This window comes from Triticum urartu, chromosome 4A, assembly GCF_056163025.1.
Source record: "Triticum urartu cultivar PI428250 chromosome 4A, HENAU_Tu73, whole genome shotgun sequence".
NCBI lineage: Eukaryota > Viridiplantae > Streptophyta > Magnoliopsida > Poales > Poaceae > Triticum > Triticum urartu.
This window is the reverse complement of record NC_141876.1, coordinates 605453011-605525099: the sequence shown is the minus strand read 5'-3', so window position 1 is coordinate 605525099 and position 72089 is coordinate 605453011. Positions and strand designations below refer to the sequence as shown.

Genomic DNA, 72089 nt, shown 5'->3' with positions numbered 1-72089 from the left:
AACGGTCAAGTGGAAAGGGCAAATGCTAAGGTGCTGCGCGGGCTCAAGACCAGAACTTTCGACAGGCTGCACAAGTGCGGAAGAAACTGGATCGAGGAGCTACCGGTGGTTCTTTGGTCGATCAGAACGACGCCAAATCGAGCCACTGGACAGACACCCTTTGCTCTAGTCTATGGAGCAGAGGCAGTTACCCCCACAGAACTCGTATACAAGTCACCTCGAGTGCTCGCTTACGATGAGCTTGAGCAAGAGCGGCTGCGGCAAGATGACGCGCTGCTCCTTGAGGAAGATCGTCTCCAGGCTGCTGTGCGAGCTGCTCGCTACCAGCAAGCTCTGCGCCGCTACCATAGCCGCAGAGTCAGTGCCAGGAGTCTCGAGGAAGGCGACCTTGTTCTTCGGCGCGTTCAGTCGGCCAAGAATTCAAACAAGTTGACGCCGAAGTGGGAAGGCCCTTACCGGGTGAAACGAGTCACAAGGCCTGGCGCTGTCCGCCTTGAGACCGAAGATGGCATCCCAGTGAGCAACTCCTGGAACATCGAGCATCTTCGTAAGTTTTACCCGTAAGGCGCGGTTGTCGGACCCCGTCCGGCAACCACCTTTCTGTACGAGTCTTGCCGCTGTTGCATGTAATCCTCTATACAGAGCCAGGCGCAGACCCTGAGCACCAGAAAATGAAGCGCTGCATACCCCGGGGGCTATAGCATGCATGCTAGGTTGAGTCTGAGTCTCGTCCTTGGTTAGGGTCGATAGTCCCTAACAGCGGCTAACCCCTAGCTTAGAGGTCGAGTGTCCGTCCCTTTGCTTTTCCTTCGTTCGCAGGGCTCGCGCGTCCTGGCCAGACCACTTGGAGACGAAAAGGAGAAGAAGGGCGCGCCGGCACCTGGGCCCCGGCAAGAGCGCCGGGGGCTGCGGATGCCAAAATGTCGCCCCCGGCAAGCTAGAGTTGCCGGGGGCTGCAATATCAGATAAGTCTTTCATCCCTCTTCATGCATCCTCCTATGGACTGGGGAGTGTGAAACCGCGTTTCTTCCCAAAAACTGCCATGCTCCCCCGACTCTAGGCCCTGGAGCGCGTTCCCGGGGCCAAGTTTGGTCGTAGCCGCAGCAGCGAAGGGATGAAACGAGGAGGCCGCGCCCACCTCGTTCCCGCCTCCGTCGAAGGCGTGAGAAAGGTCGAGCGACGTGGGAAGGCGGCAGGGCCTGTTGCCGGGAACGTCTGTCCGAGAGACACCAAGGATCTGTTCCTTGGCGTGGGTTCAATCCGCGAGGCAAATAACCCGGCAAACTCCCCTTTTTCATTAAAAAACATCCCATACAGGTACAGTCCATAGAGGATGAAAAACATGAAAGAGAGGATTACAAGTTCTAGATACAACTAAGGCCCGAGGGCTTACAATTAAAAAGATAAGGTGCCCGTAATCCCTTTCCTGTCCCTCCCTTCAGGAGGTAGATCAAGGAGGCGAAAAGGGGAAAGGGGCGCCAAGGCGAGCTACAGGTGCCAGAAGACACCAAGAGAACATCCCGGGGGCCGGACGGTGATGGCGACGCCAGGAGAAGGGTGCGAAGGAGGGGCGGCAGGACGTCAGCGCGCTGTCGAGGGCACCACGCCCTCGTACTCCGACCTGACGGCCTTGTCGCCAGCCCTCTTCCCCTTCCACGGCCTCCCTACGCCAGCCGCCCAAGGAGACGCCCCCGGGGAGTTCAAGAAGCCGGCGGCGCGGATGGTGGGGTCGTCGGTGCCGCACAAGACGGCGCCCGACACCTAGTCGGAGCCGCCATCCTGCCGCCCGCCACCCTCACCATCACTGCCGCTCTCCTCCTCGTCACTCTCGCTCGAGGAGGAGCCTTCGCTATCGGAGGAGCTGTCCACGCAGCACTTCGCCCGGGTGCCGAAGCACCCGAAGACCTTAACGGAGAGGAGATCGCCCTCCACCAGCTTAAAATGGAGGGTGAGTCCCCCCGTCAAGCTGTGGATGCGGGCGAACATCTTCCACCCCCGATCGAGATACATCACACTAGGGGCTGGGAACACCACGCGGACTCGCGTGCCGCTGATCCCACAGCCCCTCATGTGTAATCTCATAGTTTCGGGCGGGTCCGACTCCATCGCGCTCGCGAACGGAGCAGGAAGTCGGAGGCGACGACGAGGCGCCCGGTGCAGCTTGACGAAGAACTCGCAGGGGTCGTCCCCTATATGGACCGCCGCGGGGAGAGGAGCCGCCGGCGGGGGCGAAGCTGGCGCGTCGCCCCGTCCGCCTCTTCCCCGAGCGCCTCGACCTCGTCCTCGACCTCGTCCATGACCTCGCCCCCTCCCTCTTCCCCTTATGGCTGGCTCTGCCACCATGAGCGAGGAAGAGGGGAGGGTGCGCTGTTTGGCGGCGACCCTCGCCGCCACCGATGAAGGCCCGGGATTCCCTTTCTCCATGGCGAATGAGAGAAAGGGGAGCAGAAGCTGAAGAAAGGAGGAGACGAGAAGGTGCAGGCTTCGGTGCTCCCTTCCCGCTCCTTATAAAGGAGCGAAGTGGGAGCCCAGCCGCCCCGCTCGGCGAATCAAGGCACGAGAAGAGCAGGGAGGCGGGCCGACCCGCCCCCTCTGCTCGCAACGGCGAATCAAGGCACGAGAAGAGCAGGAAGTGCATGGGAGCCGCGTGGCGGGGATGCAGAACTGAGGCGACGGATGGGACGGCCTCACCCTACCCCGTAATCTCGGGGAGTGGGCGCTTCGAAAACCGCACGCCGGCCCCGTCCAGTAAATGCGCCACGCCCCCACGCCTATCTCCGCTTGGAGAAGAGGGCGTGGGCCGTTCCCCTTCATCATGGCTAGACGCAAGCCCGCGGGGCTCAGCCCCGCGCGCCCGCGCCGCCCACGTCACCCACGATGCCGTGTTTGTCGCGTGCAGTTCCGGGCGTGCACGATGGATGCGGAGGAAGATTCGGCGTGACCTAGGCCGCGCGTGCCCGTGCACTGTTTTGGGCCTGGCCCAACAGCGCTCGGCACCGTGTCTGGCCCAGGCCTGGGGGCTCCTGTCGGTGTACTAAAGTAGGGGTACCCTTAGTACCCCGAACTTGTGCACGGGCAGTCGCAGCGTCCCGCGGCAAGGCCTGCCAGGTCACCGCCAAGAACCTCCGTGGTCCCTTTGAAGACCATTCAAGAACAAAGTATTCAAGACAAGGCCCCGGCAAGAGGAGCTTGCCGGGAATAAGGCAAGACCCCGGCAAGAGGAACTTGCCGGGAAGGCCATCAGAAACGTTCCAAGACCCCGGCAAGAGGCGCTTGCCGGGAAGGCCGTCCGAGGCATTCCAAGGAACTTGCCGCGGCGCGCTACGTGCCCCGACAAGGCCCGGTGAGCGACAAGCTCCCGGAAGCGACAAGCCGACGGCCGCGGAAAGGCGCTTGCCGCGGCAAGCCCCCACTCCACGCCCGCGCTCCAGCACATCCACCCACGTGTCGCTCCGGGGCCCCTCCCGAGCGCACGTGGTAGGAGGCTGTGCAGCTAGGGGCGTGCGGTGGCACGCAGGCGCTGACAAGACAACCATCGTGGCAAGACGGTGGCGTCCCTAGCGGTCCCTTTCGGTGCTGTCTAGGCGACACAGACAGGCATTTAATGCCCTTGTCCCCTGCCGTCAGGGTTAGGTATGATAACACTGTAGCAGCTAGCTGTGCCTACTACAGCACCTAGCTATGCCTACCCACGGCACCCTTTCCATTTTTGCCCTTGGCCCCCGTTGCTCTATGTCGTTAACCCCTTGAGTATAAAAGGAGGCCCGTGTGCAACGTAGAGGGGGTAGGCCACCTCGAGAGCTCTCGCGAGGTTCAGCAATTCCACACACTCACGCTGGTTCCCGAGCTAGAAATCAATACCAATCCACAAAGCAGGAGTAGGGTTTTACGCATCCGTGCGGCCCGAACCTGGGTAAATCGCTCGCGTGCTTCGCCTCGATTTACTCCTCGTACGACCAACCGCCCGCTTGCTTCGCCTTGATCTGCTCTTTGCGCAACCTCCGGCCCCCGTCGAACCAAAAGGGACCCGGTCCGCCGGTCCCATAGGTGCCCGTGGATCAGGAACCCCGGCAGAAAGTGTTCCCCCTAACTGTGCACCGTTGTGACAGTTCGTTGTTTTCAAGCACCACGTGATGATTGGGTGTGATAGATTCTAACGTTCACATACAACGGGTGTAAGACAGATTTACACACGCGAAACACTTAGGTTGACTTGACGAGCCTAGCATGTACAGACATGGTCTCAGAACACAAGAGACCGAAAGGTCGAGCATGAGTCGTATAGAAGATACGATCAACATGAAGATGTTCACCGATGTTGACTAGTCCGTCTCACGTGATGATCGGACACAGCCTAGTTGACTCGTATCATGTAATCACTTAGATGACTAGAGGGATGTCTATCTGAGTGGGAGTTCATAAGATGAACTTAATTATCCTGAACATAGTCAAAAGATCTTCGCAAATTATGTCGTAGCTCGTGCTTCAGTTCTACTATTTAGATATGTTCCTAGAGAAAATTTAGTTGAAAGTTGATAGTAGCAATTATGCGGACTAGGTCCGTAAACTGAGAATTGTCCTCATTGCTTCATAGAAGGCTTATGTCCTTAATGCACCGCTCAGTGTGCTGAGCCTTGAATGTCGTCTGTGGATGTTGCGAACATCTGACATACACATTTTGATAACTACGTGATAGTTCAGTTAAACGGTTTAGAGTTGAGGCACCGAAGACGTTTTGAAACGTCGCGAAACATATGAGATGTTTCGAGGGCTGAAATTGGGATTTCAGGCTCGTGCCCACGTCAAGAGGTATAAGACCTCCGACGATTTTCTTAGCCTGCAAACTAAGGGAGAAAAGCTCAATTGTTGAGCTTGTGCTCAGATTTTCTGAGTACAACAATCATTTGAATCAAGTGGGAGTTGATCTTCCAGATGAGATAGTAATGTTTCTCCGAAGTCATTACCACCAAGCTGCTAGAGCTTCGTGATGAACTATAAATGTATCAGGAACATATATGATGATCCTTGAAATACTCGCGATGTTTGACACCGCGAAAGTAGAAATCAAGAAGGAGCATCAATTGTTGATGGTTAGTGAAACCACTAGTTTCAAGAAGGGCAAGGGCAAGAAGGGATACTTCATGAAACGGCAAATCAGCTGCTGCTCTAGTGAAGAAACCCAAGGTTGAACCCAAACCCGAGACTAAGTGCTTCTGTGATAAGGGGAACAGCCACTGGAGCACAATTACCCTAGATACTTGGTAGATTAGAAGGCTGGCAAGGTCGATAGAAGTATATTGGATATACATTGTGTTAATGTGTACTTTACTAAGTACTCCTAGTAGCACCATGGTATTAGATACCGGTTCGGTTGCTAAGTGTTAGTAACTCGAAATAAAAGCTACGGAATAAACGGAGACTAGCTAAAAGTGAGATGACGATATGTGTTGGAAGTATTTCCAAGGTTGATCAAATATCGTACGCTCCCTCTACCATCGAGATTGGTGTTTGCGTTGAGCATAGACATGATTGGATTATGTCTATCCCAATACGGTTGTTCATTTAAGGAGAATAATGGTTACTCTGTTTATTTGAATAATACCTTCAATGGTCTTACACCTAAAATGAATGGTTTATTGAATCTCGATCGTAGTGATACACATGTTCATGCCAAAAGATAGTAATGATAGTACCACCTACTTGTGGCACTGCCACGTAAGTCATATCGGTATAAAACGCATGAAGAAGCTCCATGTTGATGGATCTTTGGGCTCACTCGTTTTGAAGAGTTTGAGACATGTGAATCATGTTTATTGGTGTATATGCATGAAGAAACTCCATGCAAATGGACCGTTTGGACTCACTTGATTTTGAATCACTTGAGACATGCAAATCATACCACATGGGCAAGATGACTGAAAGCCTCATTTTCAGTAAAATGGAACTAGAAAGCAACTTGTTGGAAGTAATACATTTTGATGTGTGCAGTCCAATGAGTGCTGAGGCGTGTAGTGGATATCGATATGTTCTTACTTCACAGATGATTTGAGTAGATGTTGAGAATATTTACTTGATGAATCACGAGTCTGAATTATTGAAAGGTTCAAGTAATTTCAGGGTGAAGTTGAAAGATCGTCGTGACAAGAGGATAAAATATCTATGATATGATCATAGAGATGAATATCTGAATTACGAGTTTAGCACAGAATTAAGACATTGTGGAAATTGTTTCACAACCGATACAGCCTGGAACACCATAGGGTGATGGTGTGTCTGAACATCATAACTGCACCCTATTGGATATGATGCATACCATGATGTCTCTTATCGAATTACCACAAAACTTTATGGGTTAGGCATTAGAGACAACCACATTCACTTTAAATAGGGCACCACGTAATTCCGATGAGATGACACCGGTATGAACTATGGTTTAGAGAAACCTAAAGCTGTCATTTCTTAAAAGTTTGGGGCTGCGACGCTTATGTGAAAAAGTTTCAGTCTGATAAGCTCGAACCCAAAGCGGATAAATGCATCTTCATAGGACACCCAAAACAGTTGGGTATACCTCCTATCTCAGATTCGAAAGCAATAAGGGATTGTTTCTAGAATCGGGTCCTTTCTCGAGGAAAAGTTTCTCTCGAAAGAATTGAGTGGGAGGATGGTGGAGACTTGATGAGGTTATTGAACCGTCACTTCAACTAGTGTATAGAAGGGCACAAAGAGTTGTTCCTGTGGCACCTACACCAATTGAAGTGGAAGCTTATGATATTGATCATGAGACTTCGGATCAAGTCACTCCCAAACCTCGTAGGATGACAAGGATGCGTACTACTTCAGAGTGGTACATAATCCTGTCATGGAAGTCATGTTGCTAGACAACAATGAACCTACGAGCTATGGAGAAGCGATGGTGGGCCCGGATTCCGATAAATGGCTCGAGGCCATATAATCCGAGAGAGGATCCGTATATGAAAACAAAGTATAGACTTTGGAAGAACTACTTGATGGTCGTAAGGCTGTTAGGTACATATGGATTTTAAAAGGAAGACGGACAATGATGGTAAGTATCACCATTAAGAAAGCTCGACTTGTCGTTAAGATGTTTTCCGACAAGTTCAAGGAGTTGACTATGATGAGACTTTCTCACTCGTAGCGATGCTAAGAGTCTGTTGGAACTATATTAGCGATTATTGCATTATTTATGAAATCTTGCAGATAGGATGTCAAAACATTGTTTCCTCAACGATTTTCTTGAGGAAAGGTTGTATGTGATACAACCGGAAGGTTTTGTCAATCCTGAAAGATGCTAACAAGTATGCAAAGCTCCAGCACTCCTTCTAAGGACTGGAGTGAGCATCTCGGAGTTGGAATGTATGCTTTGATGAGATGATCAAAGATTTTGGGTGTATACAAAGTTTATGAGAAACTTGTATTTCCAAAGAAGTGAGTGGGAGCACTATAGAATTTTTGATAAATATATGTTGTTGACATATTGTTGATCGGAAATGATGTAGAATTTCTAGAAAGCATGCAGAGTTATTCAATGGAAAGCCTAGATTAAGCTACTTGAACATTGAGCATCAAGATCTATAAGGATAGATCAAAACGCTTAATGGTACTTTCAAATGAGCACATACCTTGACATGATCTTGAAGGTGTTCAAGATGGATCAGTCAAAGAAGGAGTTCTTGCCTGAGTTGTAAGGTATGAAGTTAAGACTTAAAGCTCGACCACGGCAGAAGAAAGAGGAAGGACGAAGGTCGTCCCCTATGCTTTTGTCATAGGCTCTCTACAGTATGCTATGCTGTGTGCCGCACCTGAAGTGTGCCTTGCCATGAGTCAGTCAAGGGGTACAAGAGTGATCCAAGAATGGATCACAGGACAGCGGTCAAAGTTATCCTTAGTAACTAGTGGACTAAGTAATTTTCTCAATTATGGAGGTGGTAAAAGAGTTCGTCGTAAAGGGTTATGCCGATGCAAACTTTGACACTAATCCAGATTATTCTGAGTAGTAGACTGGATTCGTATAGTAGAACAGTTATTTGGAATAGCTCCAAATAGAACGTGGTAGCTGCATCTAGGAGATGACATAGAGATTTGTAAAGCACACACGGATCTGAAAGATTCAGACCCGTTGACTATAACCTCTCTCACAAGCATAACATGATCAAACCCAGAACTCTTTGGGTGTTAGTCACATGGGGATGTGACCTTGAGTGTTAATCACATAGCGATGTGAACTGGATTATTGACTCTAGTGCAAGTGGGAGACTGTTGGAAATATGCCCTAGAGGCAATAATAAATTGATTATTATTATATTTCCTTGTTCATGATAATCGTTTATTATCCATGCTAGAATTGTATTGATAGGAAACTCAGATACATGTGTGGATACATAGACAACACCATGTCCCTAGTAAGCCTCTGTTGGGGAACGTTGCAGAAAACAAAAAAATTTCTACGGTTTCACCAAGATCCATCTAGGAGTTCATCTAGCAACGAGTGATTAGATGCATCTACGTACCTTGTAGATCGCGAGCGGAAGCGTTCAAAGAACGTGGATGAGGGAGTCGTACTCGACGTGATTCGAATCACCGAAGATCCTAGCACCGAACGGACGGCACCTCCGCGTTCAACACACGTACGGAACAGCCACGTCTCCTTCTTCTTGATCCAGCAAGGGGGAAGGAGAGGTTGAGGGAGATGGCACCAGCAGCAGCACGATGGCGTGGTGATGATGGAGCTGCAGTACTCCGTCAGGGCTTCGCCAAGCGCTATGGAGGAGGAGGAGGTGTTGGAGAGGGAGAAGGAGGCAACCAAAGGCGTGTCTGAAAAGCCCTCCTTCCCCCACTATATATAGGAGGGCCAAGGGGGGGGCGCCGGCCCTAGGAGATCCAATCTCCTAGGGGGTGCGGCCAAGGGGGAGGAATCCCTCCTCCCCAAGGCACCTAGGAGGTGCCTTCCCCTCCTAGGACTCTTCCTCCTTCAAACCCTAGGCGCATGGGCCTCTTGGGGCTGGTGCCCTTGGCCCATGTAGGCCAAGGCGCACCCCCTACAGCCCATGTGGCCCCCAGGAGAGGTGGCCCCACCCGGTGGGCCCCCGGGACCCTTCTGGTGGTCCCGGTACAATACCGATAACCCCGAAACTTGTCCCGATGGCCGAAATAGTACTTCCTATATATAATTATTTACCTCCGGACCATTCCGGAACTCCTCGTGACGTCCGGGATCTCATCCGGGACTCCGAACAACATTCGGGTTACTGCATATACATATCCCTACAACCCTAGCGTCACGGAACCTTAAGTGTGTAGACCCTACGGGTTCGGGAGACATGTAGACATGACCGAGATCACCTCCGGTCAATAACCAAAAGCGGGATCTGGATACCCATGTTGGCTCCCACATGCTCCTCGATGATCTCATCAGATGAACCACTATGTCGAGGATTCAAACAACCCGTATACAATTCCCTTTGTCAATCGGTATGTTACTTGCTCGAGATCCGATCGTCGGTATCCCAATACCTCGTTCAATCTCGTTACCAGCAAGTCACTTTACTCGTACCGTAATGCATGATCCCGTGACCAAACACTTGGTCACTTTGAGCTCATTATGATGATGCATTACTGAGTGGGCCCAGTGATACCTCTCCGTTATACGGAGTGACAAATCCCCGTCTTGATCCATGTCAACCCAACAGACACTTTCGAAGATACCCGTAGTATACATTTATAGTCACCCAGTTATGTTGTGACATTTGGCACACCCAAAGCACTCCTACGGTATCCGGGAGTTACACGATCTCGTGGTCTTAGGAAAAGATACTTGACATTGGAAAACTCTAGCAAACGAACTATACGATCTTGTGCTATGTTTAGGATTGGGTCTTGTCCATCTCATCATTCTCCTAATGATGTGATCTCGTTACCAATGACATCCAATGTCCATAGTCAGGAAACCATGACTATCTGTTGATCAACGAGCTAGTCAACTAGAGGCTTACTAGGGACATGTTGGTGTCTATTATTCACACATGTATTACGATTTCCGGATAATACAGTTATAGCATGAATAAAGACAATTATCATGAACAAAGAAATATAATAATAATACTTTTATTATTGCCTCTAGGGCATATTTCCAACAGTCTCCCACTTGCACTAGAGTCAATAATCTAGTTACATTGTGATGAATCGAACACCCATGGAATTCTGGTGTTGATCATGTTTTGCTCTAGGGAGAGGTTTAGTCAACGGATCTGCTACATTTAGGTCCGTATGTACTTTACAAATCTCTATGTCTCCATCTTGAGCATTTTCACGAATGGAGTTGAAGCGACGCTTGATGTGCCTTGTCTTCTTGTGAAACCTGGGCTCCTTTGCAAGAGCAATAGCTCCAGTGTTGTCACAGAAGAGCTTGATCGGCCCCGACGCATTGGGTATGACTACTAGGTCGGTGATGAACTCCTTCACCCATACTGCTTCATGTGCTGCCTCTGAGGCTGCCATGTACTCCGCTTCACATGTAGATCCTGCCACGACGCTCTGTTTGCAACTGCACCAGCTTACTGCCCCACCATTCAAAATATACACGTATCCGGTTTGTGACTTAGAGTCATCCAGATCTGTGTCGAAGCTAGCATCGACGTAACCCTTTACGACGAGCTCTTCGTCACCTCCATAAACGAGAAACATTTCCTTAATCCTTTTCAGGTACTTCAGGATATTCTTGACCGCTGTCTAGTGTTCCTTGCCGGGATTACTTTGGTACCTTCCTACCAAACTTACGGCAAGGTTTACATCAGGTCTGGTACACAGCATGGCATACATTATAGAACCTATGGCTGAGGCATAGGGGATGACACTCATCTCTTCTATATCTTCTGCCGTGGTCGGACATTGAGCTGAGCTCAATTTCACACCTTGTAACACAGGCAAGAACCCCTTCTTAGAATGATCCATATTGAATTTCTTCAATATCTTATCAAGGTATGTGCTTTGTGAAAGACCTATGAGGCGTCTTGATCTATCTCTATAGATCTTGATACCTAATATATAAGCAGCTTCACCAAGGTCCTTCATTGAAAAACTTTTATTCAAGTAGGCCTTAATGCTGTCCAAGAGTTCTATATCATTTCCCATCAAAAGTATGTCATCTACATATAATATGAGAAATGCTACAGAGCTCCCACTCACTTTCTTGTAAACGCAGGCTTCTCCATAAGTCTGCGTAAACCCAAACGCTTTGATCATCTCATCAAAGCGAATGTTCCAACTCCGAGATGCTTGCACCAGCCCATAAATTGAGCGTTGGAGCTTGCACACCTTGTCAGCATTCTTAGGATCGACAAAACCTTCCGGTTGCATCATATACAATTCTTCCTTAAGGAAACCATTAAGGAATGCCGTTTTGACGTCCATCTGCCATATCTCATAATCATAAAATGCGGCAATTGCTAACATGATTCGGACGGACTTCAGCTTTGCTACCAGTGAGAAAGTCTCATCGTAGTCAACCCCTTGAACTTGTCGATAACCCTTAGCGACAAGCCGAGCTTTATAGATGGTCACATTACCATCCGCGTCTGTCTTCTTCTTAAAGATCCATTTATTTTCTATGGCTCGCCGTTCAACGGGCAAGTCAGTCAAAGTCCATACTTCGTTTTCATACATGGATCCTATCTCGGATTTCATGGCTTCTAGCCATTTGTTGGAATCCGGGCCCGCCATCGCTTCTTCATAGTTCGAAGGTTCACCGTTGTATAACAACATGATTTCCAAGACAGGGTTGCCGTACCACTCTGGTGCGGAACGTGTCCTTGTGGACCTTCGAATTTCAGTAGGAGCTTGATCAGAAGTATCTTGATCATCATCAATAACTTCCTCTCTAGTCGGTGCAGGCGTCTCAGGAACATTTTCTTGAGTTGCGCCATTTTCCGGTTTAAGAGGTAATACTTCATCAAGTTCTACTTTCCTCCCACTTACTTCTTTCGAGAGAAACTCTTTCTCTAGAAAGGATCCATTCTTGGCAACAAAGATCTTGCCTTCGGATCTGAGGTAGAAGATATACCCAATAGTTTCTTTAGGGTATCCTATGAAGACGCATTTTTCCGATTTGGGTTCGAGCTTTTCAGGTTGAAGTTTCCTGACATAAGCATCGCATCCCCAAACTTTTAGAAACGACAGCTTAGGTTTCTTCCCAAACCATAATTCAACGATGTCGTCTCAACGGATTTCGACGGTGCCCTATTTAAAGTGAATGCGGCAGTCTCTAAAGCATAGCCCCAAAAGGATAACGATAAATCGGCAAGAGACATCATAGATCGCACCAAATCTAATAGAGTGCGATTACGACGTTCGGACACACCATTACGCTGAGGTGTTCCAGGCAGCGTGAGTTGTGAAACTATTCCACATTTTCTTAAGTGTGTACCAAACTCGTGACTCAAGTATTCTCCTCCACAATCTGATCGTAGAAACTTGATTTTCCTGTCACGTTGATTCTCAACTTCACTCTGAAATTCCTTGAACTTTTCAAAGGTCTCAGACTTGTGTTTCATTAAGTAGACATACCCATATCTACTCAAGTCATCAGTGAGGGTGAGAACATAACGATAGCCACCGCGAGCCTCAATACTCATTGGACCACACACATCAGTATGTATGATTTCCAATAAGTTGGTTGCTCGCTCCATTGTTCCTGAGAACGGAGTCTTGGTCATTTTACCCATGAGGCATGGTTCGCACGTGTCAAATGATTCATAATCAAGTGACTCTAAAAGTCCATCAGCATGGAGCTTCTTCATGCGTTTGACACCTATGTGACCAAGGCGGCAGTGCCACAAGTATGTGGGACTATCATTATCAATCTTACATCTTTTGGTACTTACATTATGAATATGTGTAACATTACGCTCGAGATTCATAAAGAATAAACCATTCACCATCGGAGCATGACCATAAAACATATCTCTCATATAAATAGAACAACCATTATTCTTGGATTTAAATGAGTAGCCATCTCGAATTAAACGAGATCCTGATACAATGTTCATGCTCAAACTTGGCACTAAATAACAATTATTGAGGTTCAAAACTAATCCCGTAGGTAAATGTAGAGGTAGCGTGCCGACGGCGATCACATCGACCTTGGAACCATTCCCGACGCGCATCGTCACCTCGTCCTTCGCCATTCTCCATTTATTCCGCAGCTCCTGCTGTGAGTTACAAATGTGAGCAACCGCACCGGTATGAAATACCCAGGAGCTACTACGAGTACTGGTAAGGTACACATCAATTACATGTATATCACATATACCTTTCGTTTTGCCGGCCTTCTTGTCCGCTAAGTATTTGGGGCAGTTCCGCTTCCAGTGACCACTTTCCTTGCAATAAAAGCACTCAGTCTCGGGCTTGGGTCCATTCTTTGGCTTCTTCCCGGCAGCTTGCTTGTCGGGCGCGGCAACTCCCTTGCCGTCCTTCTTGAAATTCTTTTTACCCTTGCCCTTCTTGAACTTAGTGGTTTTATTGACCATCAACACTTGATGTTCCTTCTTGACTTCTACCTCTGCTGATTTCAGCATAGCAAATACTTCAGGAATGGTCTTTTCCATCCCCTGCATATTGAAGTTCATCACAAAGCTCTTGTAGCTCGGTGGAAGCGACTGAAGGATCCTGTCAATGACCGCGTCATCTGGGAGATTAACTCCCAGCTGAGTCAAGCGGTCATGTAACCCAGACATAGTGAGTATGTGCTCACTGACAGAACTATTTTCCTCCATCTTACAGCTAAATAATTTGTCGGAGACTTCATATCTCTCGACCCGGGCATGAGCTTGAAAACCATTTTCAGCTCTTCGAACATCTCATATGCTCCATGTCTCCCAAAACGCTTTTGGAGCCCCGGCTCTAAGCTGTAAAGCATGCCGCACTGAACGAGGGAGTAGTCATCGGTACGTGCCTGCCAAGCATTCATAACGTCTTGTTCTGCAGGGAGAACAGGTGCATCACCTAGCGGTGCTTGTAGGACATAATCTTTCTTGGCAGCTATGAGGATGATCCTCAGGTTCCGGACCTAGTCCGTGTAGTTGCTGCCATCGTCTTTCAGCTTGGTTTTCTCTAGGAACGCGTTGAAGTTGAGGACTACGTTGGCCATTTGATCTACAAGACATTTTGTAAATATTTTAGACTAAGTTCATGATAATTAAGTTCATCTAATCAAATTATAATGAACTCCCACTTAGATAGACATCCCTCTTCTAGTCATCTAAGTATAACATGATCCGAGTTGGCTAGGCCGTGTCCGATCATCACGTGAGACGGACTAGTCAACGTCGGTGAACATCTTCATGTTGATCGTATCTTCTATACGACTCATGCTCGACCTTTCGGTCTTCTGTGTTCCGAGGCCATGTCTATGCACATGCTAGGCTCGTCAAGTCAACCTAAGTGTATTGCGTGTGTAAATCTGTCTTACACCCGTTGTATGTGAACATAAGGATCTATCACACCTGATCATCACGTGGTGCTTCGAAACGACGAACTTTAGCAACGGTGCACAGTTAGGGAGAACACTTTCTTGAAATTATTATGAGGGATCATCTTATTTACTACCGTCGTTCTAAGCAAAAAAGATGCAAAACATGATAAACATCACATGCAATCAAATAATAATAGTGACATGATATGGCCAATATCACATAGCTCCTTTGATCTCCATCTTGGGGCTCCATGATCATCTTGTCACCGTCATACTCATCGACATGTAAGTTGTGATTCCTATTACAATAGCATGAACATCTCATACATCACATATAGATCATTCATCATTCATCACAACTTTGGCCATATCATATCACAAAGCACTTGCTGCAAAAACAAGTTAGACGTCCTCTAATTTTTGTTGCAAGTTTTACGTGGCTGAAGTAGGGTTCTAGCAAGAACGTTTTCTTACCTACGTGAAAGCCACAACGTGATTTGTCAACTTCTATTTACCCTTCATAAGGACCCTTTTCATCGAATCCGCTCCAACTAAAGTAGGAGAGACAGACACCCGCCGGCCACCTTATGCAACTTGTGCATGTTAGTCGGTGGAACCGGTCTCACGTAAGCGTACGTGTAAGGTTGGTCCGAGCCGCTTCATCCCACAATACCGTTGAAGCAAGATAAGACTAGTAGCGGCAAGAAAGTTGACAACATCTACGCCCACAACAAATTGTGTTCTACTCGCGCAAGAAGAACTACGCATAGACCTAGCTCATGATGCCACTGTTGGGGAACGTTGCAGAAAACAAAAAAAATTCTACGGTTTCACCAAGATCCATCTAGGAGTTCATCTAGCAACGAGTGATTAGATGCATCTATGTACCTTGTAGATCGTGAGCGGAAGCGTTCAAAGAACGTGGATGAGGGAGTCGTACTCGACGTGATTCGAATCACCGAAGATCCTAGCACCGAACGGACGGCACCTCCGCGTTCACCACACGTACGGAACAGCCACGTCTCCTTCTTCTTGATCCAGCAAGGGGGAAGGATAGGTTGAGGGAGATGGCACTAGCAGCAGCACGACGGCGTGGTGATGATGGAGCTGCAGTACTCCGTCAGGGCTTCGCCAAGCGCTAGGGAGGAGAAGGAGGCAACCAAAGGCGTGTCTGAAAAGCCCTCCTTCCCCCACTATATATAGGATGGCCAAGGGGGGGCGCCGGCCCTAGGAGATCCAATCTCCTAGGGGGTGCGGCCAAGGGGGAGGAATCCCTCCTCCCCAAGGCACCTAGGAGGTGCCTTCCCCTCCTAGGACTCTTCCTCCTTGAAACCCTAGGCTCATGGGCCTCTTGGGGCTGGTGCCCTTGGCCCATGTAGGCCAAGGCACACCCCCTACAGCCCATGTGGCCCCCCGGGACAGGTGGCCCCACCCGGTGGGCCCCCGGGACCCTTCCGGTGGTCCCGGTACAATACCGATAACCCCGAAACTTGTTCCGATGGCCGAAATAGTACTTCCTATATATAATTCTTTACCTCCGGACCATTCCGGAACTCCTCGTGACGTCCGGGATCTCATCCGGGACTCCGAACAACATTCAGGTTACTGCATATACATATCCCTACAACCCTAGCGTCACCGAACCTTAAGTGTGTAGACCCTACGGGTTCGGGAGACATGTAGACATGACCGAGATCGCTCTCCGGTCAATAACCAACAGCGGGATCTGGATACCCATGTTGGCTCCCACATGCTCCTCGATGATCTCATCGGATGAACCACTATGTCGAGGATTCAAACAACCCGTATACAATTCCCTTTGTCAATCGGTATGTTACTTGCTCGAGATCCGATCGTCGGTATCCCAATACCTCGTTCAATCTCGTTACCAGCAAGTCACTTTACTCGTACCGTAATGCATGATCCCGTGACCAAACACTTGGTCACTTTGAGCTCATTATGATGATGCATTACTGAGTGGGCCCAGTGATACCTCTCCGTTATACGGAGTGACAAATCCCCGTCTTGATCCATGTCAACCCAACAGACACTTTCGGAGATACCCGTAGTATACCTTTATAGTCACCCAGTTACGTTTTGACGTTTGGCACACCCAAAGCACTTCTACGGTATCCGGGAGTTACACGATCTCATGGTCTAAGGAAAAGATACTTGACATTGGAAAACTCTAGCAAACGAACTATACGATCTTGTGCTATGTTTAGGATTGGGTCTTGTCCATCTCATCATTCTCCTAATGATGTGATCTCGTTACCAATGACATGCAATGTCCATAGTCAGGAAACCATGACTATCTGTTGATCAACGAGCTAGTCAACTAGAGGCTTACTAGGGACATGTTGGTGTCTATTATTCACACGTGTATTACGATTTCCGGATAATACAGTTATAGCATGAATAAAGACAATTATCATGAACAAAGAAATATAATAATAATACTTTTATTATTGCCTCTAGGGCATATTTCCAACAGTCTCCCACTTGCACTAGAGTTATAGCATGTGATGGACAAGACCCAATCCTAAGCATAGCACTAGATCGTGTAGTTCGTATGCTAAAGCTTTTCTAATGTCAAGTATCATTTCCTTAGACCATGAGATTGTGCAACTCCCGGATACCGTAGGAGTGCTTTGGGTGTGCCAAACTTCACAACGTAACTGGGTGACTATAAAGGTACACTACAGGTATCTCCGAAAGTGTCTGTTTGGTTGGCACGAATCAAGACTGGGATTTGTCACTCCGTGTGACGGAGAGGTATCTCTGGGCCCACTCGGTAGGACATCATCATAATGTGCACAATGTGATCAAGGAGTTGATCACAGGATGATGTGTTACGGAACGAGTAAAGAGACTTGCCGGTAACGAGATTGAACAAGGTATCGGGATACCGACGATCGAATCTCGGGCAAGTATCGTACCGATAGACAAAGGGAATTGTATACGGGATTGATTAAGTCATTGACATCGTAGTTCATCCGATGAGATCATCGTGGAACATGTGGGAGCCAACATGGGTATCCAGATCCCGCTATTGGTTATTGACCGGAGAACGTCTCGGTCATGTCTGCATGTCTCCCGAACCCGTAGGGTCTACACACTTAAGGTTCGATGACACTAGGGTTATAAAGGAAGTTTGTATGTGGTTACCGAATGTTGTTCGGAGTCCCGGATGAGATCCCGGATGTCACGAGGAGTTCCGGAATGGTCCGGAGGTAAAGATTTATATATGGGAAGTCCTGTTTTGGTCACCGGAAAAGTTTCGGGGTTTATCGGTAACGTACCGGGACCACCGGGAGGGTCCCGGGGGTCCACCAAGTGGGGCCACCAGCCCCGGAGGGCTTCATGGGCCAAGTGTGGAAGGGGACCAGCCCCAGGTGGGCTGGTGCGCCCCCCCCCCACAAGGGCCCAAGGCGCAAGGGAGAGGAGAAGGGGGCAAACCCTAGGGCAGATGGGCCCTAAGGCCCATCCTGGTGCGCCTCCCTCTCCCCCTCCCCCTTGGCCGCCCCCTTAGATGGGATCTAGGCTGGCCGCCACCCCTAGGGGTGGAAACACTAAAGGGGGCGCAGCCCCTCCCCTTCCCCTATATATAGTTGAGGTTTGGGCTGCTCATAACACGCGAGTTCCTCTCCTCTATATGACGCAGCCCTGCATCTCTCCTTCCTCCTCTCCCGCGGTGCTTGGCGAAGCCCTGCAGGATAGCCACGCTCCTCCATCACCACCACGCCGTTGTGCTGCTGCTGGATGGAGTCTTCCTCAACCTCTCCCTCTCCCCTTGCTGGATCAAGGCATGGGAGACGTCACCTGGCTGTAGTGTGTTGAACGCGGAGGTGCCGTCCGTTCGGCACTAGGATCTCCAGTGATTTGGATCACGACGAGTACGACTCCTTCAACCCTATTCTCTTGAACGCTTCCGCTTAGCGATCTACAAGGGTATGTAAATGCACTCTCCTTCCCCTCGTTGCTGGTCTCTCCATAGATAGATCTTGGTGACACGTAGGAAAATTTTGAATTTCTGCTACGTTCCCCAACATATACAATTCCCTTTGTCTAGCGGTATTGTACTTGCCCGAGATTCGATCGTCGGTATCCCGATACCTTGTTCAATCTCGTTACCGGCAAGTCTCTTTACTCGTTCTGTAACACATCATCACGTGATCAACTCCTTGATCGCATTGTGCACATTATGATGATGTCCTACCGAGTGGGCCCAGAGATACCTCTCCGTCCCACGAAGTGACAAATCCCAGTCTCGATTCGTGCCAACCCAACAGACACTTTTGGAGATACCTGTAGTGTACCTTTATAGCCACCCAGTTACGTTGTGACGTTTGGCACACCCAAAGTATTCCTACGGTATCCGGGAGTTGCACAATCTCATGGTCTAAGGAAATGATACTTGACATTAGAAAAGCTTTAGCATACGAACTACACGATCTTTGTGCTAGGCTTAGGATTGGGTCTTGTCCATCACATCATTCTCCCAATGATGTGATCCCGTTATCAACGACATCCAATGTCCATGATCAGGAAACCGTAACCATCTATTGATCAACGAGCTAGTCAACTAGAGGCTTACTAGGGACATGGTGTTGTCTATGTATCCACACATGTATCTGAGTTTCCTATCAATACAATTCTAGCATGGATAATAAACGATTATCATGAACAAGGAAATATAATAATAACCAATTTATTATTGCCTCTAGGGCATATTTCCAACAGTCTCCCACTTGCACTAGAGTCAATAATCCAGTTCACATCGATATGTGATTAACACTCAAGGTCACATCCCCATGTGACTAACACCCAAAGAGTTCTGGGTTTTATCATGTTATGCTTGTGAGAGAGGTTTCAGTCAACGGGTCTGCAACATTCAGATCCGTATGTACTTCGCAAATTTCTATGTCATCTCGTAGATGCAACTACTACGCTACATTTGGAGCCAATTCAAATAACTGTTCTACTTGGAGCTATTCCATTATACGTATCCGGTATCTCTACTCAGAGCTATCCGGATAGGTGTTAAGCTTGCATCGACGTAACTCTTTACGTCGAACTCTTTATCACCTCCATAACCGAGAAACATATCCTTATTCCTCTAAGGATAATTTAGACCGCTATCTGGTGATCTACTCCTAGATTACCTTTGTACCCTCTTGCCAGATATGTGGCAAGGCACACATCAGGTGCGGTACTCAGCATGGCATACCGTATAGAGCCTATGACAAAAACATAGGGGACGACCTTCGTCCTTCCTCTTTCTTCTGCCGCGGTCGAGCTTTAAGTCTTAACTTCGTACCTTACAACTCAGGCAAGAACTCCTTCTTTGACTGATCCATCTTGAACACCTTCAAGATCATGTCAAGGTATGTGCTCATTTGAAAGTACCATTAAGCGTTTTGATCTATCCTTATAGATCTTGATGCTCAATGTTCAAGTAGCTTAATCCAGGCTTTCCATTGAAAAACACTTTGAAATAACCCTATATGCTTTCCAGAAATCCTACGTCATTTCTGATCAACAATATGTCAACAACATATATTCATCAGAAATTCTATAGTGCTCCCACTCACTTCTTTGGAAATACAAGTTTCTCATAAACTTTGTATAAACCCAAAATCTTTGATCATCTCATCAAAGCGTACATTCCAACTCCGAGATGCTTACTCCAGTCCTTAGAAGGATTGCTGGAGCTTTGCATACTTATTAGCATCTTTCAGGATTGACAAAACCTTCCGGTTGTATCACATACAACCTTTCCTCAAGAAAATCGTCGAGGAAACAATGTTTGACATCCTATCTGCAAGATTTCATAAATAATGCTAATATAATTCCAACAGACTCTTAGCATCGCTATGAGTGAGAAAGTCTCATCGTAGTCAACTCCTTGAACTTGTTGGAAAACATCTTAACGACAAGTCGAGCTTTCTTAATGGTGACATTTACCATCATTGTTCGTCTTCCTTTAAAAAAATCCATCTGTACTCAACAGCCTTACGACCATCGAGCCATTCTGCCAAAGTCTACACTTTGTTTTCATACATGGATCCTCTCTCGGATTTTATGGCCTCGAGCCATTTATCGGAATCCAGGCCCACCATCGCTTATCCATAGCTCGTAGGTTCATTGTTGTCTAGCAACATGACTTCCAAGACAGGATTACGTACCACTCTGAAGTAGTACGCATCCTTGTCATCCCACGAGGTTTGTTAGTGACTTGATCTGAAGATTCATGATCACTATCATAAGCTTCCACTTCAATTGGTGTAGGTGCCACAGGAACAACTTCCTGTGCCCTGCCACACACTAGTTGAAGAGACAGTTCAATAACCTCATCAAGTCTCCACCATCCTCCCACTCAATTCTTTTGAGAGAAACTTTTCCTCGAGAAAGGACCCGATTCTAGAAACAATCCCTTATTGCTTTCGGATCTGAGACAGTAGGTATACCCAACTTTTTGGGTGTCCTATGAAGATGCATTTATCCGCTTTGGGTTCGAGCTTATCAGCCTGAAACTTTTTCACATAAGCGTCGCAGCCCCAAACTTTTAAGAAATCACAGCTTAGGTTTCTCTAAACCATAGTTCATACAGTGTCATCTCATCGGAATTACGTGGTGCCCTATTTAAAGTGAATGTGGTTATCTCTAATGCCTAACCCATAAACTATCGTGGTAATTCCATAAGAGACATCATGGTATGCATCATATCCAATAGGGTGCAGTTATGATGTTCGGACACACCATCACACTATGGTGTTCTAGCCTGTATTAGCTGTGAAACAATTTCCACAATGTCTTAATTCTGTGCCAAACTCATAATTCAAATATTCATCTCTATGATCATATCATAGATCTTTTATCCTCTTGTCACGACAATCTTTCAACTTCACCCTGAAATTACTTGAACCTTTCAATAATTCAGACTCGTGATTCATCAAGTAAATATACTCAACATCTACTCAAATCATCTGGGAAGTAAGAACATAACGATATCCACTGCACGCCTCAACACTCATTGGACTTTACACATCAAAATGTATTACTTCCAGCAAGTTGCTTTCTAGTTCCATTTTACTGAAAACGAGGCTTTCAGTCATCTTGCCCATGTGGTATGATTTGCATGTCTCAAGTGATTCAAAACCAAGTGAGTCCAAATGGTCCATTTGCATGGAGTTTCTTCATGCATATACACCAATAGACATGGTTCGCATGTCTCAAACTCTTCAAAACGAGTGAGCCCAAAGATCCATCAACATGGAGCTTCTTCATGCGTTTTATACCGATATGACTTACGTGGCAGTGCTACAATTAAGTGGTACTATCATTACTATCTTATATCTTTTAGCATGAACATGTGTATCACTACGATCGAGATTCAACAAACCATTCATTTTAGGTGCAAGACCATTGAAGGTATTATTCAAATAAACAGAGTAACCATTATTCTCCTTAAATGAATAACCGTATTGCGATAGACATAATCCAATCATGTCTATGCTCAACGCAAACACCAATCTCGATGGTAGAGGGAGCGTGCGATGTTTGATCAACCTTGGAAATACTTCCAACACATATCGTCATCTCACCTTTTAGCTAGTCTCCGTTTATTCCGTAGCCTTTTGTTTCGAGTTACTAACACTTAGCAACTGAACCGGTATCTAATACCCTGGTGCTACTAGGAGTACTAGTAAAATACACATTATAACGCATATCCAATATACTTCTGTCGACCTTGCCAGCCTTCTTATCTACCAAGTATCTAGGGTAATTCTGCTCCAGTGGTTGTTCCCCTTATTACAGAAGCACTTAGTCTCGGGTTTGGGTTCAACCTTGGGTTTCTTCACTAGAGCAGCAGTTGATTTGTCATTTCATAAAGTATCCCTTTTTCCCTTGCCCTTCTTGGAACTAGTGGTTTCACCAACCATCAACAATTGATGCTCCTTCTTGATTTCTACTTTTGTGGTGTCAAACATCGCGAATATCTCAAGGATCATCATATATGTCCCTGATATATTATAGTTCATCACGAAGCTCTAGCAGCTTGGTGGTAATGACTTCGTAGAAACATCACTATCTCATCTGGAAGATTAACTCCCACTCGATTCAAATGATTGTTGTACTCAGACAATCTGAGCACAAGCTCAACAATTGAGCTTTTCTCCCTTAGTTTGCAGACTAAGAAAATCGTCGGAGGTCTTATACCTCTTGACGTGGGCACGAGCCTGAAATCCCAATTTCAGCCCTCGAAACATCTCATATGTTTCGCGACGTTTCAAAACGTCTTCGGTGCCTCAACTCTAAACTGTTTAACTGAACTATCACGTAGTTATCAAAATGTGTATGTCAGATGTTCGCAACATCCACAGACGACGTTCGAGGTTCAGCACACTGAGCGGTGCATTAAGGACATAAGCCTTCTATGAAGCAATGAGGACAATCCTCAGTTTACGGACCTAGTCCGCATAATTGCTACTATCAACTTTCAACTAAATTTTCTCTAGGAACATATCTAAACAGTAGAACTGAAGCGCGAGCTACGACATAATTTGCGAAGACCTTTTGACTATGTTCAAGATAATTAAGTTCATATTATGAACTCCCACTCAGATAGACATCCCTCTAGTCATCTAAGTGTTTACATGATCCGAGTCAACTAGGCCGTGTCCGATCATCACGTCAGACGGACTAGTCATCATCGGTGAACATCTTCATGTTGATCGTATCTACCATACGACTCATGCTCGACCTTTCGGTCTCTTGTGTTCCGAGGCCATGTCTGTACATGCTAGGCTCGTCAAGTCAACCTAAGTGTTTCGCGTGTGTAAATCTGTCTTACACCCGTTGTATGTGAACGTTAGAATCTATCACACCCGATCATCACGTGGTGCTTCGAAACAACGAACCTTCGCAACGGTGCACAGTTAGGGGGAACACTTTCTTGAAATTTTAATGAGGGATCATCTTATTTACTACCATCGTTCTAAGTAAACAAGATGCATAAACATGATAAACATCACATGCAATCAAATAGTGACATGATATGGCCATCATCACTTTGCTCCTCTTGATCTCCATCTTCGGGGCTCCATGATCATCATCGTCACCGGCATGATACCATGATCTCTATCATCGTGTCTTCATGAAGTTGTCTCGCCAACTATTACTTCTACTACTACAGCTAACGGTCAGCAATAAAGTAAAGTAATTACATGACGTTTATGTTGACACGCAGGTCATAAATAAATTAAGACAACTCCTATGGCTCCTGCCGGTTGTCATACTCATCGACATGCAAGTCGTGATTTCTATTACAAGAACATGATCAATCTCATACATCACATATATCATTCATCACATCCTTTTGGCCATATCACATCACATGGCATACCCTGCAAAAACAAGTTAGACGTCCTCTAATTGTTGTTTGCTTGTTTTACGTGGCTGCTATGGGTTTCTAGCAAGAACGTTTCTTACCTACGCAAAACCATAACGTGATATGCCAATTGCTATTTACCCTTCATAAGGACCCTTTTCATCGAATCCGTTCCGACTAAAGTGGGAGAGACTGGCACCCGCTAGCCACTTTATGCAACTAGTGCATGTCAGTCAGTGGAACCTGTCTCACGTAAGAGTACGTGTAAGGTTGGTCCGGGCCGCTTCATCCCACAATACCGCCGAAACAAGATTGGACTAGTAACGGTAAGCATATTGAACAAAATCAACACCCATAACTACTTTGTGTTCTACTCGTGCATAGAATCTACGCAATAGACCTAGCTCATGATGCCAATGTTGGGTAACGTAGCAAAAATTCAAAATTTTCCTACGTGTCACCAAGATCTATCTATGGAGAAACCAGCAACGAGGGGAAGGAGAGTGCATCTACATACCCTTGTAGATCGCTAAGAGGAAGCGTTCAAGAGAACGGGGTTGAAGGAGTCGTACTCGTCGTGATCCAAATCACCGGAGATCCTAGTGCCGAACGGACGGCACCTCCGCGTTCAACACACGTACAGCCCGGTGACGTCTCCCATGCCTTGATCCAGCAAGGAGAGAGGGAGAGGTTGAGGAAGACTCCATCCAGCAGCAGCACAACGGCGTGGTGGTGGTGGAGGAGCGTGGTACCCCAGCAGGGTTTCGCCAAGCACCGCAAGAGACGAGGAGGGAGAGGGGTAGGGCTGCGCCAAGAAGGAGAGGAACTCGTGTTTGTTGGGCAGCCCAAACCTCAAGTATATATAGGGGAGGGGAGGGGCTGCGCCCCCACCTAGGGTTCCCTCCCTAGGGGTGGCGGCAGCCCCCAGACCCCATCTGGGTGGCGGCCACAAGGGGGAGAGGGGGAGGCGCACCTGGGGTGGGCCTTAGGGCCCATCTGCCCTAGGGTTTGCCCCCCTTCCCTCTTGGAGGCGCCTTGGGCCTTGGTGGGGGGCGCACCAGCCCACCTGGGGCTGGTCCCCTCCCACACTTGGCCCATGCAGCCCTCCGAGGCTGGTGGCCCCACTTGGTGGACTCCCGGACCCCTCCGGTGGTCCTGGTACACTACAGGTAAAACCTGAAACTTTTCCGGTGACCAAAACAGGACTTCCCATATATAAATCTTTACCTCCGGACCATTCCGAAACTCCTCGTGACGTCCGGGATCTCATCCGGGACCCCGAACAACATTCGGTAACCACGTATATCCATTCCTTATAACCCTAGCGTCATCGAACCTTAAGTGTGTAGACCCTACGGGTTCGGGAACCATGCAGACATGACCGAGATGTTCTCCGGTCAATAACCAACAGCGGGATCTGGATACCCATGTTGGTTCCTACATGTTCCACGATGATCTCATCGGATGAACCACGATGTCGAGGATTCGATCAATCCCGTATACAATTCCCTTTGTCTAGCGGTATTGTACTTGCCCGAGATTCGATCGTCGGTATCCCGATACCTTGTTCAATCTCGTTACCGGCAAGTCTCTTTACTCGTTCCGTAACACATCATCACGTGATCAACTCCTTGATCACATTGTGCACATTATGCTGATGTCCTGCCGAGTGGGCCCAGAGATACCTCTCCATCACACGGAGTGACAAATCCCAGTCTCGATTCGTGCCAACCCAATAGACACTTTCGGAGATACCTGTAGTGTACCTTTATAGCCACCCAGTTACGTTGTGACGTTTGGCACACCCAAAGTATTCCTACGGTATCCGGGAGTTGCACAATCTCATGGTCTAAGGAAATGATACTTGACATTAGAAAAGCTTTAGCATACGAACTACATGATCTTTGTACTAGGCTTAGGATTGGGTCTTGTCCATCACATCATTCTCCCAATGATGTGATCCCGTTATCAACGACATCCAATGTCCATGGTCAGGAAACCGTAACCATCTATTGATCAACGAGCTAGTCAACTAGAGCCTTACTAGGGACATGGTGTTGTCTATGTATCCACACATGTATCTGAGTTTCCTATCAATACAATTCTAGCATGGATAATAAACGATTATCATGAACAAGGAAATATAATAATAACCAATTTATTATTGCCTCTAGGGCATATTTCCAACACCAAGCCCCTTGGATCAGAAGCGCGAGGGAGATCATATCATCTACGAAATCCTGCGTGAAGGAGTGGTCTGATAGAGCATAGACGTTGGTGACGGTGAAGGAGAGATCGGAGGAGGTGGATGTGAGAACAGTGGTTAAGGCAAAAACGCCCGACGTGCACCGAGGAGAGGGAAAGAGCATTGGGGTCCCAAGTGGTAACCAGCCCGCCCCGAGAGCCATCGGCCTGCATACATTCAAAGGCAGCCAGGCGCGGGGGGAGGAAGGCTCTAGCTTTGAAGAGGGACACAGAGGAGAGCTTCGTCTCTTGGATACAGGCAACAAGCAGGTTTGCATCGCTGATGGCATTTCGAATAAGCACACATTTGTCATCGTCTCCCAAACCCTGGACATTCCAGGAAAGGATGGTCAAGGGAGAGAGGTTTGCAATATCCATAAACAAGGAAAGCACCAGTTGGGGAAGAGGAGAACACCGCGGGAGCACAGACGCCAGGCCGAGCACGGGGGCCAGGCAGACACAAACACAAAGACAGGAAGAAAAAGAAAAAGATACAGACGCTGAAGGATGATAGGCCATCCAGGCGAAGCGATGGGCAACATGTCATGCTAATCATCAACGACGGTAGGCACCGGAGCAAGAGGGATAGCAGTTGCCGCACGCAGATCGGACACAGCCTTCATTCCCAGGGGTTTGAGCACAGCCGCGACCACCTTGCTCTTAATCGCTTTGGCCCGAAGCACCGGAGAGCACCCCTTGAGCGAGTCCTTGAGCTCATGCTGCTTGATGGCCTTGGCAGTCATGGAGACGTACTGCGGAGGCTCCTTAAGGGCAAGGCGCCGACTGAAGCGAACTGCAGGGGCAGCAGTGTTCAGGCCTGGGGAGGAAGCCCCCACCTGCGTCATGCATGGGCCATGCATAACGGGTCCTGGCAGCGGACCCGCACCCGAAGCCCCCCCCCCCCCCCCCCCCCCCCCGCGCAGGCCCGTCCGGGAAAGCCTCTTCCGCCCCCGAGTCATCGACAATCTGGGAGATGACGACAGAAGACGCGGCTATCGGTGATTGGGGGGCGGGCAAAGGGGGACGCCATGGAGCCGAAGGAGGAAGGCGAGCTGCCTCCCCCCCCCCTCCCTGCTGGTGAGGCGGATGCTGACGAGGGGGGGCAGGGGCAGGCCAGCCCAGCGGATGGCCATGGAGAGCCATATGCCCACCATTGTGGACGAAAGGCGGTGGAGGAGGGGGGCCGAAGAACGGGACGTAGACGTCGTTGCGGTCTTAGGAGTCCTCCTGAGGCCAGACAGCGAGGGTGTGGATCGAGACCACACGGGAGCCCCAGACCCCACCCCGGGGCCAAACGTCGCAAGGCACGTCCCACGCGTGCTCAATAAGGAGGACGATGCGCACGGCGGAGAGATCTTCACCAGAGAGGACATGGTGGTCGATCTCCACGAGATCACCAAAGCCAGAGAACGCCCGCGCGATCCCGACGGGGTTGATGTGCTCGGCGGGAAAGCGAGTCACGGAGATGAACGCGTGCGCCCGGCCTCGGGGAGGGACCCTGTCTGCCTCCTCTTCCCGCACAAAATGGATGTGTGCGCCCTCGAAGGGGATTTCATGGAGCGCGACACGCGCCTCCTGGTCATCCGGCGAGTTGAAACGGAGATACATCGCCCTGACAGAGGAGCCGACTGTGTCAAAGAAGAGATGGGGGGCAGCATCCATCAGGGCATCGCGAACAGCGGCGGTGGGGGAAGGGAAGGCACCGGGAGGGTTGATGTAGACCACGACAAGGCGCCTGGCGGCCGCGAGGTCGCCAGTAGGCATGAAGACTTCCAGGAAGTGGGGACGCTCAGACTCAGCCGCAAGCGAGGGGGCGCGCTCCGCGGACTCGGCCTCCGAGCCAGACGAGGCCGATGAGCCCGAGCGCACCAGCTGGCCATCGCTGTCGAAGACAGGGGGACCCCAGAGTGCGCGGACGATCCCGAGACCGAGTCTTCAGAGCTGGCTGAGGCCGCCCGGCGACGCAACACATGGTCCAGGGCGAAGTGCACCGGAGAGGGAGGAGACCGGCGCAAGCAAGGAGGGGAGACCGGGGAGGACACCCCAGAGCTGTGGGGGGAGGTGTGGATGGTGCGGAGGCGAGGAGGGGGCGGGGGGCGCTAGGGGCCCCGGCCCTACGGAGTCAGAGCGCATTGGCCGAGGCGCAGCCAGGGCCGGAGCTTTCGCCAATCTGGAACCGGACCGGGGAGAACCGGAGAGGCTCGCCGGCAGGGAGAGGGGGGGTGGGCAGGGCGGAGGGGAAGGGGCGGAGGGGCGGCGCTCTTCGGCTAGTTCAGGTGGCGGGGGGAGGAGGGGGGAGGGTGGTGACCCGTGGCCGCGCCATGCACTGATGGAGGCAGTGCCCGGAGCGGCTGTAGCCCCTGCAGCAGATGGGGTCCCGGCAGTCAACCACGCGGTGCTCCAAGGAGAGGCACCAGAAGCACCCAGAGAGCGAGCGTAGGGGGGAGGGGGAGGGGTGTGCTGGGAGGAGGCGAGGCGGGGGGAAGCAGGAGGGCCTGCGGATAAGAGAGGCGGGGAGGGGGGACGGGGGCGCGGCGACGGGCGCAATGATGGCCGCGGCGGGGGACAGGTCGACGATGGGACTTGAGGGGCTAGGCGCCGCGCCATCGCCTAGGCCGGTCGCAGCGGGCTCGAGGAGAGGTTGCACGCCGGTCGCCAAGGGATGGGCAGGGGCTTCTCCACCAGGCGCATCAATGCCTAATGCGATTGTGCTGAGCTGCACAACAGGAGGAGGAATGGGCAGTAGCCCTGCGCAGTTAGAGCGCACCGGGGGAGGCCTGCGCGAAGGACGGGGACGGTAGGTGGGGCGGGACTTGAATGCAGGTTTGAAAACCGGGCGCTCCCGCTCCAGCCTCCCACCCTGCCCAACAGCCTGGAGGCCGGCCACCGCCAAGGTCGCCGCCTCGAACGAGAGGTGCGGCCGCAGCAAGACGGGGGCCATCTGCGCGACGCCGACCGCGGCGATGAACCGAGCAACTACCGGACTAGCAAGCAGCGCATGAAAAACGGCGGGAGCAACCTGCACGACATGGATTTTCTCGGGAGGGGGCGTAGAAGAAAAAGTTGACCAGGCGCCGGACGCAGGCCGGCGAGAGGCTCGGCGACAGGAATGGCGGGGTGAACCAGAGGTCCCCGGGAACAGAGCACGAAGGGGAAGAGAAGGGGGCGAACGAGGGGCCGGAGTAGAACTGACGAAGGATGCGGGATTGGAACACCTCACCTGGGCTGGGGACGGAGATGGGGACGGTGCTTGATGGGACGCTGCAGGGGCCGAGAGCTTCGTCACCGGGGCAGCAAGCGGGCGGCGGCTCACCGGGGTCCTTTGGGCGGTGGCCGCTGACGCCGGGAGTGGCGGCAGCGCATGTGGGAGTGGAGGAGGTGGGCGGGGCGGCAGTCGCCGCCGCGTCGCGGGAGCCAGAGTGTGGGCTGCTCGGTCATGATGGACGGTTGCTTGCGGCCGCCGTGTAGTTGTGGAGCAAGTCCTGGGAGAGATGTGGTCGGCGAGCCCGTGTCGAAAGAGAAGTGCCGCCGGTAGGCAAGGTAGGGTGGATGGTGACCATCACGCTGTTTACGAGTGAGCGAGGCGTCCGCCATCGCGCAGGCAAAGAAGTCAAAGCCTGGGTCAAGGTTGGCCACCGTGGTTGGCATGAAAGTTGACGGACCCGAAGGCCGGTGATGAAGACGTTTTTATTATAATTGCTCAAATATCGTGCGAATGAAACTAAAGACAATATTTCTGATATTGTGCAAGAATTTGTTAAACGCATCAAATAGATATTAATTTGAAACTATTTTTTAGTTCAATCATTTCTCTATATGTATGCATTGTCAAATTGCCTTTTGCTTACAATTTACAATGTAAGTGAAGTGAACTTAAATTATTATTCAATTATAGTTGTGCTATCTTCTTTTACATGTGAAATATAACATGCATTATGTTTACATAATTCCAGCAAAATATTTTAAAAGCCCGTGGCAATGCACGGGCATTGTACTAGTCTATATCTATCTATCTATCTATCTATCTATCTATCTATCTATCTATATACCTATACCTATACCTATACTTACCTATACTAATTACAGACTCCCAAAAAATTACTACATTAATGAGTAATTAAGAGCCGTTAATCTTGGTAGGACCGACTTATTACGGTGTAGATTTACCGAAATAATCCTCGACAAAACAAATTCTCATTGGGCCCATAAAGAATAGATTTAGAGAGAATTCTTTATTTGGCCCTTCCTTAAATATTACTTCCTTTTTTGGCCCAAAAAACTTTTTTCTTTCATTCTTGACACTTAAACTTCATTTTGTTCCCTATCTGACACTTTCATCCATTTTTCTATCCAGCGTTGTTAAATGGCATGTAGAAAAACAATACTGCCCCTAGTGGTAATATGTCAGAAAAAAGATTGGATCGAGTATTTGGGCTCGGCTGCGCGAGCGTGCCCCCGGCTATTGCTGCCACCGCCACCGCCGCGTGCTTGCTGCCTTGCTGGTACCGTGCTGCGTGCGTGATGGCTGCGCGCTTGCATGCGTCAATGCGTGCGTGCTTACTAAGTGTGTGTGCATGCTTGTCGTGTAGTACTTGTGTGCGTATCGGTGCTTCAAATGAGCTAACACACTACGTGCAAAGCAAGCACAGTAAGCAAGGATGCTAGCAGCTTAATCGATTTTTGCCTGGAACAGTGCACGCTCATCTATTACCTCACGCCACCGGTAGAAGCTAGCTCTTGATAGATTGGACCTGTCGTCATTGTTCTTTTTATCCCGTAAAAAAAATTGCCGTCATTGTTTCACTCATATTATTATTATTATTATTATTATTATTATTATTATTATTATTATTATTATTATTATTATTATTATTAATCCCCTGCAATACCTTTTTTATGATTATACACATAGTACTATTTTTTGTTTGTTTATTCAACAATGAGACCTTTGTGTTTGCATGTAAATAATCGGGTCACATATTACACTAGGGATAAAACGGTCTTTTTAGGTCAGACTTAACACCGTTACTAGCCAAAATTGACAAAAATGTCACATAAGGAACAAAATAAAGTTTGAGTGTCGAAAAGGAAAAAAACAAGTTTTTTAGGCAAAAAGGGAAGCAAAATTAAAAAAAAGGACCAAATAAGAAATTCTCTCATAGATTTACGCTTTGTGGTTCAGCCTTTAACATGGACATCCGTGCAGCACCACATAACTAACACCCAGAATTTCTTCAAAAAAAACTAACGCCTAGAATTAAAGCAGCTCCGTTGATTAGCTAGGTACGTTTTCTTAAAAAAAACTAAACTATATGCTTAGAAATAATAAGGGAAACGTTTTACGGCGGCCGACAGGCCGAGCGCTGAGCTGGTCGCGCGCGCGTCGTTAGATTGACCAAAATCAGACGCTCCCCGTTGCACCCACGAGTGTTTTGTCAGGCCCACCACCGCACGCGCTTCCCAAGCCTTATCTTCTCAATAGGACCAGCTCTTCATTCTTGGCCACACAAGGCGTCTCCTTCCTCTGTCCATCTGATGCTCTTGCTGCTGGTCGGCGCCGCTTTTCACCACGCCATGGATTTTGTCTCTTTTTGGCGATGTCTCTCACTCCCTCCTCTCCCGGCATTTTTTTGCCTCGCTGCAATGGTCTCGCACCTTCGGTCTTCTCCGCGCGCTCCCCTGCGAGCTCGAGGTGACGACGCTCGCACATCCATGCGGTTGCAACACCATCTTTTTGCCATGTTGCCGTCCTCCTGCTACACTTTTTTCGAGTTAGCCGGTTGCAACTTTTTGATTTGTCAGTTCCAGCTTTTTATTTTATGGGTCGCAGCAATTTCATCCTCTAGCACCAGTTTGATTCGCCGGTTCCAGCATTTTTTCCGCCAGTAGTAGCTTTTCCCCTCACTGGTTCCAGCTTTTGGTTTCGCCAGTCGCAACAATTCCCTTTTTAATAGTACCATTTTTTGATTCATCGCCTGTAGCATTTTATTTTGCCGGTAGTAGCTTTTGAAAACGATGTTTCCAGCTTTTACTTTCGTCGGTGCCAACATATGCGGTCACCGGCTCCTGCAAATGTGGCCGTCGGCTCCAGCAAATTGTGTCGCTGGTTGTAACATCCCTAGTCGCCGGTTCCAGCAAATGCACCTGCCGGTTCCAACATCTTGTTTTGTAGCACTCTTTTGGGCCGGATTGGCATGCAGCCATGCGAGAATGGACGATGGCAAGCGAGAGAGGGCACTACACACCCGAGATGAACGTGGCCGCCGGCGGAGATGAATGTGGCCGCCCGCGCCTCGCGAGGGAACACCCGATGGAGTCGTCCTGGGTCTAGTGACTCCATTCTTTTTTCTCTCCTCTGCTCGTTGATATAATTTGAGGAAAAATAATGGGGATGCAAGAGGTTAGGGACGAAGAGAGGACGGGGGACGCTGGCGTTGACCAGATCTGATGGCTGGGAGATGCCAAATCGGACGCACAGGGTTCAACCGGCCCAAAGTTGGGCCGGTCGACCGGCGCCCAGTACCGCCCAAATAATAAAGGGATCATGTTGTTCAAAAAATATAAACGTAATATGCCTAACAAACTAGCACGTAATCATCCCTCAAAAAAGAACTAGCACGTAATCATCATCTAAAAAGAAAACCATCCCGTAGAAAGTGGGGTTTCTACCCGTAGAGACCTCCAATCTGTATGGTCCAGCGCCGCCTAACCTCCAACGCTGCTGCTTCCTGCGATTCTTATGCCTGCATGATCTCCCGATGCTTCATGCTCCGTCCCATCCAACTTTCGTGCGCCTCCCGGTGGCCGCTTTGCCTTGCGCAGATTGTGCGCCTCGACTGCGTGGACTGTCATCCACCACAACAATGGCGAGGTGCCTCTCCATGGATCTGATGCCAGTTTTTCCACTGACGTAGGTAAACAACCTTGCTTCTTTCACATATTTATAAACGTGCTTCCGTTTTTAACCCATGTGGTGCTTGAACGATGAGTCTGCTAAGTGCGTCATGACTCATGAGGTATGACCATATACTATATGGAGAACAGATAACTGTAAGAGCAACTCCAACGGAGCGACCCAAACAGACACCGATTTTGTCCGCTTTTTGTCTGTTTGGGTCGTCCGTCGGCCCGTCCGTATCCGCTTTTTCGTTTGGGTCGGCAAGTGCGCCCAACGAAAAGCAGACCCATTTTATGCATGTCCGGATCGGCATTTCGTCAAATACATAGAGCTTACAAACGCCGGTGCATGTTGGCCATGGCCTGGACGAGCTGGAGCCTGCTGCTTGAGGTCAGGCGCTGGGCGAGACCGTGCAGCGGCTGGGCGCGGGGAGGCGAGGCCAGGCCGGGTTCGGCGCGGGGCGAGACCAACGGCTGCAGTAGCGCCGCCCGGGCGAGCGGACGAGCGGAAGCCCGCCATGGCTCTGCTGCGCGGCAACGCGAGCTTGGCGCACCGTGGCGAGTTCCATGTATTGGAGGGGAGGTCGCGAGCGGGGCGAGCGAAGGCCACGGTGAGCACTGGAGCGGCTAGCTACGCACGCGGGGTAGTATGCGTTGTGCATGCACGCACGCACGCAGCCACCTGCACGGCCGGAGCAGCATGCCCGCCGCGCTCGCCGCAGCTCACCGCGGCCGCTGCGCCAGCTCGTGCCCGCCACAGCTCCTGCCTGCCGCATCTAGTTGCGCCCCCGCCCCAGCGTCTCGTGCTGCAGCTCGCCACGTCTCCCGTGTGTTGCATCTGGCCGCGCACCGCTCGCGCTGCAGCTCGCCACCCTTGCGCCCGACAGAGCCACCCCGTGCGCTGCCGCCCCCTGCGCGTCGCGCCCCGCTCGCGCTGTAGCTCGCCGGAGCCATCCTCGCCCTGCCTCGCGCGCTGCCGCTCCGCGCCCCGCGCTGGCCGGAGCCATCCTCGCCCTGCCTCGCGCGCCTCTGCCCGTGCCTCGCTCGTGCGCGCCGCATCCCGCGCTCGGGCGCGGCGAGGCGAGGCCAGGCAAGGCGAGTCGACGGGCGCGGCCGGGGGAGCACGAGCCCACCACGACGGAGCACCAGCGCCGGAGAAGAACGAGCGGGGTGGGTGGGTGGGAGAAGAAAAAGGAGGAGAGAGACGGGATGAGATGGATGGATGGATGGCAAGTGGGGCAGGCAGCACATGCAGCCGGACAGAGGCGGACGGGGAGGGCACAGAGAGCGCCCGCTTTGTGTCCGTTTTTGGCCCAAATTTTCTCAAATTTGAGACGGAAATGGGTCTGCACGGACACAAAACGGACAGCAGACGGACGTTGTGTCCGTTTGAGTCGCCTCGTTGGGCCAGTTTTTATATCCGGATGATCCAAACGGACAAAATGGGTCGTCCCATTGAAGTTGCTCTAAAGCATGTAATCTCTATGAAAACATTACCGAGTGTGATGGCTGGCAAGAGTATGTCGTATGTACTGACTTTCATACACCAATATTGTGTACTGAATTATTATTATCAATTGTTAGGAAACAAGAAAAGCACTCGAGACTGACTATGCATCTACCTAGATCGAAATTTCAGTTGAATTGTTATGTTGTACGAGTTGGTGCCAGATCTAAATGAGAGGCAACATAAGATCAAGATTGAAGGTGGCGTCCCTTTGTGAAACCATTATGGAGTGTGAGAGATGGCAAGAGTATGTTGTATGTACTGCTATTCATATACCAATACAGTGTATTGAATTATTCTTATGAATTGTAAAGAAACAAGAATAGCACATGGGATTGATTACGCATCAACCTAGATCGCGATTTCAGCTGAAATTGTTCTGCGGTACGAGTTAGAGCCAAATCTACATGAAAAGCAATAAAAGGTCAAGACTGAAGGTGTTATGTTGCTTACAGTTTTCTATGAAGCCATATATGTATGCATATGTTTATGCTCATATGCTGAAACAAGTGTTCAGGCATAGTGATATATCTTCACAAATATTCTAGGGATATTTGCAGCACGGTAACCCAAGGCAAGCACGAGCTCTCTCCATATGCCACGTTTCAGTAAATCTGTTGCAGTTTTACAAGAAGCTCCAGTCTTCTTTTAACATATCTTGATTATTTGTCCTTATTTTATTCATATCTTCACAAGCTTAAATATTTATCTATTGTAGGTAGCCATAGTTTCTAACTTCCAGATTTAATTTACAGTCCCCACCCCCCTCTCTATTATGAATTGGTAAGTCTACCATGGCGTTTTGTGCACTTCATACATGACACCCTTGAAGGTACAAAATTTTAGCTCATATGATCTACTAAATGTATCATATGGCCAAGGGAGAAGTGACATGGAACAGTTGCTATGTTCATTGATTTTTTCGCATGGTCAAGTGCTTTAAGCCTTTGTCTCTGTTTATAGTAGTCCTACATCTAAAATAAATTACCTTACATGGAAGTTATTTCAGTTGCGAAAATGGCCTTTGGTGGCCGAGCTACCTGCAGGCCGGTATCAGCCCCGTCAGGGCTCATCGCGATCGGTGCCAAGCGGGTATCCAGCTACTGTATTTTGTAAAAGAGGCCGCTGCACGGTCCCGGTATTTGCTAGCAAATAAAAAGTGCGGGCTAACGTATACTGTCAGGCACAAGTGCTGCATAGTTGCATGTCTTGTCACACGTGCACCATGCCAGGTTAACAATGTCCTTTTTTTTAACTACGGCTTGGTGAATATTTTTGTCCCTGCACTATTTACCCACCGCACCAATTTCGCGTCCTATTTGTATCTTAACCGAACAGAATCCCGGCTCATTCTACGCTGGAATAGCAGAACCCAGTAAAACTGGTCAACCGAAGATAGCCCACACATTTTTTTTCATTGTTTTCGAATTTAGCGATGCTCCATTTACACTTTATGACGTGCTAATTGAATGCCCATGCGTTGACACGAGAAAATAAATTTAGGTTGTACAAAAATACCAAATTAAGTAAACTATTATGGACACTTTTATTAAGGTATTTCATCTCCTCCCATTTTTTTAGCAATTTGCACTTGAAATGTGGTCATGTGTCTCTCCCTCCATTCCAAAATAAGTGTTGTGGTGTTAGTTCAAAACATCTCTTTCAGTAAGAATTTTTCACGCAAAGATTCTGGGTGCAGATAGAAATCATCAACATTTAGTGATCCATAAATATTCTTAGTGGCTGCAGATTGGCTCAGGTTAAAAAACAATGCACAAACCTTAAGATCACTCATGCAATACGATTCCATGATGGTTACGAAATCCTTGTAGTTGATGTTTTTGTCAACGTTCTCCTTTGACAAAAGTGTCCTTAATCTCTTTGCACTCTTGAGTTGGAAGGCCAACCATGATTATGTTTAGGGTGACGGAAATGAAAAATAATTAGCATTTGAACTGACCTTCATTCGTATCTCCTAATGATGGCTTCATCAAGGTCAAACGGTCTGTTTGTCGTGGCAAGAATGAGTATCCTTATCATCAGAATGACTAATGATCAAGATAGTTGATAAGAAACAAAATGATTTAAGGACACATGAGGATATGATAAGAAACAAAATGATTTAAGGACACGGTAACACAAGGCAATGCACGGGCATTATACTAGTTTCCTTAATTGCAGAAACTCGAGCAGCTTATATATAAACTGGATCAGCCAAAGATAAAAACAGAATCCTCGGAGGTTGTGGAACTCTGTGAACCCCAAAAATTGACCGATCGGCCATCATCGGCGGTCCCACCTGTCGGAGGCTCCCCACGCACAACTCCACTCCACATCCACATCGATCCCTTCCCGACTGAAACCCTCGCCTCCGCCATGCCGCCGTCGCGCCATCGCTGCCGGACGAGCTCCTCGAGGAGATCTTCCTCCGCCTCCCGCCGGACGAGCCCGCGCACCTCCTGCGCGCCTCCCTCGCCAGCAAGCTCTGGCTCGGCCTCCTCTCGTCCCCTCGCTTCCGCGGTCGCTACCACGAGCACCATGGAGCTCCCCCCATGCTGGGTTTCCTTCATACCTGGCACTACGGCTCCCACCCCACCAAGGTAGATGACCCCATCCCACACTTCACATCCACCGCCAAATTCGGCGCGCGCATTCCCGACGACGAATGGGCCGACGACGAATGGGGGAACATTTACTACACTGCGTGGGACTGCCGCCATGGCCGCGTCCTCCTTGGGGGTTCAAACCAGTTACCTATGCCGCTCGTCGTTTGGGACCCCATGACGGGTTGCCGGAGGAAGCTGCCCGCCCCATGGATCTCGGACGACAGCCACGCTGCCGCGGTGCTCTGCGCCGTGAGCGGCTGTGACCACCGCACTTGTCACTCGGCTCCCTTCCAGGTGGTCTTTGTCAGCTCCCTGTACACGAAAGAAGATGAACATGATGATTGTGTTGCACGCGCCTGTGTGTCCTTGCCAGAGACTGGTGACTGGAGCAAGCCCGTCCCTCAATTCGATGAGTGGGTCGAGCCATGCCCTGATCTTCATCTTCCAGCCGATGCATTCATCAAGCCAATGCCCCCTGTCCTTGTCCAAGGAGCACTTCACTTCATGCTTAAGTATGTTCATGACGGCAGTGCAGAAATTCTCAAGTACGATTGATGCACCGGTTCAGTATTCTCCAATTGCCAGTGCCCCTATCCTCATGGCGATGAAGGATGGCAGCTTGGGGTTTGCACTAGTGGATAAGCTAACCCTCTACATATGGTCAAGACTGATGGATTCCAACAGAGTTGCGGCATGGAGTCAATGTAGAATTACCAATCTCAGGAGCTTTCTACCCATCCAAAATCCTGAGGAAATTAGCCTTATACTGGTTGGATCAGTGGAGGGCAGTGATACCGTTTTCGTGACCACAGATCTGGGCATCTACGAGATTAATGTCAAGCCGCAGCGATGGAAGAAGATATGGAAGAGAGAAATTTTCCGTTCTTTGATTCCATACATGAGTTTCTACAATCCACAAGGTATAGTTTTATTTATATGTCCATTGTTCTGATTTGGGGACAACTGTTAAGTAATACTATATAAGTTAGTAGAAGAAACAAAACAATGAATCTCTAATCAGTATGGTTTTTACTTTTTAAGGTATAGCCCTTTATTGTGAGTTGGGGACAAATGTTAAGAAATACTCCATATAAGTTAGTGGAACAAACAAAACAATGTATTCAGCATTGTTTTAAAGCATCCCGCCTTGGACACTTAGGCGGCATGGCACCCTGGCAGCGCCTTGCAATTATGCCCACTTTAAGCACTTAGGCATCCCCCCTCAGGCGTCAGGGCGGTGGGTGCTCGCCTTAGGTCACCTTACCGCCTTAAAAACATTGCTGATCAGATATCAAGTTACATTTCAAATGTTCCCAACCAAACTTTGAGTGCTATGTAATTACATCTTAGTATGCTTACTTAAGTGGCTATTTATATCGTATCATGTCATCCCCTTTTTGGAATCACATCGACAAAACTATGTATGCAGAAAGGGTGACGCCCACTCCCTGTGACGCAGAACATTGACAAGGTATGGTTGAATATGCTCAGGTTAGGATGCCACTCTCATCAACAAGAAAGATGACAAGCTTGGAGGCGAAAGGGGTCTTGTGATGAATTATGTCACTATTTAGTAGCTCTTTTGGTTCAGTGGTGCTTGCTTGATTTCTCATATTGTTTTTCGCTTTTGTCAGTCAGCTTGATAGTTTCCCCATGTCGTTGGCGCGTGTAATCGGGTGAATGGAGTATCTTGTAATGAACCTCCAATTCTTGCTGCTGCAGTACGAACCATGTGCTCTGTTGTTTAATTTGCTGGAAAATGCATCTGCAGACGGATGCTTTTTCTTATCATTCTGAAAACTCTACACTCTACAGTTTGCTCTCCCAACTCTCTAAATTCATCTCTCCAAGGAGTTACTTTTGAACTTTGATGAGTTGATAATAATGACATGTCTACAACTAGTTGTTTGTCTCGCTCTAGAGAAGTAGAGATGACGATAGTTTCTTCATGTTGGCTCACTGATATGCCTTAATTAATTGAGTGAATTTGGTTAGTGTTCATTTTTAGCAAAGCAATGTTACTGGCGAGTACAAGATGTAAACTGAATCTTGAGCTATATGTTCAGGGAACTACAGATATTGCTGCCTGAAGATCTTGTAAGATTTTATTTTGCTTCACTAGCTCAACAAAACTGAATGAAGATCTTGAGTAGTTCGTTATTTGTTGCATTTTTTTGGCCTGCGGTGCACATAATAGTAGACTGCAATGTCCATATAGTGAGATGAAGATGTTTGTATGTTTTTTTCAGAGGCACTGCTACAGTGATCATTGCAACTGCTTTGATATTCACAGATTTTCCTTAGATAAGATCTTTTTCTCAAAATCATGAACACACATTTCTTTATATTTGGACGAAGTATGGCTCTGTTCCAAATGCCTGATAGCTAGTTAATATTGTTCATCCTTCATGAAAAAAATGAATTGTCTTTTGAGTTGGCTGTTTTTCTGCATTCACCCGTTCCTCGTATTCGGATCTTATTAGTACACATTGCTAGATAATTGCTTGCTGTTCTGGGTATACCTGAGGCTTCAGTAAGTTATCATCTCCATTATGGCATATGCACGTATCGAAAAAATTTCAGTATGCTGAAGGGCAGGGTGCTCGACATGGAATGGTTGAAGCCAAGCTCGCTTGGACAGTTTAAAAAATCTGAGAACTGTGAAGTTTCAAAATGTTCTAAAAAGAATCACTCATGTACATAGGGTAGTAAAGCATTTACATGCAAATTTACGTGATCAAATCTGCTAATTTGTGTTTTCACAAAATGTATATGCCTAATTTTTATTGAGAATTTGGACTTTTGTGAGTCAGTTTGATAAAAAAAATTATATGTATCTGCATGTAGTACCATTTAAAGAACTGTATAGTTTGCTCTCCCTGCTTTTGGTCCAACCTCAAATTCTCTCCCAGAGGAGGTTCGGATGATCAGCAGAGTATGAGGGCATGTCCTGAGCTAGGATTATCTGCCAATCAAGAGATGATGATGGCTTGTGCATGGTTTGGTTGTAAATCATAACTAACCTTGTGAACTGAAGTGCTGAACTAGCACTACATGTCAGGTTATGTTACTGCAGCAAATGAGTACTTTTTGAGCAACATAATGTTACCGCAGTAATCTTTGTGGCTGATTTTAGTTCTCTTTTTTTGTTTCCTATTTAAGATTACTGGATCTTGTTGCCAAGATTGTGAATGCAAATTCATGTTCTTGTTGTAACATAATTATATGAGCTCAGCTAAAACCATCTTTTAATGCTTAGTTTTATTTGAGAAAGAAATTGTTTGCTGGCATATCTTTTTTGGAGAAGTGTACAGTTTTCTCTCCCTTTGGTCCAATCTCTGAACTCCCCTCCCAGAGAAGGTTCAAATGATCAGCAGACGATAGGGCATGTTCAGACTTTTGCTGCTTTTTCTTTAGGCCAAGACATAACGATGGCAGATAAATCTTAAAATTATCCTTGCGAACCGAAATAGTACTACATGTAAAGTACTACGAGGCAACATGGGTTAAGTACGAGGCAACAGGGAGAGATTGGATCCTGGCAACGGCCAGAGAAGAGAAGAACTTTAACAACACCGGGGTGGAACTTTGAGAGGAGATAAGTGTTGGAAACTTTGAGAGTGCTAGATGGTGCTTCTTGTATGGTTATGTATCAGTTTCATATGCTTCATTGTCCAGGAATACATACACACCATGGCCAATGTAGCAGCCACTGTTTAATTCTGAAAAAAGGTTCAGGCTGATGCTGAATTCTGATTTAACACATTCTCAAATTTCCTTAGCAAACTGACAATACGAGCACAAAAGTACCCCCTCTGTCCCATAATGTAAGATGTTGTGTCGAAAAACGTCTTACATTATGGGACGGAGGGAGTAGCAAACATAATCAGTGGGAGTTGATCTTCACTGCAGCTTCAGCGCCAGTGGGTAAACAACAGTGTGGGCGATTCGCCAACTAAAAACTTTCATCTTGTTAGGGCACTGTACACACCATTGTCACTTCTAGTTTTTTGGTTTTCAACTTTTCATGCTTGCGAACCTCGATAGACAAAGAAACCATAATATGTCGTCAGCTCAAGAAATGGAGTGAACAAATATGCAAAAATAGAATATCAACAAAAAAAAAGATCAAGATGGATTCATGCCGAAACTGTACTAGATAAGTCGATTACTGCCTTTCGTCCACAACGCACAGTCAGATTGCTACAGGTTTAGAAGTACGCACCAGCCACCAGGCTAGGCCATAGCAGATTGCACCGAGAGATATACAATTGTTACATCTCTCATTGCGATGGCCTATAGCATGTCTCCACCACGTCGACATTTGGACTTTAATTTCTTACACTTTTCTGTGTGATCTTTTTAATTCATGAACATTTTTCTAATTTCTGGAAGCTTTCCAAAAAATTGAATATTTTTAAAAATTCACCAAGATTTATAAATTCATAAATATACTTTCAAATTCGGAATAATGTCAAATTTCACGTATATCTTTTGAATCCATGGACGTTTTTCATATTCATGGACATTTTGAATCCATGAACAGTTTTTTAAATCATGAATATATTTTCAAATTCTAGAACAATATTTGTTTCCGGGAACATTTTCACATTCATGAATATTATTCGAATTCATGAGCATTTTTAAATTCATGAAAAGCCAACCCAGATTAAAAAATAAAGTGAAAAAATGTGTTGTGATTTTTTGAGGAAAAATATCGCGCCAGGAAAATCGGGTGAAGAGTTGTGTGCATTACTGAGCTAGCCCAATTGTACGCGTTGTAGGCGACCCGTCTGTACCGCTCCCCAAGAGCAATACATAAGCACCCCCATTAAATGGGTCCTAATTTGAGCCCGTATAGCAAAATATTTAGCAAACATGATAAGTTGATTTCTAAAGAATAAAAGAAGAATCAAAATATACCTGACTTAGAATATGTTATTAATATCTCTCAAAAATGAGAATACATTATTAATTTATTCCACATATAACAAGCACCATGGCTGCTATATAAAGGATCACTCCGGATCTATTCATCGACAACACAGAAAGTAATATTGCCATTCGAAACACAGCTCATATAAACAATTCCTCCTACGGTCCACAAGTTCTTCTATCAAGGATGATGACTACCAAGGTGGTGCTCCTAGGCCTCGTCCTTTTGGTGCTTTGTTCAGGTATTTTGCGGGCATGGTTCTTATTTTCTAATGGACATGTGTATGAAACATTCTAATTACCATTGAATTTGTAGGTGTTATGTCAAAGGAGAGTATAGACGATGGATCCTATTTCCCCCAGCGTTGCGATATGCACATTGTCTCCAAGTCATGTCCATCCAAAGATGCATGTCTGACACAATGCAAACAAACATATCACTCGGGCAAGGTTTACGGTGAATGTGCTCCTGATGGATGCCATTGCATAGTATGTGTGTTATCTGCGGGGAACTGAGGATACTAGCAAGCCTTGCAGGGCACACGCTGCATGTTGTTTTCTAAGATTTACAATATTTGCAGTAATAATATTTACATGCTCATTTAAAATAAATCTTAAAGCATGTGGTAAGTTGTGTTCAAAGAAACATGATTGAAGTCTCCTGATAATTTAATAGTGATAAATGTATTCTTGCATTCAATCCTAAAGGCAAATTAATGTGATGGAATGGCTAACTGTCATACCCCATAACTGTGAGAGTAATGGAAGATATCATTTTTATGCATCGATCTCTTTTCACACAATAAAGCATCCCACTTTTAGTTAATGTACTAGTCGAATGCCCGTGTGTTGCCACGGAGAAAAAAAGGGAAGCGGCACCGTTCATAGTAAGACGAAGCACAAATCAAATGGATTTGAAAATGACACTTCGGTTTGTTGGCGGAAACATTTCAATCTTTGACAATTTCAGTGTAACAAGAATGCTCATGTAATAAAATTGAGACGAAAGGACTTGTGCATATCCAGAAGAAACATGAACAATTGCAAACATGTGTATATTGGGCCATATATGAAAGATAGAAGTAAAAGCACGGGTAAAGGGGCTTTGACTGTGGCATTACAACAGCGAGGATGCATAATCATGACAATTTCAAAACCAACATCATTCAAATATCTTCTTTCGTTATTTGACACCAATTCTTTACTTTTATACCTTTTGAAAGGACCTAGTCTCAGCTTCTCCAAACAATAACTTGAATCAATATGTCATTTGCTGAACAAACAAAGAAATGGAACAAAAAAAAACAAGAAGAGCCTTACCAGATCTGATGCACAAAATAGTGGCACATAATCAAGTCTGTATTACCAATTAAAGATTACACATGAATGTTTTTTATGCGTACTTACAATCAATCGTCTCATGAAACATAAGGGCCTCAACATGAGAAGCGCACCATCACAAAGTTACTTGACAAAGAGTATAATCTTGTTATTAAGCCTAGATGTACAAAAATGGGGTAGAAGTAACACGGTATCTCCCCTTGCCACAAAGCAGAGTATCTTCCGTCTAAAAAAACAGAGTACCCCCCCTTACTATAAAATCTACCACTGTAAAAAGGCAGAGTATCTTCCTTTGCTACAAACCAGCTCGTACCCAAGCACAGGAAATCAGACAAATTTTCGGCCATTGCTTTGCCTTCTTAGCGTGTTTGATTTGTCATCTCCAGGAAGCAATGTTTAATAACAAAATAATCAATGAGCCTGTTATACACTTGACACAAATTTTCCTTTATCAGATAGGGTTCTTGTTTTTTTTTGTGCTTCATCTACCTGCTCACTTAAAAGGGCATCAGACTATCACTATTGCGTACATAACTGTCTGTGTTATATTCAAACAAAGGAAAAAAAGACTGAGTCTGTAGAGGGAATTCAGTATATTTGGACAAAGCAAAAAACAACGAACAACACTTGCAATACATTTTGTACCGAGCAAAGAAACAAAATGTACAGTAAAAGATGCTTTGAAATTATGCGTATATAGAAGGGGCGAGTGCACATGTACATACACAAAAAATAGTACTGGACCTCTTGTAACTATTACATCAACCAGGTTTCTGCCCAAAAAAAGATGTTCATAACACACAAGAAGGGAAAAAAATATAACGGACAAGAGGGATCGCCCGGGTGAGGCGCACGAGATGCATCCTAGTGGTTTCCTTAATTACTTCCAGTGGACACGAGCTGCACTTAAATTTTGCTTTTGATTATTAATCCAGAAGGAGAAGGGGCTGCTAGGCGTCCGCCGGTGGATGAATTGAAAACATCCGCCATCTAGCTGGCCGTTGGATGGACGCGCTGCTGGACGTCCAATGTACCACCCACGTTCCCCACCTCCTTTCTGCAACAAGCACGGTGTTGCAGAAACAAGCCCACCTCCCACGCCGTTAGATCTCCCTACGTGAGCGTCACAAATTGCAACAAGTTGGTTGTTGCTAAAACAGAGACTTTGTGCGAAGACGTGATGTAACTTTTGCAACAATGGTCTTGTTGCAGAAACTTTGCAACTGCGATGATGTTGTTGAAAAAAAATTACAGAATTTTTTTCTGCAACAAAGCTAATGTTGCAAAAAAAATTTTTTGCAACAAAGCTAATGTTGCAGAATTTTTTCAACGGAAGAGAGATTTGAAACATACCTAATGTTGCATAAATTTTTCTTGCAACAAAGAGGATGTTGCAATACCATGGTCACCAAAAAATACTAGGCTTAGGATTTAAAAATGAAATGTACCGCGTAGAAGTAGTAGTGGGGACCCGCATCATGCACAGAAGCCTGCATGCGGCGCTCTAATCACGGAACACGCGTGAGTGGAATCGAGCGGCGGAGCGGGCGGCTGATGCCACGCAAGAAATCAGTCGGTTGATTGTAAACTTTTCCCGAAGGAGAAGGGGCCAAAAGTGATCTGCAGCAGTACTAGTTGAGATCATATTACTATCGATGGTGAATTCAACACTTAAAATTCCATTCTGCTGCAATAGTCTTTGAATCATGTTACAATTTGAAGGACTTTTATAACAACCAAACGTTCGGATTTTAGCAATAGGCAAGAACATCCTTACTTCACTCTAATTATATACACGCATGCATTAGAATGACTAATTTTCCTTCCACCTACACTTCTTCCTCTAATTACATGCATATATGCACTAAATGACAAAAAGCTGATGTCATCTTAGATTCTTTCTTTTTTCAAACTTCAAAATGTTTTCTAGCTTAAACAGTCGCTCCGATTGAAAAACCATCTTCACAAAAAAAATCGACTCGACGAGATCTTCAAAAGTAGATCCCATGTTGATATGTGCTGATCACTTTTTTTTCGGACCAAAAGTTACCACATCTGGGCTACGCAAGTTATCACGCTTGTCATACATAAGTTACCATGTCATTTACACAGAAGTTACCGGGGTATGTTTTTCATCAAACTTTTATCTCGGGGTCAAAAGTGATTGTGGTGTTTGTAGTGAGTTGTCAGCTTTATTGTGTGTATGTTATCATGTTTCATAAAAGTTATCGGGGCATGTTTTTCAACCATTTTCATCCACTCGGTCAAAAAATTTCCGTGATGTTTGTACATGAGTTATCAGCTCTCGTATTATCATGTTGTTTACACATGAGTTAATGGGAGGTATTTTTCAACAACTTTTTTCCCTGGTGAAAAAGTTACCACGGCTGGATTGAGTAAGTTATCAGTTCTGTTATATGTATATTATCATGCTATTAACACAGAAGTTATCAGGGTATGTTTTTTAGCAAACTTTTATCCCGGGGTCAAAAGTTATCGTGGGGTTTGTAGTGAGTTATCAACTTTGTTATGTGTATAAGACCGTGTTGTTTGCACAAAAAGTATCGAGGGTAAGTTTCTCAACAATTTCTTTTCTCATAGTCAAAAAAATTATCACACCTAGGCTAAGTAGGTTATCAACTTCATTGTGCATATATTATCATGATAATTACACATGAGTTATCAGAGGATGTTTTTCAGCAACTTTTTTCTCTCGCAGCAAACAGTTACCATGCCTGTTGTGTGTACATTACCATGCAATTTACACACGAGTTACCGCTGGTATCGAGCAAGACATTCAACGGCGTTCCAAAAAACAGAACATTTGCCAAATAACCTTTAAAAACCAAAGGGGTGAATGGACGAGCTAGGTTGCTGGTTTGCCGATCACTAACTTCGATGGGTAACAATCTAATTAAGTGCCAAAAAAATCAGAAACTGGACCAACTTATTTTTGTGCAAACGTAGTAGAGTAGACAGGTTAAATAGCTTGTTTGTTTTAATTCTTTGAAAAAACGGAAGTTAGGCGAGGTGGTTAGCTAGCTCGGCCCGCTGCCAAGAGGTGCAAGGTTCGAATCCTACACATCACACTAGTGTTTCTGCACGAGCTCCCAACGCGACGCAGAATTAGGATCGCTCCCAACGCGACGTGGATCGAGCGGCGGGTAGATCGTTCGGATCTAATGACAAAAACAGAACGTTCGGAAATTACAAATTCCCTTGAAATAAACAAGTGTGTTGTGCTCACAAGCTCCGGCCACTACTATGTGTTTCGGTCATGTACAACAGTTTTGTTTGGCCGCGCTCCGCCGCTGCATAGCGTCGCCTTGCCCCTTCTCAATTACTCCTTGGCCGTTGTTCGCCAGTCGGTCGCTCCACCGTTGTCGCCCAAAGCGAGTCCGTTGTATGGTCGTGGCCTTCCTCGACGGCGCACAGAGCACTCTCCGGTCTCTGCAGTAGCTGCTTCGTCATTGTCCACCGCGCCATCCACAGCAGCCTCGACCATGCCCTCTGCCATGCCACCGTCCCTAGGTGTCTTGTGTCGCCACCGTGGTCGTCATAGAGTTAGGGTTTGGGTGGGGAATCAGGATAGAACGCATGGGCCACATCACACGCGCTTCTGCCTTTTCAGCGGGCTAACACGGGGTAGAAATGACTTTTCATGTTGCATATAAAGGTGTTCGTGGTTAAAACTAACGTAAATGTTATAAAGAGAATAAAATAAAGTTTCAGTGTCAAAAGGGGAAGAAATATTAAGAAAGAGACCGATAAGGAATTCTCTCTAGATCTATCTCCCCCCCTCCGCCGCCGCAGCAGCTAAAAAATTCCCCACCAGAAACCCTCACCGCCTCGACCCTCCATGTCGCCGCCCGCATCGGCGTTGCCGAACGAGCTTCTGGAGGAGATCTTCCTCCGCCTGCCGCCGGACGAGGCTGAGCACCTTGTGCGCGCCTCCCTTGCCAGCAAGTTCTGGCTTGGCCTCCTCTCCGGCGCTCGCTTTCGCGGCCGCTACCGTGAGTTCCATGGAGCTCCCCCCATGCCCGGCTTCCTTTATTCCTGCCACTGGAACTCCCGCCCGAAGATGGAAGATAACATCTCACACTTTGTCCCCACCACGAAATTTCGTTCGTGCATTCCCGACGATGACTGGGGGACTGGGAATATGATGCGTGGGACTGCCGCCATGGTCGTGTTCTCCTTGGCGATGCAGGCTATAAACATGATGGGCTGCCAGAGGGAGCTGGATGCGCCCGTCCTGGTGGACAACAGCTATGGGGCAGCGGTGCTCTGCGCTGCGAGCGGCTGTGACCACAGTACGTGCCACGCAGGGCCCTTCCAGGTCGTCTTCATCGCTCTGAACAAGACTGATGCTCATGATTGTGTTGCACAGGCGTGGGTGACCTTGCCGGTGACAGGTGACCACAGCAACCCCATTTTGTTGAGCATATACCGTTCTCATTTTGATAACTGGAGCAATCCATGCTCCGGCCTTCAACTTGACTCCGATGTGTACATCCACGAAGCGCCTCCTGTCTTCAACTTGACGCCGTTTGCCCGTCCGCCTCTCCACCGTTGTCGCCCAAAGCGAGTCCGTTGTATGGTCGTGGCCTTCCTCGACGGCGCATAGAGCGCTCTCAAGTCTCTGCAGTAGTTGCTTCGTCGTCGTCTTCCGCGCCATCCGCAACAGCCTCGACCATGCCCTCTGCCATACCGCCGCCGCCACCGTCCCTATGTGTCTCGTGCCGCCGCCGCCGTCATAGAGTTAGGGCCTCTTTGATTCACAGGATTTTGAAAATGTAAGAATAGGAAAAGTATAGGATTGCAGTGGCATGTCAACTTGAATCCTATAGGATTAGCAAAGAGTGTTTGATGCCACATGAAAAACAAAGAAATTGTAAAAAGAGGTTGGAGTGGATGTTAGATTTCCTATGAAATATAGTACAAACGATTCCATAGGATAAATTTCTATGGGATCCAATCCTATGAATCAAAGGGCCGACATAGGAAAAATTCCTAAGGATTTCAATCCTCCAAAAATCCTAAATAATTCCTTTGAATCAAAGGAGCCCTTAGGGTTTGGGTGAGGAATCAGGAGAGAACGCATGGGCCACATCACATGCGCTTCTGCCTTTTCAGCGGGCTAACGCGGGGTAGAAATGACTTTTCATGTTGCACATAAAGGTGTTCGTGGTTAAAACTAACATAAATATTATAAAGAGAATAAAATAAAGTTTCAGTGTCAAAAGGGGAAGAAATATTAAGAAAGAGACAGATAAAGGTGGTGTTTGGTTCTCTAGTCCTAGGACTTTTTCTAGTCCCTGAGACTTTTTAAAAAAGACTCTCAAGGAGGTGCTTCTAAGGACTTTTAGCAAAAAATTCCAAAACAGTCCCACCCTGTTTGCTTTGCTAGGGACTTTTTCTAATCCCAACACAAAAAAGTCACTGAAACCAAACACCCCAAATAATTCTCTCCGGATTTATCTCCCCCCTCCGCCGTCGCGGCAGCTCAAAAATTCCCCAAACCCTCACCGCCTCGACCCTCCATGTCGCCGCCCGCATCGGCGTTGCCGGACGAGTTTCTGGAGGAGATCTTCCTCCGCCTGCCGCCGGACGAGGCTGAGCACCTTGTGCGCGCCTCCCTTGCCAGCAAGTTCTGGCTTGGCCTCCTCTCCGGCGCTCGCTTTCGCGGCCGCTACCGTGAGTTCCATGGAGTTCCCCCCCATGCCCGGCTTCCTTTATTCCTGCCACTGGAACTCCCGCCCGAAGATGGAAGATAACATCCCACACTTTGTCCCCACCACGAAATTTCGTCCGTGCATTCCCGACGATGACTGGGGGACTGGGAATATGATGCGTGGGACTGCCGCCCTGGTCGTGTTCTCCTTGGCGATGCAGGCTATGAACATGATGGGCTGCCAGAGGGAGCTGGATGCGCCCGTCCTGGTGGATGACAAAAGCTATGGGGCAGCGGTGCTCTGCGCGGCAAGTGGTTGTGACCACAGTACGTGCCACGCAGGCAGTGGCGTAGCTAGGGGGTGGCCAGGGTGGTCCATGGACCATCCTGGAATTCCCCCATAGCTTATGTATAGTGTAGTAAAAACATTTCGTTTAAAATAAAACAAAACTTGTGTAAATATTTCTATTACCAAACCACCCTGACAAATCGGGCTGGCTACGCCACTGCACGCAGGGCCCTTCCAGGTCGTCTTCATCGCTCTGAACAAGACTGATGCTCATGATTGTGTTGCACAGGCGTGGGTGACCTTGCCGGTGACAGGTGACCACAGCAACCCCATTTTGTTGAGCATATACCGTTCTCATTTTGATAACTGGAGCAATCCATGCTCCGGCCTTCAACTTGACTCCGATGTGTACATCCACGAAGCGCCTCCTGTCTTCGTCCAAAGACACACTTCACTTCAAGCTTTGTGACCGCGTCGATGATCGCCTAGTAGGAATTCTCAAGTACGACCTGAGCACTAATTGCTTATCATTGATTGATATGCCGCTTGCTGATGATGTTATCCTCATGGCGATGGAGGATGACTGTTTGGGGTTTGCACATATGGGTGGGTTAATCCTCAATCTGTGGTCAAGGCACATGGGTTCTGACGGAGTTGCATCATGGACTCAGCGTACAGTCATCAATATCAATGACATTCTTCCCATTCAAAATCCAAAGAAAAGACTTAGGCTGATTGGATCTATGGAAGGCACCGATATCATTTTCGTGACCACAGATCTTGGCATATACAAGATTAATTTGAAGTCACTACAGTGGAAGAAAGTATGGGAGAGAGAAAAGTTTCAAGCTTTCATCCCATACATAAGTTTCTACAATTCACAAGGTATGTTTGTATCTATATGTCCTTTCTTTTGTGATGTGGGAACAACTCTTCAATAATACTCCATACAAGTTAGTGGAATAAACAAAACATTGAATGCCTAATCGGATTGAAAGTTATGTTTGAAATGGGTGTGAACAAACTTTAAGTGCCGTGTGGTTACAACTAATTATGCTTAATTTGCAATTTATACAGTATCATGCATGTAATCCCCCTTCTAGAATCATACTGACAAACCTATGTTTGCAGAAAGGGTGACCCCCAGTGACGCGGTGCATTAAGAATGTGTGGTTGAATATGTACGAGGCTACACTCATCAACAAGATAGGTGACAAACTTGGAGGCAACAGGGGTCTCGCGAAGTCCTGATGAATTATGTCATCATTCAGTAGCCCTTTTGGTGAAGCGGTGCTTGCTTGTTTTCCCATGTTGTTGGTAGCTTTTGTCAGTTAGCTTGATAATCTCCCGTGTTAGTGGCCGAGTGAATTGATTATCTTTGTAATGAACCTCTAATTTGATGTACCCTGTTGTAGAATTTACTTGAAAAAGCATTTGCAGACAGTAACTCGGTATTACCATTTTAAAAACTCTACAGTTTGCCCTGTCCCAGCTTTGATCCAATCTTTAAATTCATCTCTCAAAAGATGCACTGTTAGGGAGTGGTTTCTGTTTCCCGAGAGATGGTATGATGAAGCTTTTTGCACCTTGGCTTGCTGGTTTTTTCTTAATGAATAATCTGATGGATTTAAGTTCTGTGTTTTAGCAAGCAATGTTGCTGAAGAGTGTAGCACGCGAACTGGATCTCGAGCTATAAGTTCAGTGAACTATAGGATATGGGGCTGCATGGCTATGAAGATCTCAAACAGATTTTAATTGCTTCAGTAGCTCCAGAAACCTGTTAGGTGTGTGTTCGTTATTCGTTGTGCATCTTTATCCATGTAAAGAGATGAAACATGTTGTTACATTTGGGGGGATAATGTGACAACCAACCTCTGTTTCCCTGATGCTTCCTGAAGAAAGTAGTAGTGTACATTGGTTAGAACAGAGTTTCACCTGTAACCTGCTCAACCTCTTCTCAGACCCACAATTGCAGTATTCAGATGTGTCTCCCTCTACCTGCATGTAACCATCTCTCAAGCCTGAAGATCTGTAAACGGCAAATGATCGTTGTTGTCACTGGTTATATTTTATCGATTCAACATATGTAGTAGGCTTCAGCCGAACTCATGCGCATTTCAAAGTATACGTAGCTGTTCTCTCAACTCAGAAGTTCCTGAACTGAACCTCCACTAGGGCCAGTACTGTTCTATCTTTCACAGCACCCTTGTAGATCGTAGCGCATTTCAATCTTCTATTTTTCGCCACGGTATTGTTCTGTGAAAGTTACTTCCAACCACATCATGCGTATCAGGTATGTTTGAATATACCATCCCTTGTTATTTCTTTCTATCTGTTTTCGTATTCATGCGTTCCAAAAGGCGTCAGGAAATAATACAGGATGGATAATCTTTCTAGAAGCATTCATCATACATTCTTGTGTACTGGTTATACATGTCTAGGAACTTGAATCCATTGAAACACAGCAGATCCACAAATACATGTCTCAAGAATACACTATGCCTCGATTTATTTCAGGTGCACATAAACATGTGTGCATCCAGCGTCTGCCACTAGTGGTGCCAAAGCAAAGAAAGTTTCACAGATGGCTCGACTCAGAAGTGACAAATCCTTTCTCTTTCAAGCTCTCGATAGTCTCCTTGAGGCTTGTCTCCAGGGGTGTCAGCTCCATGCCCAGACTTCTTATCCTGTCCTTTGATACCTGGTAGATTGGGGCAAACGGCGCATCATCTGCACACCTGCACACAAGAAAGGAAAAAACTAACTTCAGGGGTCCTGTCGCCATATGGTGCAAAGGAACAGATTAAGCGCTCTCTACAATGTTGAGAAATGCATGATTGGGAAAACATCTATTATGTCCCTGAAGCCTCAACAAGAAACAAGCAACAAATAATATCCAACAGTATACTGTTCTCGATTCAATTCCAAGGGATTCACTTGAATGTTAACTTACTTGTCTGGCACTGGAAATTCAGGATACATCTCGTGTATGATCTTGGCAAGGTCCGAGTGGTGGATGACTCTTTCAACCATACAATATCTTCCGTTTGCTGAAGGAACTTCATATGCAAGGATATGTGCCAGGGCAACATCTTTAACGTTTATCCATCCAAAGCAGAAATTGGCGTATGTAGAAGATGATCCTGCATGAAAACACCAAGGATTTCTTGTCAACTGTCCAGAAATGTCTTGTTAGAGTAGACTTCTTTTGGCACAACCACTGCAATTTTAACCCTTTTTTTAGACAAGAAATAATTCAGTTCATGTTTTCCATTGGTCATTAAACATCCGCTATGCCAGATGAGAATATATTCATGACCCTGAAGCTCCAAGTATCCAAATAAATGAACGCAAAGCCAGAGAGAAACACAAAGGTACCATAGGCAGACCCCCCATTGTAAACAAATCAAATGTCCAATTGAACAGAGTCCTCTTGATATTTCTCAAAAGATTCATAACATTCACTGTACATGTACCTATTAGCTAGACAAACAATGAAGAGTAGAATCATTCCAATATGGCAATATCTCACAGTGCTTTTGCCAGTGCCCAAAACACACACACACACACACAGAGAGAGAGAGAAGGAAATGAAAGAAACATAATTCAGCGTCGCTTGAAATATCTTGAGTTTATTTTCAGAAATTGTGCTAATGGCTAATAGAAATTGGAATATCTCGAGCTTGGGTATTCTCTCGAACAAATGAGAAATGCAAAATGGGTATAGGGCAAAACAGAGCTCTACCTTACATGCATAGAGTTAACCTATAAAAAGTTAATTATCAAGGCACATACAGACATACCATTTATAAACTTCAATATTGCTTCTGTGCTAGTGTTCAGTGTAGGCTGCAACAAGGGACCGATGACCATTGTTGGGTTTATTGTAATCATTTCTAATCCATTATCATTTGCGTACTTCCATGCAGCCTCCTCAGCAAGGGTCTTGGATAGCACATACCATTGCTGAAGCAGACGAATATTCAGGATAACAAGATGAGAACATAAATGATGTACAGTCAACCATGGATTTAAAATTGAAATACAAAAGGATGTGGAAGTAAAGTTTTGAGATTTGCATACAAAATTAAATAAAGCAATCTAATTTACAAGTGAGGAAACAAATATCGAAAGAACCCTGTTAAAGCAGAAATTATGGCAGCTTATAGTCAGTATGAGGAACCAAATGCATATCCCCACTGAAGAATGATGTACTTATAATGACAAGTGCATGCGCCAGTTATACAGTAATAATAGTGATGTACTTATGATTACAAGTGCAGATGTCAGTTATATGGCATTGTATGTCGCTTCAACATCTATGAGGCAGTATTCAGCATAATCTTGACTAACCAGTGTGTAGATGCAGAGTTGTTATGCAATTGCTTAGTAACAGCAGACAGAGACTGACCATCTATAACATACTGGCATTAGTGCTGAGTTAACCAGGTATAATTTTTTTCCCTGAACACTAACCAAGTATAGTATAGTATGACACAAATAAAGATGGAATAAGATCAATTGACAGTTACTTTCCTATTCTTAAACTTCTTGTTGTGGATTGTTGATTGTGTATCATTGGACTCAACCTACATCCTTGTGTGAAAACACAAAACCAAGGTCTTCAATAACAATGGTATCACCCTCTTATCCTAAGAAAATTCTATTTCAGTAGAGGTGCATATGCACAATGCATTTGCAGAATTGGTATGCAAGTCATCAAGTAAACAAAATAAGGGCATTTCAGTGCAGACGGAGTGAAAGGCATATAGAGCAATCAAAGCCAGATAGTATGTTTTATTAACGTGATTGCCACTCCATATGTGAAAAACAAGCAGAGGTCTATGAGCACAGAAAGGCGTATTACCTTATTCTTTTCGCAGACCTCTGCACTTGAAAACCATGTCTCGTCAACCACTACATCAGGAGTCCTTGGCTTCCCATTGTAGGCAACAGCAGCCATGGATGAGGTTACGATCACTCTCTTGATAGAGGCCTTCTTGCAGGAACGGAGAACATTGAGCGTTCCATTGACTGCTGGGTCAAGTAACTCAGCCTGCAAGGCAGTAAAGTCACACATAAGTATACAGAACAAACGTCCGGTGAAGCTGTTGTATTTACTAACTGAAAATCATAAACAGTTTTAGCTGTAGAAAACATTGGCCCGTGCACACGCATAAGGAACAAGCAAATGCTGTCTGTAACTTTGCACAAGATGGTCATGATATAGTAGAAACTAACCTTGGGATCCTTGACATTGTGATAAAAGGGAGAAGCCGTGTGGAAGACACAATCGCAGCCGGCAACGGCAGCATCGAAAGAGCCTTCTTCCAACAAGCTTCCTTTGAACAAGTGCAGCCTGTCCTTGGCTCCATCCAGGGCCTGCAGGTGCAATGTTTTCTTGGGGTCGGCTGAAAGAAGGAACAGTCAGTTCAGTTAGCACTGGGCATGCGATGTTTTATTAAAAAGAAAACATACCTAGTGCCAATTTATGCTGATTTTGAACTCCAACAATCTAATCTAATAGATTTATAATGAAAAAATAGACTGTCACAGCCACACTATTATGAGAAATCACTTGTGTAGTCTTTAATTCAGAGGTGAGAATGGCTGCCACTTGACTCTGTATTTAGACTTGGATATATAGCTGTAGTAGTAGGGAGTGAGTGAACAGAGACAGAGCCAGAGCCAGAATTATGTTAAGGGAGTCCCCAACACTAGCAATCACAGTATGCTATTGGTAACTAACTCCGTAGAATACAAGGGAATTTATGTTAATTTTGAACTCCAACAATCTAAAAGATTTATAACGAAAATAATTGACTGTCGCAGCAAAACACGCCAGCAACAGTGTTATGGAAAATCAGTTGTGTATTTTTAAATTCACAGGTCAGAATGGCTGCCCCTTGACTATTGTAGACTTAAGATTTACAATAATACTAGTACGGAGATGGCGTTGAGTTCATGCCACTCACTCATGCTAACAAATTCAGTCAGCTTCTTCTTCTTCTTCTTCCTTGTACTATCAGTTCCAATTTCACAGCCTGAACAAAACCTAGTCCCTCGCCCACTGAATCCATGAATCCCTCGCCGCGGCGGAGACCAATAACCAGCCGATAACCATGGATCCACCACCTAGAGCAGTCCGGGAGAGCGAAAGGGAAGGAAGGGGGTTGGGTGGGGTCCTGAGTACTGACCGGTGTCCCTGACGGTGGCGCGGACGGTGTAGCCGCGCTGGAGGAGGAACTTGACGAGCCAGGAGGCGATGTAGCCCGAGCCGCCGGTGACGCACACCACCTTCCCCGTCCCGGAGCTCATCTCCTCGTGCTCTTCCGGCGGCGGCTGGGTGGTGCTCTGCTTTGGCTGCAGACTCGGGACTCGGGAGGAGAGGATGGGTAGTTGGACTGTGGAGTGGAGCGCAGACAGGGAAAGGGGAAGGGGAGAGAGATAAACTAGTGTCAGCGTCCTCATGGGTGGGGCGCCACCGTGTCGGCCAAGTCGTCACCGTACACGTACACGGCCACGCCACGCGTCTACAGCCGGACCCTCCATTTCCTCGACACACTTTGTTTGTAGCCGTCAGATCAGTAGTTTAATAAAAATAAAAGTTATCTAATTAGACCCGTTCCGTAATACACCGGGTTCGCCTCTTGATCGGAAGCCTCGCAGCAGGCCTGCCTTCGGGCCCGGGTAGCCTGCCAAGGGCCCGCGTGTCTTGATTTTAGCCCAAGCTCGCCCTTTCAATTCTTTGGCTAGCCTTGAGCTTTCGATGGCCCATACGATGGTCAATCTTGGCAGGAAACACTAACCGTCCAAAACCAATATAAAAACCTATTCTCAAACCTTCTTTCCTTCGAAACCCTCGCCTCCACCAACCATGCCTCCGCCGCCACCGCCGTCGCCCATACAATTGCTGCCGGACGAACTACTCGAGGAGATCTTCTTTCGCCTCCCGCCGAACGAGCCCGCGTGCCTCGTGCGTGCCTCCGTCGCCAACAAGCGATGGCTCGGTATTCTCTCCTGCCAAGCCTTTCGCGCTCGCTATCGTAAGTTCCATGGATCTCCTCCCATGTTGGGGTTCATTTATTTCTGGCCCCTCGACTTTCTCCCGAGGAAAGCCCCCTCCTCGCGCTTCATCTCCACCATGAAATTCGGTCGAGACATTCCCGACGGCCGCGGGGGTAACTATAAATACCCTGTGTGGGACTGCCGCCATGGTCGCGTTCTCCTTCGGGAGAATTGGGCACCAACGCACCTTGTTGTTTGGGACCCCATGACGGGTCGCCAAAGAAAGCTAAAAGTGCCCACGTCGATGGGCTACGTTGATGGGGCCACTGCACTCTTTTGTGCAGCGAGCGGTTGTGACCATCACGCGTGTCATGCAGGGCCCTTCCAAGTGGTATTCTTGGGCCTTGACATGACAGACAATGACAATTGTGTTGCACACGCATGTGTGTCCGCGCCGGTGACAAGTGACTGGAGCAAGTCATGCTCTGATGTTGAGTGGAGCGATATGTGCTCTAGTCTACAACTTGCACCTGATGCATTCATCGACTCAATGCCCTCCATCCTTGTTGAAAACGCACTTCACTCCATGCTTACACACGATGATGATGATAGTGTAGAAATTCTCAAATATGACTTGAGCTCTAATTGCTTATCACTGATTGATGCACCATTGTCCGGGGCTATCGTTAGCGGTTCCACTATCCTCATGGCATTGGAGGATGGCAGTTTGGGTTTTGCGCATGTGGACAAGGTAACCCTCAACATATGGTCAAGAAAATTGGATGTTAATGGAATTGTGTCATGGACTATGCATAGAGTCGTCGAACTCATGAACCTTATCCCTATTTAAAATCCAACCAAAAGGCTTAAACTGATTGGATCTGTGGAGGGCAGTGATATCATTTTCATAACTGCGGACCTTGGCGTCTATGAGGTTAATATCAGGACACTACAATGGAAGAAGCTATGGAAGAGAGAGAAATTCCGTTATTTGGTTCCATACATGAGTTTCTACAATCCACCAGGTACATCTATATGTCATTTCTTTCTGGATTTGGAACAATTTTTATATAGATACGTGTACATTAGTTAATGTATAATTAGATTAGTGATGATCACATAGAAAGTTATATATTTCATATGTGCGTGAACAAACTTCCAGTAATATATGTCATTTGTGCTCGATCAAACTTCAAGTAATATGGATCCTCGAATGTTACACCTAATTATGCTTACATCTACTTAATTGGAAATTTTATCGTAGCATCCCTTTTTGGAATCACACTGACACAATTATATTTACAGAATGGTTGAGACCTTGTGATGTGGCGCATTGAGAATGTTTGATCAAAAAGTCTTAAACGAAGGGGCCACTCTCGTCAACAAGAAATATAATCAACTCAGAGGCAACAAAGGTCTTTTGATGAATCATGTCACTAATTAGCACCTGGTGTGGTGCAATGGTTCTTGTTTTCTCGCATTCTCGCACTATTTTTCTTTTGCTAGTAAGCTTGACAATTCCTAGTGTTGTTGGCATGTGCCAGCGGGCAAATGAATTATGTTGTAATGAATCTCAATTTTCTCGCAACATCAACTTTGTGCTTTGTGGTTTAATTGCCTTCAAATTTTATTTGTAGCTAGTATCTTAGTCTTTCCATTTGAACTCTACAACTTGCACCCCTAGTTTTGATATAGTCTCTAAATTGGTCTCTGAAAAGATGTGGCGTTGATGAGAAAATGGTGATGGCATGTACATGGCTAGTGATTCCTATCGCCCAAGACATGATATGATGATGGTTTTGCATGATGGCTCGTTGACATGTCTTAGTAAATCTTTTGGATATAAGTAAATGTTTTTGCGGTTTTATTTGTTTATCAAGCAATGTTACTGAATAGTATAACATATGAAGTAAAATCTTGAGCCGGAAACTGAAGGTGGATGGGATATGAGCTGCATGCCCGCATGAAGATCTCATAAAACCTTTTCTTTCTTTAGTTCCTCCACCAATCTCTTTGGTGTTTGTTCGGTAATTGTGCCAATGCAGACACAATTAATAGGAGACTGTGACGTCCATGAAGTGAGATGGAGATGTGCATATGCTTGGTCACACAGTGGCGGAGCTAGCAGCAGGTCATGCCTGAGGCTATGCTATGTTGAGTGATGATTTTCTATGATTTTATATTTTCTATGAAGGAATTATAAGGAAAGTTGTTGTTAGGCCTCTGATGACCCACAAGTATAGGGGATCTATCGTAGTCCTTTCGATAAGTAAGAGTGTCGAACCCAACAAGGAGCAGAAGGAAATGATAAGCGGTTTCCAGCAAGGTATTCTCTGCATGTACTGAAACAAGTGGTAATAGATAGTTTTGTGATAGGATAATTTGTAACGAGCAACAAGTAACAAAAGTAAATAAAGTGCAGCAAGGTGGCCCAATCCTTTTTGTACCAAAGGAAAATTCTGGACAAACTCTTATATAGAGAAAAGCGCTCCCGAGGACACATGGGAATATCATCAAGCTAGTTTTCATCACTCTCATATGATTCGCGTTCGGTACTTTGATAATTTGGTATGTGGGTGGACCGGTGCTTGGGTACTGTCCTTACTTGAACAAGCATCCCACTTGTAATTAACCTCTATTGCAAGCATCCGCAACTACAACAAAAGTATTAAGGTAAACCTAACCATAGCATGAAACATATGGATCCAAATCAGCCCCTTACGAAGCAACGCATAAACTAGGGTTTAAGCTTCTGTCACTCTAGCAACCCATTATCTACTTATTACTTCCCAATGCCTTCCTCTAGGCCCAAATAATGGTGAAGTGTCATGTAGTCGACGTTCACATAACACCACTAGAGGAGAGACAACATACATCTCATTAAAATATCGAACGAATACCAAATTCACATGACTACTAATAGCAAGACTTCTCCCATGTCCTAGGAACAAACGTAACTACTCACAAAGCATAAACACGTTCATAATCAGAGGGGTATTGATACGTCTCCAACGTATCTATAATTTTTGATTGCTCCATGCTATATTATCTACTGTTTTGGACATTATTGGGCTTTATTATCCACTTTATATTATTTTTGGGACTAACCTATTAACTAGAGGCCCAGCCCAGAATTGTTGTTTTTTGCCTGTTTTAGGGTTTCGAAGAAAAGGAATATCAAACAGAGTCCAAACGGAATGAAACCTTCGGGAACGTGATTTTCTCAACGAACAAGACCCAGGAGACTTGGACCCTACGTCAAGACACAAAAGAGGAAGCCACGAGGTAGGGGGCGCGCCCACCCCCACCAGGCGCGCCCTCCACCCTCGTGGACCCCCTGTTGCTCCACCGACGTACTCCTTCCTCCTATATATACCTACGTACCCCCAAACGATCAGATACGGAGCCAAAACCCTAATTCCACCGCCGCAAATTTTTGTATCCACGAGATCCTATCTTGGGGCCTGTTCCGAAGCTCCGCCGGAAGGGGCATCGATCACGGAGGGCTTCTACATCAATACCATAGCCCCTCCGATGAAGTGTGAGTAGTTTACTTCAGACCTACGGGTCCATAGTTAGTAGCTTGATGACTTCTTCTCTCTTTTTGGATCTCAATACAAAGTTCTCCCACTCTCTTCTGGAGATCTATTCGATGTAATCTTCTTTTTGCGGTGTGTTTATTGAGACCGATGAATTGTGGGTTTATGATCAAGTCTATCTATGAACAATATTTGAATCTTCTCTGAATTCTTTTATGTATGATTGGTTATCTTTGCAAGTCTCTTTGAATTATCAGTTTGGTTTGGCCTACTAGATTGATCTTTCTTGCAGTGGGAGAGGTGCTTAGCTTTGGGTTCAATCTTGCTGTGTCCTTTCCCAGTGACAGTAGAGGCAGCAAGGCACGTATTGTATTGTTGCCGTCGAGGATAACAAGATGGGGTTTTCATCATATTGCATGAGTTTATCCCTCTACATTATGTAATCCTGCTTAAGGCGTTACTCTGTTTTAACTTAATACTCTAGATGAATGTTGGATCCCAGTCGATGAGTGGAGTAATAGTAGTAGATGCAGTCAGGAGTCGGTCTACTTGTCTCGGACGTGATGCCTATATACATGATCATACCTAGATATTCTCATAACTATGCTCAATTCTGTCAATTGCTCAACAGTAATTTGTTCACCCACCATAGAATACTTATGCTCTCGAGAGAAGACACAAGTGAAACCTATGGCCCCCGGGTCTATCTTCATCATATTAATTTACCAATACTTAGTTATTTCTTTTGCTTTTACTTTGCTTTTATTTTACTTTGCATCTTTATCATAAAAATACCAAAAATATTATCTTATCATATCTATCAGATCTCACTCTCGTAAGTGGCCGAGTAGGGATTGACAACCCCTATTTGCGTTGGTTGGGAGGATTTATTTGTTTTGTGCAGGTACGAGGGACTAGCGCATAGCCTCCTACTGGATTGATACCTTGGTTCTCAAAAACTGAGGGAAATACTTACGCTACTTTGCTGCATCATCCCTTCCTCTTCGGGGAAAACCAACGCATGCTCAAGAGGTAGCAAGAAGGATTGCTGGCGCCATTGCCGGGGTGGTCTACACAAAAGTCAATATACCAAGTACCCATCACATACCCTTATCTCCCGCATTACATTATTTGCCATTTGCCTCTCGTTTTCCTCTCCCCCACTTCAAGCTTGCCGTTTTATTCGCCCTCTCTCTCTATCCTCCCTCTCTTTCTCTATTTGCCTCTTTTTGCCCGCTTGCTTTTTGTTTGCTTGTGTGTTAGTTTGCTCGCTTGTCGTTATGGCTAGTCCCTTATGTTCTCCGTTGTCTCCCGAGAATGAAATTCTAAATTTTAAGTAAAGGGAGGGAGAAAATCTAAAAGACGCTTGGTATAGAATTTGCAATGCTCAAAATAGATCTACTAGGAAGCAATCTACCTCCGTTCTTCTTTGCAATTTTTATGTAGTCATTACTCCTTGGCATAGATATGTTCTTGATACTATTACCGGAGGGAACTTCTTGGGTAGCCATACTTTTGATTCTTATAATGCTATTATAGATTTATTTGGTTCACCCCCTCTTTTGGTTAATGGAACTATATTAACTTTGGAGCATGTAATGCAAAGGCTTGAAATTATTGAAAATAAAGTTGCTACCATAGAGCTAATTGAAAATTTGGATAAAAAGATCCACATCCGAATCTCTCAATATGGATCTAAAGTAGGAGTTACTTTGAAAAATATTAAAGAAAAGGAACCCGTAGTTAATGAGAAAATAAACCATGACCACTAGAATCGATAAACTTGAGGATATTATTACCAACTTGGGAACCGCTTTTTCTTCCGTAAAGAATACTCCAAGTCCTCCCACTAAAATTGCCAAGCTTATGTATGTTCCTAAAAATAAGGGTGAATCTTCTAGTAAGGAAACTGCGGATCTCAAATCTATAAGTATTCATCCCAATCTTTTTGCTATCATTAAGGAACCATTTGTTGCTAATGAATTTTTCGATCTTGTGCCTAAAAGTTTGATAATTATTAAAAAGAAAGAAATTCCTAAAGATGGTAGATGCCTCATTGAAGAATTACCTACCAAAGATGGCAATACCTAGATCTATTCTTGCTTGTTATGCCTAGCTAGGGGCGTTAAACGATAGCGCTTGTTGGGAAGCAACGCAATTTTATTTTTATTCCTTGATTTTTGCTCCTGTTTAGTAATAAATAATTTATCTAGCCTCTGTTTTGGTTGTGTTTTTTGTGTTTACTTAGTGTTTGTGCCAAGTAGAACGGTTGCGACTTAACCGACATGCTCGACTTCGACTCCGAAGACATCAATGGTATGGACGATGATGCAGGAGATGAAGAGGAACCACTGCCCACAGGGCACTGGACAGCCACCTCATCATATGATATATATACATGGTGGACACATCCAAAGAAGGCAATGGTGACGAGACAGCGGAGGATGACCCCTCCAAGAAGCAACCCAAGCGTCGACGTCAGCAGCGCTGCTCTAAGTCCCGCCAAAGCAAAAGTGGTGATACCGGCACAGGAGATAATAGCACTCCGGATAGTGCCGAAGATGGCAACAATCCCCCTAGCATGATTTAGGGCAGGAGGAGGGAGAAGTCAGCCCTCCTGAGAGAGCGCATAGTGCCGAAGATGGCAACAATCCCCCCCGCCGGGAAGCAGTCGCCCGTGATCGCGGACTAGTCGACCATGATGGTCGTCGCCGCCTGCGACTCCTCAACTGGCAGCAGCCTCACGTCCGCCGGGACGATGTCACCGGACATGATCCAGATGACGTCCCCTGGCACGACCACTCCCTTGTCCTGCACCGACCACGCGCCGTCCCTCAGCAGCCAGCAGTCTCGCCAGGAGGGCGCGAGGCGGGCGGCGAGTGCGGCCGCGGTGGATTTGCCGACGCTACTCCTCTCCGCGAGGCCGACGACGAGGTCGGCACCGAAGGCCCCGTTCCCGCCTCCCCTGGCGAGGCCGACAACCATGACGACCGCCGTGGCGGCCTCCACCGCCAGCGGCAGGAGCTTCAAGAACATGCTCTGTTTCTTGGGCTCCAGCTCGTTGGCTCCCCAGACATGGAGGCGGACGACGGCCGCGACACCGGAGGTCAGGTGCTGGAATTTAGTCTATATTGGGGGCAGCCCAATAACTATTTCAGAAATTCCTAATAAATCCTAGAGGCCCACTTAGCCCATTTGTGCAAAGCAAGGGATACTACTAAAATTTAGTCCCACATTGCTAGTTTAGTGGGAGTTGGACCTCCTTATAAGGGAGGTTCTTTCCCCACTTGTATGAGCATGAGAACAAGAGGGACATCCATGCGCGCTCCTCCTCCGCCGCCCGCCTCGCCACGCCATGCCTTGTCACGACGCGCCACGCCTTGCGGGAATGAGCCGACCCGATGTCTAAATTTTTGCCACGCACTACGGGTATACGAAAGGTCACTCGGGAGCTGGAAAGTTTTTGCTGTAGTGGATATTGAATACAAACGCTGCACCCTTCGACTGCTGTCTGTTCGTTTCATCTCCCGCGTTCCCTTCAGCTCCTGGAGCAGCCTCTCGCCTCCTTCTCTTGCGCCTATAAAAGGGAGGTCGCTCCTCTCAGAGAGAAGCACCAGAACCTCTTCCTCCTCTCGCCACAAGTTCCTGAGCACTACGTTGCTGCTACGATCTTCCCCATCCCGGCTTGCGGCGTGCACCGCAGGTCGGGACAGTAGGCCTCCGAAACCGCACCTTTTGAGTCCTATACGGGAGAAGGGTGATAAGGTTTTTGGGGAGCGTTCAGCGCGACTACTGGCTGCTTCATCACGGACGATCCGGTCGCCGACGACTACTTCCCCGACGACGACTTCTTCCCCGACGTCCACGACCTCCTCGACGACATGGCAGGCGAGGACACCGACCCCAAGTCTAGCACTTCTACTGCAGTTGTCCCATACGTGTTCTTGCTCTTTCTGTTAGATGTCATGACACTGTTCTTTGCTCTACTTTCCGTCCTACATGTGTTAGGTTCTACTTCATATATGCAACTTCATCTAGTGTCTGTTCTAGATGTGTTTAGTTCAAGTTCATATATGCAGATGCTCTTTACCTTCTCTCTGTCCGCACGCATGACTTGTTTTATCTCTACTATATTAGTCATGCTTTATCTAGTATTTTTGTTAATAAAATCATTCGGTAAATTGCTCATATTTCCAACAATCCAAAAACCTTATTATAGGCAACTTACCCCAAGTGGTTTTGCTGCTTCCATGAGACCTCCTATGTTTGAGGGTATCCATTATAAGAGGTGGCGCGTGAGAGCAGTCTTGTGGTTTCAAACCATGAGTTGCTATGACGCCACGCTTGGCAAGCCTGAAGGGGAGCTTGATGCCCAACAGGAACAAGCGTTTCAAAAAATGGAGACTCTGTTCACTACTAGGAAAAGGCCTACTAATGGCGCACCAGTTTTGCCTACTAATGGCGCATCACTGGTGCGCCATTACTAGCACGCCATTAGTAATTTTTACTAATGGCGCACCACTGGTGCGCCATTAGTATAGGCCACGGTGCGCCATTAGTACAGGCCACTGGTGCGTCATTAGTATAGACCATGGTGCGCCATTAGTATTTTTGAATTTTGAAGGCGGGAAAATAGTAGTGGCACACCGTCTAATCCCCACCACGCGCCATTGCTATTTTTGAATTTTGAATTTGGATCTGGATCGCGATTTTTTTGCCCATTTTTTTCTCGTTTTTTTGCTCGTTTTTTGCACGATATTATTTCAAATTTTGTTCCCGTTTTTGGATCTTGTACATTCTTTTGCCGTGTTCTTTTGCCGGAGAGGAGGAGGAGGAGGTGACCGGAGAGGCGCTCGCCTACATCGCCGGAGAGGAGGAGGAGGTCGCCGGAGAGGAGGAAGGAGAAACCATGAGGAGATGGGAGGAGAGGAGGGAGGAGGAGCTCACCGGAGAGGAGGGAGGAGGAGCTCACCGGAGATGAGGGAGGAGGAGCTCACTGGAGAGGAGGGAGGAGGAGCTCACCGGAGAGGAGGGAGGAGCAGCTCACCGGAGAGGAGGGAGGAGAAATCGTGAGGGGAGGGGAGGGGAGGGGAGGAGAGGAGGGAGGAGGAGGTCGCCAGAGAGTAGGAGGAGGAGGTCGCCGGAGAGGAGGAGGGTAGTATGGTGGAGGAGAGAAGGGAAGATGGAGTGGAGGAGAGGAGGAGATGGAGTGGAGGAGAGGAGAGGAGGGGATGGAGTGGAGGAGAGGAGAGGAGGCGGGAAGATACTAATGGCGCACCATGGGCTGGTGCGCCATTAGTATCTTTTTTTATTTTTTTGACTTATTTTGAATTTTGAAGGCGGGAAGATACTAATGGCGCACCATGGGCAGGTGCGCCATTAGTAACTTTTTTTTATTTTGTTGACCTATTTTGAATTTTGAAGGCGGGAAGATACTAATGGCGCACCATGGGCAGGTGCGCCATTAGTAAGTTTGAATTTTTTTGCCTCTCGAGATCTTAAAAGCCCCGTATCTTTTTTCTGTTAGGTTTTTGAGGATTTTGAAAATGATTAACGGGGTTCCCCCAGTTAAATTCGGATGTAACTTTTCGAGTAGATGATTTTTCATATAAAAAACTTTTTCATCCGAGTTAGTAAAGTTATGCCCATTTTTACAAATTCTCGAGAGATTTTGCAAATGAAGTCGAAATTCATATTTGCAAATTTTCCCAACAACTAGACCACATATCACATGGGAAACTTATTTTCTTTTATTTTTTTGACATTTTCATAATTTTCTTTTATTTTTTTTAAAACTGAAAAGGCGATCCACGGGGGGGGGGGGGGGGGGGTGCATTCGGTGGAAGTGGTGGCCAAGTTACTAATGGCGCACCGTGGCATGGTGCGCCATTAATAGTTCAACTTGTAATGGCGCACCACTCCCACGGTGCGCCATTAGTAGTTTTGACAAAAATTTAAAAAAAAATAATTTTTTTTACTAATGGCGCACCATGGATGTGGTGCGCCATTACTAGTTCAACTAGTAATGGCGCACCACTCCCACGGTGCGCCATTAGTAGTTTTGAAAAAATTAAAAGAAATTTTACTAATGGCGCACCGTGGACGTGGTGCGCCATTAGTGTCTACCACACTAATGGCGTACCAACACATGGTGCGCCATTAGTATACAGTAATGGCGCACCACATGTCTGGTGCGCCATTAGTGTCAATTCCATCTATAGCCCTTTTCCTAGTAGTGGTTTAAGGCTACTCTCTTGAGTGTTCTTGGTGAGAACATAGTTGATGCTTATGCATCAATTGATAATGGAAAAGATATGTGGGACGCACTCGAGGCCAAGTTTGGGGTCTCGGATGCAGGCACCGAGCTGTACATCATGGAGCAATTCTATGATTACAGGATGACTGAAGAGCGCTCCGTGGTTGAGCAAGCTCATGAGATACAGTCATTTGCTAGAGAACTTGAGCACTTCAATTGTATGCTACCAGACAAGTTTGTTGCCGGAGGTATCATCACTAAGCTTCCTCCTTCATGGAGGAACTTTGCTACCTTACTGAAGCATAAGAGGCAGGGCTTTTCTGTTCTGGATCTCATTGGCACTCTTGATGTGGAAGAAAAGGCGAGAGCAAAGGACACACGTGATCGAGGTATTGAGGGAGGATCTAGTGCCAATGTGGTACAGAAGCAGAACTTCCAGCCCAAGAAGTTCAAGAACAAGGGCACGTTTGATGGTAAAGCAAAGTTTGATGGGAAGAACAAGGCTGTCCAGCACAAGAACTTCAAGAAGAAAGGTGTCTGTCATGTGTGTGGGGATCCTGATCATTGGGCTCCTAGTTACCCTAATCGCTATGACAAGCGTCATCCTGGGAAAGGCGGCAAGACCGCTAATGTTGTCATTGGAGACATTGATATGAAGGATGTTGGGTATGGTATATTTCCCACTATTCTTTCACTATGTCATTCTCCTGATTGGTTGATTGGCACGGGTGCTAATGGGCATGTATGCAATGATATTTCCATGTTTTCGTCTTATCAGACCGCAGGGACTTCAACCGTGCTGATGGGAAACGGTTCAAGTGCTTCTGTTCGTGGTGTTGGCACGGTCGATCTGAAGTTTACTTCGGGGAAGATCGTGCGGCTGAAGAACGTGCATTATGACCCCTCCGTCAATAAAAATCTTGTTAGAGGATCTCTTTTGTGTAGAGATGGCTACAAGCTTGTCTTTGAGTCGAATAAATTTGTAACATCCAAGTATGGAACCTTTGTTGGTATAGGCTATGAGTCAGGAGGTCTATTTCGTTTATCCTTATCAGACGTTTGCAATAAAGTTGTCAATCATATTTGCAACAATAGTGAATCCAATGTATGGCATTCACGTCTCTGTCATGTTAATTTTGGTTGCATGCCGCAACTAGCAAAGTTGAACTTAATCCCTAGTTTCACCACTGTCAAGGGATCTAAGTGTCAAGTTTGTGTGCAAGCTAAGCAACCTTGTAAGTCTCACACGACTGCGGAAACGAGAAATCTTGCACCACTAGAGCTCATACATTCAGATCTATGTGAAATGAATGGTGTTTTTAGAAAAGGTGGAAAGAAATATTTCATGACGTTAATTGACGACTCCACTAGATACTGCCGTGTGTATCTTCTGAAATCTAAGGATGAGGCTTTGAATTTTTTCAAGATCTATAAAGCTGAAGTGGAAAACCAACTTGATCAAAAAATCAAGAGACTTAGGTCCGACCGTGGTGGAGAGTATTTTTACAATGAATTTGATGCTTTTTGTGTGGAACATTGTATAATCCATGAGAGGACGCCTCCCTACTCACCTCAGTCAAACGGGGTGGCCGAAAAAAAGAACCGTACTCTAACTGATTTGGTTAACACCATGTTAGACACATCGGGTCTCTCCAAGGCATGGTGGGGGAGGCGATATTGACAACATGTCATGTCCTGAACCGAGTCCCCACAAAGAACAAAGAGATAACTCCATTCGAGGAATGGGAGAAGAAAAGGTTAAAACTCTCTTATCTGCGAACATGGGGTTGTTTGGCGAAAGTCAATGTTCCAATTCCAAAGAAGCGGAAGCTTGGACCAAAGACTGTGGATTGTGTTTTCATGGGATATGCTTTTCATAGCATTGGCTATAGATTCTTGGTTGTAAAATCTGAGGTACCTGACATGCATGTCGATACCATCATGGAGTCGAATGATGCGACTTTCTTTGAAGATATCTTTCCCATGAAGGATATGGCTACCTCATCTAATCAGGAGATGCCTAGTTCATCGAATTAGGAACCAGTTACAATAACCAAACCTGCCATTTCGATGGAATACTTTGAAAGTTCTGTCGAGAAGAACAATGAAGTTCCTACTAGGAGCAAGAGACAGAGGACTGCAAAGTCCTTTGGTGATGATTTTCTTATGTATCTCATAGATGAAACTCCCAGTTCTATTTTTCAGAGGCCTATGCATCTGGAGATGCTGACTACTGGAAGGAAGCGGTTCATAGCGAGATGGATTCCATCTTGGCGAATGAAACTTGGGAAATAACTGATCGTCTTTATGGGTGCAAACATATAGGATGCAAATGGGTATTCAAGAAGAAGCTCAGGCCTGATGGTACTATTGAAAAGTACAAGGCTCGGCTCGTGGCTAAGTGTTATACCCAAAAGGAAGGTGAAGACTTCTTTGATACTTACTCACCTATGGCTCGACTGACCACTATTCGAGTTCTGCTTACACTAGCTGCCTCACATGGTCTTCTCGTTCATCAAATGGATGTTAAGACTGCTTTCCTAAATGGAGAGTTGGACGAGGAAATTTATATGGAACAACCAGATGGGTTTGTACTAGATGGTCAAGAAGGGAAAGTGTGCAAGTTGCTGAAGTCTTTGTACAGACTTAAGCAAGCACCCAAACAGTGGCATGAGAAGTTTGAAGGAACTTTAACAGCTGCAGGCTTTGTTGTGAACGAAGCTGACAAATGGGTGTACTATCGCCATGGTGGGGGCGAGGGAGTTATCCTGTGCTTGTATGTTGATGACATACTGATTTTCGGAACAAATCTGAATGTTATTAAGGAGGTCAAGGATTTCCTATCTAGTTGTTTTGAGATGAAGGATTTAGGAGTGGCTGATGTCATTCTGAACATCAAGTTGTTGAGAGACGATGATGGTGGGATAACATTGCTTCAATCTCACTATGTGAAAAAGATCTTAAGTCGCTTTGGCTATAGTGAATGCAAGCCCTCTCCACCACCATATGATGCGAGTGTGTTACTTCGAAAGAATCGAAGAATTGCTAGAGATCAATTGAAATATTCTTAGATTATTGGCTCGCTTATGTACTTAGCCAGTGCTACAAGACCTGACATCTCTTTTGCTGTTAGCAAACTGAGTCGGTTTGTCTCAAAACCAGGAGATGTGCATTGGAAAGCTCTAGAAAGAGTTTGTGTTATTTGAAAGGCACTGCTAATTATGGAATTCACTACACCGGGCACCCAAAGGTGCTTGAAGGGTATAGTGACTCAAACTGGATCTCAGATGCTGATGAGATAAATGCCACGAGCGATTATGTATTCACTCATGGAGGTGGCGCTGTTTCTTGGAAGTCTTGCAAGCAGACCATCTTAACGAGGTCAACAATGGAAGTAGAACTCACAGCACTAGATACAGCTACGGTCGAAGCAGATTGGCTTTGCCGGCTCTTGAATGACTTGCCGGTTGTTGAGAAACCTGTACCGGGTATTCTTATGAACTACGACAATCAAACTGTGATCACGAAAGTGAGCAGCTCAAAGGATAACATGAAGTCATCAAGACACGTTCAGAGAAGGTTAAAGTCTGTCAGAAAAATGAGAAACTCCGGAGTTATTGCATTGGATTATATCCAAACGTCTAAAAATCTGGCAGATCCATTTACTAAGGGTCTATCACATAATGTGATAGATAATGCATCGAGGGAGATGGGTATGAGACCCACAATATGAGTTGTTCATAGTGGTAACCTATTCTTTGTGATCGGAGATCCCGTGAATTAGATGTGGAAGACAAGCTGTTGGTCAACTGGGAGGAGAGTACCCTTACTGTTAAAATACCACAACATAAAGATGCAATACTCTCCTAATCTGCATGGCAGGTTGATGTATATCTTAATGTGTTCTAAGTGGCTCTTTGAAACAGAGATGTTGTCCTGCAGAACATGTTTTGAAGAACACACCTATATGAGTCTGATTGTTAAACGTCGCAATCTATGAGAGTAGGGTTCTCTCTAGTAAACTCATGAAAGGTCTCGTAGTATGACACATAAGCTCCACCCGCGGGGAAGACCCACGGTAGCCACCTATCGGTCAAGGCTTTATGTGAAGCTAGATTCGCAGAAAACTTGCAGTTCAAGGCCCAGTCCACTGTTCAAGTTGCTTACTAGTGTAGCATAGAGTTCTAGGTGGAAGTTCAACATAACAGTCTCCACTCCAGTACCGGTATATAAAACAATGTTTTGGAACCAAAGGCAAATTTCTGTGTGCCTCTGGGATCTGGTGGGGGATTGTTGGAATTTAGTCTATATTTGGGGCAGCCCAATAACTATTTCAGAAATTTCTAATAAATCCTAGAGGCCCACTTAGCCCATTTGTGCAAAGCAAGGGATACTACTAAAGTTTAGTCCAACATTGCTAGTTTAGTGGGAGTTGGACCTCCTTATAAGGGAGGTTCTTTCCCCACTTGTATGAGCATGAGAACAAGAGGGACATCCACATGCGCTCCTCCTCCGCCGCCCGCCACGCCACGCCTCGTCACGACACGCCGCGGGAATGAGCCGAGCCAATGTCTAAATTTTTGCCACGCACTACGGGTATACGAAAGGTCACTCGGTAGCTGGAAAGTTTTTGCTGTAGTGGATATTGAATACGAACGCTGCACCCTTCGGCTGCTGTCTGTTCGTTCCATCTCCCGCGTTCCCTTCAGCTCCCGGAGCAGCCTCTCGCCTCCTTCTCTTGCGCCTATAAAAGGGAGGTCGCTCCTCTCAGAGAGACGTACCAGAACCTCTTCCTCCTCTTGCCACAAGTTCCTGAGCACTACGCTGCTGCTACGATCTTCCCCATCCCGGCTTGCGGCGTGCACCGCAGGTCGGGACAGTAGGCCTCCGAAACCGCACCTTTTGAGTCCTATACGGGAGAAGGGTGATAAGGTTTTTCGGGAGCGCTCAGCGCGACTACTGGCTGCTTCATCACGGACGATCCGGCCGCCGACGACTACTTCCCCGACATCCACGACCTCCTCGACGACATGGCAGGCGAGGACACCGACCCCAAGTCCAGCACTTCTACTGCTGTTGTCCCATACGTGTTCTTGCTCTTTCTGTTAGATGTCATGACACTGTTCTTTGCTCTACTTTCCGTCCTACATGTGTTAGGTTCTACTTCATATATGCAACTTCATCTAGTGTCTGTTCTAGATGTGTTTAGTTCAAGTTCATATATGCAGATGCTCTTTACCTTCTCTCTATCCGCACGCATGACTTGTTTTATCTCTACTATATTACTCATACTTTATCTAGTATTTCTGTTAATAAAATCATTCGGTAAATTGCTCATATTTCCAACAATCCAAAAACCTTATTATAGGCAATTTACCCCAAGTGGTTTTGCTGCTTCCATGAGACCTCCTATGTTTGAGGGTATCCATTATAAGAGGTGGCGCGTGAGAGCAGTCTTGTGGTTTCAAACCATGAGTTGCTATGACGCCACGCTTGGCAAGCCTGAAGGGGAGCTTGATGCCCAATAGGAACAAGCGTTTCAGAAAATGGATACTCTGTTTAAGGCTGCTCTCTCGAGTGTTCTTGGTGAGAACATAGTTGATGCTTATGCGTCAATTCATAATGGAAAAGATACGTGGGACGCACTCGAGGCCAAGTTTGGGGTCTCGGATGCAGGCACTGAGTTGTACATCATGGAACAATTCTATGATTACAGGATGAATGAAGAGCGCTCCGTGGTTGAGCAAGCTCATGAGATACATTCATTTTCTAGAGAACTTGAGCACTTCAATTATATGCTACTGGACAAGTTTGTTGCCGGAGGTATCATAACTAAGCTTCCTCCTTCATGGAGGAACTTTGCTACCTTACTGAAGCATAAGAGGCAGGAGTTTTCCGTTCTGGATCTCATCGG

At 46.5% G+C, this 72089-nt stretch overlaps 2 protein-coding genes, 1 long non-coding RNA gene and 3 pseudogenes across 5 annotated transcripts; 5 read left to right on the top strand and 1 right to left on the bottom strand.

Annotated features, from left to right (window-relative positions):
- Nucleotides 1-31556: 31556 nt before the first annotated feature.
- LOC147977231 (uncharacterized) lies at nt 31557-34963 on the top strand. Its single transcript, XR_015601802.1, has 2 exons — nt 31557-31815; nt 34605-34963. It is a non-coding gene; the product is annotated as an uncharacterized LOC147977231 (long non-coding RNA).
- A 1930-nt stretch (nt 34964-36893) lies between these two features.
- On the top strand, nt 36894-40954 carry LOC125554397 (uncharacterized; annotated as a pseudogene). Its single transcript, XR_015602308.1, has 2 exons — nt 36894-38053; nt 38563-40954. The product of XR_015602308.1 is annotated as an uncharacterized LOC125554397 (transcript).
- A 6265-nt stretch (nt 40955-47219) lies between these two features.
- On the top strand, nt 47220-48036 carry LOC147977230 (uncharacterized; annotated as a pseudogene).
- A 1262-nt stretch (nt 48037-49298) lies between these two features.
- LOC125554400 (uncharacterized) lies at nt 49299-51065 on the top strand (annotated as a pseudogene). The gene is made up of 3 exons (XR_015602307.1): nt 49299-49410; nt 49600-50257; nt 50504-51065. The product of XR_015602307.1 is annotated as an uncharacterized LOC125554400 (transcript).
- A 678-nt stretch (nt 51066-51743) lies between these two features.
- Nucleotides 51744-55810, bottom strand: LOC125553177 (phenylacetaldehyde reductase). Its single transcript, XM_048716964.2, has 6 exons — nt 55570-55810; nt 54614-54783; nt 54240-54428; nt 53176-53338; nt 52326-52515; nt 51744-52110 (listed from the first exon to the last, which is right to left on the bottom strand). Exons 1-6 carry the CDS (start codon nt 55688-55690, stop codon nt 51951-51953), a joined length of 993 nt encoding a protein of 330 aa, XP_048572921.2. The 5' UTR covers nt 55691-55810; the 3' UTR covers nt 51744-51950.
- A 436-nt stretch (nt 55811-56246) lies between these two features.
- On the top strand, nt 56247-57389 carry LOC147977229 (uncharacterized). The gene has a single exon (XM_087519926.1). The coding sequence runs from the start codon at nt 56250-56252 to the stop codon at nt 57228-57230; it is 981 nt and encodes a 326-aa protein (XP_087376052.1). The 5' UTR covers nt 56247-56249; the 3' UTR covers nt 57231-57389.
- Nucleotides 57390-72089: the final 14700 nt, after the last annotated feature.

Excerpts from the sequence above, each read along its gene's own strand:
- LOC125553177 (XM_048716964.2), bottom strand. The coding sequence starts at position 55,690 with ATGAGCTCCGGGACGGGGAAGGTGGTGTGCGTCACCGGCGGCTCGGGC. Across the intron at positions 54,784-55,569 it reads CGCCACCGTCAGGGACACCG|CCGACCCCAAGAAAACATTG; the intron begins GTCAGTACTCAG and ends TCCTTCTTTCAG. Across the intron at positions 54,429-54,613 it reads ACAATGTCAAGGATCCCAAG|GCTGAGTTACTTGACCCAGC; the intron begins GTTAGTTTCTAC and ends ACTGCCTTGCAG.
- LOC147977229 (XM_087519926.1), top strand. The coding sequence starts at position 56,250 with ATGCCTCCGCCGCCACCGCCGTCGCCCATACAATTGCTGCCGGACGAA.